The sequence below is a fragment of the Lytechinus variegatus genome, chromosome 1 (assembly GCF_018143015.1).
Source record: "Lytechinus variegatus isolate NC3 chromosome 1, Lvar_3.0, whole genome shotgun sequence".
Classification (NCBI taxonomy): domain Eukaryota; kingdom Metazoa; phylum Echinodermata; class Echinoidea; order Temnopleuroida; family Toxopneustidae; genus Lytechinus; species Lytechinus variegatus.
In genome coordinates, this window is record NC_054740.1 from 38262002 (window position 1) to 38322598 (window position 60597).

The following is a 60597-nucleotide window of genomic DNA, read 5'->3' on the forward strand; positions in this document are numbered from 1 at the left end:
ACTTGACCTTTAAGAGTTTCCGCGAAGAAAAAGCGAAAACACCCTATTATCGCCCCTGGCACACTATTCAAAGTTCGATCTTTGGAGAAAAAGTATTGAGACATATATGACAAAAATTAATCACATTGTACTAGCTCTTATTTTGATTGAGAAAAATTGTTGATATTTGATTTATACGGACGACATTAGATTTATCTGTTTCTCTTGATAATTCTTGAGCGGATATAATCTGATTTTGAAAATCGTAATAATAATGAGGAAAATAATAATTACTACTACTACTACTACTACTAGGCCTACTACTACTACTACTACTACTACTACTACTACTACTACTACTACTACTACTACTGCTACTACTACTACTACTACTACTTTAACTACTTTAACTACTAAAGCTACTACTACTGACGATGACAAATTTGTATTTAACCAAGAAAGCAACTTCGACTACTACACATAGCCGCGGTATTCAATCAGGCATTTATTTCATTTTTTATTTATTTATTTTTATTTACTTATTTATTTACTTGTTTTTTTTAGATGTCTATTTCATTTAATTATTCATTTATTTATTCATTTATCTATTTTTGTTTTATTCTATTTCTTTTTTTGGGGGGGGGGGGTGATTCAGCCTTTAAATTGGACATTGTAAGCGTAATCATGGATATGATACGTATCTAACTAAATAATTAATGTGAAAGCAAACTGCTAATTGAAAATTATTTGATACTGGCCTGGAAAAAAATATATATATTAAGGATTGTTATGGGGGAAGCAGCGTTGTGCGATCTAAAACTTTTGATATTCAGCACTTATATTGTAAACATGAACAGGGTGCGCATCTCAACAAAATAATGAGAACTCGAAACACGAGCTATTTTTTTTTTGGGGGGGAGGTATCAAGTTGACTTGACTAGGGGATGTAGTGAGCCCAATCATCTTGAGCTGATACTATCTCGCTCAAAATGCAAATGCGAGCGCGTAGCGCGAGCCAAATTTTTGGTTTTATAAGGGACCCTAAATGTTTTTACCCGCCCTTAATAATGCCATTCACTTTTCTTCCTCCTCTATTATCTTTCTTCTTTCCTTCGTCTCACCGGCGGATCCGGCGGGGGGGGGGCAGGCTGGCGCATGTATTTCACCGGGAAAATAAAAATAGAAAGAAATAAATAAAGAAAGAAAGAAATAAAGGGAGAAAAGGCAAAGGGAAAGCGAGAAAGTGAAAAGTAAACTAAGAGAAAATGATAAAAAGGGAAAACGGAAGGAAAGTGTGAAAGGGAAGGAAAGAATAACATGTGAGTAAGAACAAACCATTTCGAAATACTAAGACATTAGCATAATTAATAAGATGGCTAACAAAATCGGGAACTTAAAATGGAATGGGCCAAAGGCTACGTTGGAAAATGAAGGAGAGGGAAAGAAAAAAAAACAAGAGAGGAACACGACCGAGGATTCAACATAATGAACGAGAAGAAAGATGGGTGGCAAAAAAAAACACGTGTATTGAATGCTAAGTTTTAATGTCTGTATATACGATTAGGTGCATGCATTGTCAAAATGCAAAAAAAAAAATTGAAGTGGGCCATATATGGGCCTGCCGCACCGGAAGGGTTGATGTCTACGCTCTCTCGCTTTTTATCTGCAAAATGCCAGCCTTTAATTCAGTGATCATGTTCTGATTTATAAATTGATATCGAATTTAGTGTGCCTCATCTCAATTTTTTCTTTGGGTGGTCATGCTAGAACACTCTTCATGAGTATTTTTTCCTTATCGAGAAAGAGTGAGAAAGGGGGAGAGAGAGAGAGGGGGGAGGGGGAGGGAGCGAGAGAGGAAGGGAGAGAGGGAGAGGGAGAGGGGAGGGGGGGGGAGAAGGAGAGGGGGCACTGATTTTTTTTACATAAAATCATTAAATCGTTTCTTTGTTTTTTTATGATGACCCTTTAATGTCAGGATTTTATATCAGTAAACTTTTGAATGTAAAAAAAAAATTAAAGGGGTACTCCAGGCTGAAAATAACACGATTTGAACACATAGAGAAAAATCAGACAAACAAAACACTGAAAGTTTAATCAAAATAGGACAAGGAATAACAGAGTGAGAGATATGGAATTTTAAAGAGTTGCATTATTCCGATGCAACAGTTCTAGGCATGTCTTCATAAATATTTAATGAGCGAATTGATGATGTCATATTCCCACTTGTTCTTTTGCATTTTATTACAAAACAATACGTTTATTCAAAATTTACCACCAAGTATTAAAACATTGGATTGACAACTGATTTAGTGCATTAGATATTTATTGCTGCAACTTATTTCATTATAAGCGAGACATATCATTCACACATACGTAAAAAATGAAACAATTATGATTTCATGTAATAACATAAGATAAAGGAAAGTGGGTGTGTGACATCATCAGCACACCTAATGAATATTCATGACAACGTGCATATAACTCTTTGAAATATTGCTAAACTTTGAACTTCAATAACTTCGTTATTTGTTAATGTTAGGCCTATTCGATTTTGATGAAATTTGCTCGGTGAATATTGTTCTATATATTCATCTAGTAATATTTCTAGCCCAGAGCATCCCTTTAAGTAATGACATAAAACCCATTCCATAGTCCCTAACATAAATTCGGCAAGTTCTGGCGTACTTTTTTTTAAACAACCTGTATGCATTATTCAAAATTTCTTGCTTGTGGATTGCTAAAGTTATTACTGGGCAAAAAACTTAACCAAGGGGCTATGTACGTGTAGGCTATTTCGGCTATGTCCAAGGATCCATTTAATAAAACTTGTTGTATAATAACTTAAGCACGATTTATGTAATAAATTTACGATCAACCAACCAATCAGATTGAATGATTTTAGTAACTTTTTAACTGATTTTGCAAATTTATTCCACGTACGCTTCATGAAATTTGCCTTGTTTTATGCGACATGGCATGTTTAATCGACAGTTACCATGGTAATTATACTTTTCAGCCAATTAAAATAAAGCAAAGTTTTCAGATAAGACGAAAAGTGTTGAGCAAACACTCCATTCGATTTACAAAAGTATACGCCCACTTCAAATACACCCAGGGATTTTCCCCAAATTTCTCTAGCCGCATCCAAGTATTTCTTAATTTGTTTGTGCAAATAAATATAATTTCCATCAACATAAACAAAATATAAATTTTCTAAATATAAATGATATGAATAATAAAGAAAAATATCTTCAATTTATATTAGTTTTTTTATTTTGATGGTTTTGTTCAGTAATCAGCTTAGACTAGTTCTAAAATTGGCAATGAGTTGTCGCGTACATCTCAATTCAAAATTTTACAATAAAAACATCTGCCAGAAAACTGATGCAGATAGATGCTCAATTGTGTGAACTATATACTGATGTACTGGTGCAAATTTACCGCGATAGTTCCTTTCAAATTTCTATTTCGGTAAGAATTGCATGCCTAATAATTTACATTGATTACATTTTAAGTACTAAAACTATAGTTGCAAAATGCAGAATTTTAATAGTGTTCTCGAATTTCCGAACACTGACTGAGAGTGAGACCTGAGTTGCTGAGCCTGAGCATGTAAACCAGGGAGCGCCGGCCTGGTAGCGGGCCGGCGCCCAGGAGCTCCCCGTGTATTTACCCATACTCACGGGACAAGGCCAAGGGTATATGGTCAAAATATCTAGCAAGATAAATTATGAAAACAGAAATTACGCACTTACCACGATTAGGCAAGACTTCCATATGTCCCCTCCACTAAAATTGAAAAAAAAATATGGAGAAGGTTTATCAAGAATTATCTAACATATATCTAAGACTAAGAGATTTAAGAAGGAAAAGTCAGATACATACCAAAATATGGCTTTATTCCGTTAAAAATTCGAGTGTGTGTAATTCCCAATGGCATCGGTTTATTTAGACAGAAAAATAAATACCCAATACTCGTGGAGAGTAGACTAGTCGTAATATCGGTTGATAATTGTTATGAAACCCATGGCTTTCAACAATTCCTGCTAGCTCAGTGAGTAAGGCGACAGACTGGAGATGCTTCGTTCTGCAGCGAGAGGTTCGAATCCAAGTTCCCACCGGAAGTAAGAAGAAAAAAAAGAAGAAAAAAGAGGAGACCGAAGGGGGTTTTGGGAAAGTATTTTTTAAAATTAGTGGAGGGGACATATGGAAGTCTTTCCCACGATTATAATATGGATGATGGTCTAACGAGTGGTAGTATTCTGACATCAAGGCACAGACTGGAACCTCAAAAAATGAAAAGTTCTCTCCTACCCCAGTCTCGATCGGCCATTTTGTTAGTTATGATTCATAACAAAAATGGCCGATCGAGACTGGGGTAGAAAGAGAGAACTTTTTCATTTTTTTGAGGTTCCAGTATGTGCCTTGATGTCAGAATACTACCACGCGTTAGACCATCATCCATATAATCATGGTAAGTGCATAATTTCTGTTTTCATAATTTATCTTGCTAGATATTTTGACCATAATCTACCCTTGTCCTGTGAGTATGGGTAAATACACGGTGAGCTCCTGGGTTACGGAGCATGCTGAGTGCTGAATCTAGACGTGTAGTGCGATGCCGATGGTGCCTCTCCTAATTCTTTCAAAATTCATAACAAAATGGGCGATCGAGACTGGGGTAGGAGGAGAGAACTTTTTTGTTTTGCCCACTCTGCATTAGACGGGAATAACCATCGTTTCTGGGGATTTATTCAACAATTTCAGACATTTTACTATCATCCCCATTCACTGACGGTAGGGTCACTACTACTTCGTGTTAGACCAAAAGCTTCGGTCTCTATTTGTTGTTCAGCTGAACTCCGTTGGCTTCACTCACCAAATACAGAGACCGAAGTTCTAGCGCGATCTGTACAGGGGACTCAATGGCCATATGTTTATGTACTTAAGATCGGATAAAATGGGGAAGTGAATTTGCGCAAAAGCCGAGGTTAGTCACTGTTTTTGTTCCTTTTAACTTGATTTTTCTCCGTTTTTTGGCAAATAATGCAAAGAGGGAATATCAATTTGCATTTTGGTCACGTTAATTTTCAAAATTTTAATTCATTAAAGACAATTAAATTGAAGAGCCCCGACGGGGGGATTTTGCATTGCTAGTCCCCTAACGGTGGCTGCATGATAGCGAGCCGTCTGTGTACGAGGAGAAATAAAAACAAAAAAAGTTCAAAAATCCTCGAAACAGACGGCTGCCAGCTGTCTAACTTCGTGTGAGCTCGCATGTGTCATCACTTCCTCCCTTTTGTCAATCAACTGTCTACACTTTGATGTAAATTTACACATCGAATTTACACTCTTACTAGGATTTATATACTACAAACTTTCAATATATAATATTCAATGATTTAAATACTTTTAACAATATAAGTTAGATGAAAAGGTATGAAAATTATACTTTACCAATGTTTACTTGTCTTGGACACAGGAAAAACGATAAAAATGGCAGCCAAACTATGAAATATTTACAAACGAATGGAGAGGGGTTCAACAATTTACGAATGTGATATCGATATTGCTTTCGATATTATACGATCTGCTCCATATGCGAGCTAAACCGCTACGATCACAGGTCATGCAGGTAGCAGACAACATGCAACATTCGATATATCGAGACATTTAAAAGTTAACGATAATGACGTCATTCAAGATGGCAACTTGCAAGAAAAACCGTCAGCTCAAGTGAAAATGTCTTAGATGAAAGATTTCTTGATCATCCAGAGGATTTTTATCAATAACTCCGGTCCAAGGTACGCAATTACTTGTATTTCCCTGATACTGGAAACCATGAAACTGTAAATTTCGCTTAAAAAACAGTCTTGATTGGCCATTTTGTTATGAATTTTGAAAGAATTAGGAGAGGTATTGCGACAGAACTTTTTGTACACTACAGTTACTAAACTAACTTTATACCATTGGACACAGACCCACTAATTGTCCTTTCTTGAAAACGTCTCAAAATTGGTGATCTGAAGCTGGTTCTTGATTTATTACCCGTATTAAATTCTCTGCCGAATCAAAGATGGCGAAGGCGAATTGCGCATGCATGGAGGTCTGCAGCAATTTTTGGTACAAATTACTGCAGACCTCCGCGCATGCGCAATTCGACTTCGCTTTATTTTTTGTACCATAACTTTAGACTCTACATTAATTAATGTAGGAAAGTGGGCTTACCAGGCATCTACTCAAATGATAAGCAACTAGATCTAGGCCCTAGGATCTACATTTAGTTCACTCCTTTTGCTTTTCCATGGTTCAATCAGTCTCATAATCGTAGACTTCTACCTTTTTCTCCATGTGTTATTAATTCACTGCCAATTCAAAAACATCACATTCACCATCGCAAGTATGCCTGCTACCGCGTTATTACATGACTCCAACGCATGTTTATTTAGCATTCAAACATCAAAATGAAAATAATTTAATCTTCTGGACATCAAAATTCAAAACATACATGACAAGTATAAAAATTGGAGGTAAACTTTATTGGGATATTCATTAGCGCTTAAAACACCAAAGAATCTACATTTGTGGATACATGATTACTCCTCGATTTCCAAATAAGTTTTACAAATACATCTTATCAGGCTTCTGTTTTTTTTCTGTGCATAAATGTAATGACTGGTCTAATCTCCCCGTTTTGCATTGCCATTTCACCATCTATACATGTACAGAATCTAGTGATGTATGCAATGTCAGTGAGATGGCATCTTTTGTTCCATCACCAACCGCGAGCAGCAGTAGCATCACCTTGAACACATCACCAACCCTAAGCAGAAACTTTCAGATGGTTCATGTTCAAAGCAAGAGACAGGTGAGCTGGGGGATAATCTTGAACTGGGAGAAGGGCGGAGGCGGTTTTATCCTTTCAGTTACATGTATATGTTAAGGCCCCATCACACTTATTAGGAATCGGCAGGAATCAAGCAGAATCTTTAAATAATTAAAGATAAAAAATATAGAAAAACTATGGGAGGGGATCCAAATTCACCCAACTGGAGTTCTAATAAGGTAAATTTACCAGGCAACTCATCATACACTAGTCACACTAGAGTCGAAATGAGCATCCATGAAGTGTGGTTTAAAATTTGTGCGGTGTTCTTGGATATTCGAGGGGCATTCTAAAAATTCTGTTTTATATTTGCATAATTCGGGCCAGTTCTTGTGGGTGCTCAAAACGGTTAGACCATGTTCAAAATTTCAGAGGTGTGTTCAAAGTGGAAAGAATTGGCGGCTTAGATTTGATTTTTCTAGCTGTTTGTGCCTGCATGTATCATTTATTGCATGCAAACTGGACATTTTTCTTTAAAGATATCTCTTCAATTTCGAAAACTTTATCTTTATTTGAATTCTGACCTACTTTATGCAACATACTGTTCATGTACTTGTACGATCTTGTCTTTTGAAACTTTTTTCATTTCTATCTTTCATCTCAACGTTAAGGCAATTATATTTAGAAATTGATAAAATATGTTTTCTAATACACAACTTTTTCATCTTCAGTACATGTATCTTTTAATCTATTTCTGACCACCTTAATATAACAAAGTATATAATTATGATCCTTTGAAACCATTTTGGATCTTAATCATCCTATTCTTATCTGTCCTTTGGTAAACTTTTACCCTTGCATTCTGTTTTTACCCCATGCAATGTTTGTTGTTGTTTTTGTAATGTTACTGTCGCAAGGCACAAATTCTTGATACATCATGTTAACAGGATTTGCTGAACGAGAAGGCTACTCAGCTTGAAGATATCAAATTCGACATGAACTTTGCAGATTTCCCAGAGGTAAAGGGTTTTGGTATTGACAAATTAGTCAAAAAATACACGTAGTTTATGACTCATAAAATGAATAATTTGTTGAAAATTGAATGAAAATAAAAGGAAAAGTCTACCCCAACAAAAAATTGATTTAAATAAAAGAGAAAAGTCCAACAAGCATAACACTGAAAATTTCATCAAAATCGGATGTACATGTAAAATTACAAAGTGATGACATTTTTAAAGTTTCACTTAATTTCACAAAGCAGTTAGTTATATTCACACCCTGGTTGGTATGCAAATGAGGAGACTGATGACATCATTCATTCACTAGTTCTTTTGTATTGTATTATATGAAATATTCTAATTTTCTCATTTTCAAGTGAAACAATTAATTCCTACCTAGACATGTGGAATTAGCATTGTTTAATACACTGTACTATATGATTCAGTCAAGTTGGCCCTTATTGTCAGATCTTTAAAAAAATGAAATATTGTAATACCGGTAATTCAAACAATATAAAACCAAAGAAATAGTGAGGGACATTATCGATTGTCTCATTTGCATGTCACTGAGTTGTGCCTATCACTGTTTTGTGGAAAATAAGGGTTGGTAATAATTAATAAGTAATAATTGCACCCTCTGTATTCTGTAGGTTGTTATCTGTGATCTATCTCTGTATCAATGTATAAACATTTGTTGTGCAATGGAAGTTATGGAATATTTAAAGGGGAAGTTCACTCTGAAGAAAACTTTGTTGTAAAAATAGCAGAAAAAATAGTAAAAAATATTGGTGAAGGTTTGAGGGAAATCCGTAAAGAGTAAGAAAGTTATTAGAGTTCAAAATTTTGGATTTGTGACGTCATAAATGAGCAGCTGCCCCATGTGTTATGTAATATGAAATGTATGAATTTCAAATTTTGTATGGTTCCTGATGACTTAATTTTTTTTCTTTTCATGATCAGGTGTGAAATGATTTGTCTATTGATATACAAAAGTTACATTGAAAACCATTTTCAATTTTCTGAGAAAATGAAATTTCATTGATGTTTTACCATTCGCTATGTAGGAATGCTGCTCGCATATGACGTCACAAATCAAATAATTTAAATTCTAATAACTTTTTAATTATTTGATGAATTTTTCTCAAAACTTCGGCAATATTTTTTATTATTTTTTCTGCTATTTTTACAATAAACTTTTTGTCAGAGTACTTCCCCTTTAAAAGATGAACATTGGTAGATCACTTCTTGATATTTCCCTTGGCAAAAGCTTCAATCCATTGATTGTTTAGTATAGTGTCTTTTCATTGCAGTTTCAAAGTGTTTCTCATTTTATTTTTATATGCTGCAGCTGGACCTTCCTAAATCAGTTGAAATTTGACTTATGTTACAGGAATACATGTATGTGCATTGCTTTCTCCGATTTGTAGTGATTGAAACATTCCCAAATTTTTGGGGAAAATTTTACTTATTTTTTTTATTTACATGTATTTTATTTATTTTTTTTGCATTTACAATGATAGTTTGATATACATATTTACAAAATATAACATTTAAATAACTTTTTATAATACAATAATACCATGAAATCAAGAGGGAATGAGACCAACTAAAAAGCAGAGCTTGTAGGGTGAAGGCCCCCTTTTATAAGTACATTATATGAATAAAAAATAAGATAGAATAAAGAAATAAACAATATATATGTATGTATATAAATGTAAACAGGCATCCACTCTTTAACATGACTACTGTGTCTTGTACCAAATACTTAGGCGAAAAAATGACAAGACGATTTGACGTTGCTGATAGACCACAATTTAATCTGAGCTTTCGGCCTTAGGCCTTCTTCATGGGTTCTATGTTAACAGAAACGAATGAAACATAATCAATAGTACATGGTATGTATATGTCCATCTGTTCCTCCCTGTTCCTTGCCTATTATATATATATATATATATATATATATATATATATATATAATAAAAAATAAAATAAAAATAAATAATAATAGAAATAAATGATTCAGTATACACTGTATACAGAAATCATAAAACGATTAAACATATACAAAGTCACAAAGATGACTACAGATGATAGAAAATGACACTATTTCAGACTTGAACATTGCAATTTATCTACTTTTCTTTTTGTAGACAACATCATATGGCCGACCAGGATCGAGGGGGCACTCCTTGTCCCCCTCTCGAACCAGCCTCTCACCGATCAGTGGCATCTCCGTTGAACATAGAATGATCTCCGATCTGAGGTAAATTACCCTTGTACCGGTATAAAAGAAGCAAGATCTTTTGCAAAAATCCATTATATTATGATGTGTCTATATACAGGTGGGTGTTTCATGAAAGTTGTCAGCACTGACTTAATTGTCAGTGCTGACTAATTCAGTGAAATCCTTGGATTTCATTGGCTGAGAGACACTGGTCTCTGACTGTTACAATAGGTGGTTTCAGACCGCCTCGAAGTTCGTCAGTTCCAGGTATTTTCTGATCGGGAAATTTACTCGATCAGAAAATACCAGGTAATATTTGGCAATGTGAAAGCAAATTTATGCGTAATATCCCCGAAAGAAAATACCCACTAAATAGTAGGTACTTGGCAAAATTACGAGAACTTTCGCCGGGATTTTTCCAAGATCGCAGGTATTTTAGCGATGTGAAAGCAATTTACGGGAACTTTTAGCCCAGCGTGTAGTTTGGCCCGGGCGCCGTGGTTGGCTGCTGAGCTGGTGGATTTAAAGGGGAATCCAGCCTTGGCCATAAAATGTTATGTTGGGAAGGAGAAAAATAAATCAAACAGAATGGTGAAAGTTTGAAAGAAATCGGACAAGCAATGAGAAAGTTATAGCTGCTTTAAAGTTGAGATCACTAATACTATGTAGATTTCAAATTGGCAACTGTGTCAGTAAATTATGACAAGGGGCAAGGACAACTTTCCCATAGGCCATGTACTTTATTATCAGGGATTTGTGGTTTTCTCCTAAGTACCCATTCCCCTGGGGCAGTAATCTAAATATAGCCCAGGTAGTATATTGTAGTATGTCCTCATGAAAGAAAAATATAATTTGAAATAAAACTTTTGGGAAAAATGACTGTTTAGCCATAATATGTATTGGAGTACATGGAAGAGTAGTCCTTGCCTTACATCACTATGACATCCCATATGTGGCCAATTTGAAGTCTCCATGGGTATAGTGATTACCAATATTTACAACTTTTAAAAATTCATAACTTTCTTGTTGTTTGTCCAATATTGTTCAAACTTTCACCTATCAACTTGTCTGATTTTTCTTTTCCTTATAAAAACAAGTTTTTATTTGGGTTGGATTCCCCTTTAAATCTCGCGTCTTGCCTGCTTATCAGACCATACTGCGCATACCCCTAACTTCAGGAATTTATCCCAAAGGATATGTTACGGGGGGTATTTTTAGCATTAATAAGTTCTTGTAATTTAACGGGGATTGTTATGATTGAGGTGGTTTGAAACCACCTTATGGTAACTGTCAGAGAAAGACAACTTTTCTGTGCTGACAACTTTAAGTTTTCCCCAATCTCATACTGACTTTAGATTTGATATCTTTACTATAAATCCTTGTGCAAGTAAGGCATTAAAAATGGTAGAGCACATGAGCATCATGAAGAACAAATTTCTTGTCAAGAATATGTGCAGATTTTCTCAATAAAACACAAATGTGCAATTCACATACAGTACTTAGTTCTTAATGATATCTAATGTGTGTGAGTAATTTATTTTCTCGTCGGCTTCAATTCTCAAACTTTATTTGTATATAATTTCTCTTCATGACAGTTATTATAACTTTCACTCGTGTCTCTTAAAGATAAATGAAAGTAGTTGAAGTAAACACTGATTTCGCAAGAAAGTGTGTGAAACCAAGCTTAATTGTCTCTATATCATCGAGGATCTAGATCTGGTAGTTATATAAACTGAACTTTGTGAAATCTTGAAATCTACGCTGAAAAATGTTCACACTGAAGATCACCAACACAGATAAGCGCACGTGGGACAGTGTATTATTATTGCTTTGAATGTCGGCCCGACGCTTGACCCGAATCCCGTGCTAATTTGTTAATTTCTCAGCAATTACACAATTTCTTCCAGAATCCTTTGGCACATACTTTTTATTTATACAAACAAACACTTTGGTGGTCATTTTATTGGATTCTGTACGAACTCAATTTGAAATTGGTACCACAACCGGAATATATCTTTAAGCATTTCCTAAATAAAATTAATACAGGAACTAATTCAGTCGTTCAGATACATTTAGATACTGCACATGGACATTTAATACAATTAAAGCAAAAGGAAGATTAGAATCTGTATGTACCAAAGGTTAGGACAAGCTTGGGAAAGGAGTGTTTATCTTATGTAGGCACAACCTCTTGGAATGAGCTACCAACCAAAATCAGAAAGAAACCATCAAGGTCAAGTTTTTGTTAAACTGTTGTTGAGCATTTGTTGGAAAAATTAATTTTGTTATCATCTCTTCAGTATTTTTGTTATCATCTAGATATCTTTCATATGTAAATACTGTTAACTTTTGTTAAATTGTTATGTAGTCATTGTTTATATATATTACATAGTATATTTAGTAGACTCATGATTGGTCATTCTTAACTAACAAGTTAAGAAACATGTTTGTATTTATCTAGACTAGAAGGGGCCAGACTTTACTAGCATTCATGCTATTTTCTGGTTCCTATTATCCTTATTTTTCTATGTATTCATAACTGTCTGTAAACTTGTAAATTGGATAAGAAATAAATTCATTCATTCATTCATTTATAAACATTCATTCTTATATTTTCAAAATCTCTGGTTCCCTCTCATTCCATTATTCTAGAAACCAATTGGAAACGCAATCGTCGGAGAACTCCAGGCTGAGAAGGCAAATCGAATCAGCAACATCCAGACAAACCTACATCCCTTCAGGTCTAAGTACTTCTATCACCCCTGCTCTCAATCATGGAGCAGTCCCGAGGAGTCTCTCAGACACACAAGTCCCAATGACACCCACAGTGAGGGAGACGGTAGAGTCCATTCTCGCAAGGGGGAGCAGGAGATCTCCCATTGAGAATGTGCCACTGCATACAGAATCTGCTACAGAGTAAGGAATGCACTATTAAAGGAATTCATGCATTTAATGTCAGTTGTGTAACGGTATATTTACCCAGGGTAGCCACATCAGTTCTAAAAACTGTTCTCCCAGCGGGCCCTGCTCTGATTATTACCTGACTAAAGCTAGACTACTGACTCAGCTGCACACAGCTTTTTGAGCTTTTGCCTCACCTGGGTTGAGTGCAGCACATTGTGGATATATTTCTTGCTGAAGGAAAACATGCCATGGGTAGGATTCGAACCCACGACCCTCTGTTTGAAAGGCGAGAGTCAGAACCACTAGACCACGACACGAAAACAAGTTTTAATAGACTCCAAGGAAATGATCATCCAAGCGCATGCGTAAATGAAAGAACATGTGTGATGGTAGAGGATGTGTCATTTGCTGAGAAATTGACAAAATAAGCATGGTATTCCAGCAAGATGTACATCTTTTCCCAAGCATAGGTGCATAATATATTAGTGAGGTAAACAAGAAGAGTATGTGTTTCCTTTGATATGATAGGCATTGTACTACTCTCTATCCTGGTGAATTGGGTTAAAACTTGGGTTAAAACCAGGGTGATAAACATGTCTGTATTAATTCCCAGTGAATATGCAACTAAATGTGTTTGATAAATGCTGCATTTATATATTAGTATGGCATATTAATTTATTATCATTATTATCTAATCGATTTTGTTTTCAAAAGGGTCCTTCTGAGAAAGCAACTTTCCGATGCCAAAGCTGAGATAACAGTCCTCACAGAGCAACTTAGAAATGTAAGTCTTGCATGCAGACATACACGAGCCTGTCTCACAGAGTTTAGTGACTGATTATACAGTTGATTTGTGTGGCTCATTTAGTTTATTTCCAATTCGTCTAATGCCAATCGTCCAATTGCCAACTCGTCTACTATCATTTGGTCTAACATCGGTTCGTCCACTCACCACATGGTCTACTTTCATATAGTCTAATGCCATTCCGTCTAATAACCAGTTGGTCCAATAGCCATTTAGTCCATATACATGTACCATATGTCTATAAATTAAACTGAAGTGTTCATTGTGCAAAATGAATGAAAAGAAAATGGGTATTTGACCAAATGGTTATTGGACCAAATATTTGTTAGACAAAACGTTGATGGACAGAATGGCATTAGACTAAATGAAGGTAGACCATGTGATGAGTGGACGAATTGGCAATTTACCACTCGTCCTCTATACATGTACATTAAATCAATATAATGAATGTCGGCTCATTCACCATTGATTGCAAAACTTTCTGTTATGGGCCCAGGATCTTGCTATGCACCTCCATCCCTGCCAAAGTTTATTCATTCGTTCATTCATTCATACATACATACATACATACATACAAACATACATACATACATACATACATACATACATACATACATACATACATACATACATACATACATACATACATACATACATACATACATACATACATACATACATACATACATACATACATACATACATACATACATACATACATACATACATACATACATACATACATACATACATACATACATACATACATACATACATACATACATACATACATACATACACACATACATTCATTCATTCATTCATTTATGTATTTATTTGTTTATTTTTTTTTAAAATATCTTTATACAGAATACCATGATCGGACTGAATTTTTTTCAGCATGGTCCTTTTAACATCAAAATAACTGCAATAAATACATAAAAGATAGAGTAACGTGGGTTCAACAAATATGATGAATTCAATACATTATAATCAGAAAATCACTGATACAAAAATTGTTCAACATAACGTGATAAATTTATGAGGAATCGGTGAAATGAGAAACGTGATCACAGACAACAAAATTACAGTAAAATATAAATCAAAGTGTATGATACAATCGACACATGTTGGTGAAGATTTGGCGAAAATCTATCAAAGAGTATTAAAGAGAGTTAAGTATGCAATTTTAAGTGTGGGTTTTGTGACGTCGTATGCGAACAGCTACCCCATTGATCATGTGACATAAATTCTATAGAATGCCTTTTTCTCAGAAAATTGAGGATGATGCAACTTGCACATTCATTATGTCATCAGACACATCATTTCATATCCACTTTTTATCAAAACCTGCTTGATACATGTACCATTTTATGAAACAATAGTCGTTGATTTTCAGTAAGCTACTGAAATCCTTGTACGTGATTGACTCAGAACTAAATGGTCAGTGAAAATTAACTGAATATTTTGTGAAACACTCCCCTGGTTACATTTCCAATGCAGGCAGAAAACAGTAGTGATCAACAGAAAGCGCAGTTCAGGTCAGCGATTGAGGAACTTCAGGCAAGGCTCAATGAAACCATTGTAGGCAGAGACTCTGTGCTTGATCTCAGGCAAGTGGTTATAACAGTGCAGCAATAACTTTTTTTTTTTGGGGGGGGCTATTTTATGTTTCTTTTCCACATTGGGACGATTGCAGAATTTTGGGGGCTTTTTCTTTTATTTGAAGGGCTCCTTTTTATGGTTAAAAGTAATTGTGCAGTAAAAGCAAATATTATTCTTGTGCCAGAGTTTTGATTTTCTGAATAATCTTGAATACTGTTTGGAACAGATCTTGGGGCGACTCTACATGTAGAAAGAATGGTTGCCTCGAAGCATGCTTTTGGGGGGAATTTTAGGGGCCATATAGGCTGATATGAGGGCGAAATCGGTTTCGCCCTCATGTATATTTTACAGTGAGCACTATGCAGAATGGCTGAAGCATCTAATAATCTGTTATCTTTGTGGGTGTTGTGGTCTAGTGGTTCTGACTCGCGCCTTTCAAACAGAGGGTCGTGGGTTTGAGTCCTAGCCGTGGCATTTTCCTTCAGCAAGAAATTTATCCACTCTGTGCTGCACTCAACCCAGGTGAGGTAAATGGGTACCGGCAGAAAATGAAAACTCAAAAAGCTATGTGCACCTGAATCGGTAGTCAAGCATAGCCGGGCCTGCTGGGAGAACAGTTTTCGGAACCGAAGTGCCTACCCTGGGTAAACATGCCGTTATTATTATTTGTCATCATTTCATTTATTTTTCTACCCCCTTTTCACTTTTTACAAGGGAGGGGGAGGGGGGCTGTTGATTAAAAAAAATAACAATGAATATTATTCATTTGAACATTTATCATCTCCTAATCATGTTTCACTGAAAAGGTTCATCTGATTGGCACTGATGACATGAGGTTGTATTCTGTTTTCACAATTATGAAGTTCTACCTGTTTTTGTCTCACCTGCATAGCAGAGTGAGACTATACATGTATGCGCCACTTTTCCGACGGCGGCGGCGTCAACACCAAATCTTAACCGAATGATAAGTTTTTGAAATGACGGCATAACTTAGAAAGTATATGGACCTAGTTCACGAAACTTGGCCATAGGGTTAATCAAATATTACTAAACGTCCTGCCTGAGTTTCATGTCACATGACCAAGGTCAAAGGTTGGGGAATCAACATAAAAATCTATAAACCTAAGGTTAAGTTTTTGAAATGTCATGGACTTAGGTCATGAAACTCGGACATAAGGTTAAGCAAGTATAACTTAACATCCTGCATGACTTTCACGTCACATGACCAAGGTCAAAGGTCATTTAAGGTCAATGAACTTTGGCCAAATTGGGGGTATCTGTTGAATTACCATCATAACTTTGAAAGTTAATGGATCTGATTCATGAAACGTGGACATACATGTAATAGCAATCATGTATCACTGAACATCCTGTGCGAGTTTCAGGTCAAATGATTAAGGTCAAATAGGGTCAATGAATGGCTGAATTGGGGGTATTTGTTGAATTACCATCATAACTTTGAAAGTATATTGGTCTAGTTCATAGAACTTGGACATAAGAGTAATCAAGTATTACTTAACATCCTGTGCACATTTCAGGTGACATGACCAAGGTGAAAGGTCAATGAACTTTGGCCATAATGGGGGTATCTGTGGAATTACCATCAGAACTTAAAAAGTTTATGGATCTGACTCATGAAACTTGGACATAAGAGTAATCAAGTATCACTGAACATCCTGTGCAAATTTCAGTTCACATGAGCAAGGTAAAGGTCATGTAAGGTCAATGAACTTTGGCTATGTTTGGGGGTATTTGTTGAATCATATCTCTGTAATGGTCTAGTTCATAAAACATGGACATAAGAGTAACCAAGTATCACTGAACATCTTGTGTAAGTTTCAGGTCACATGACCAAGGTCAAAAGTCAATGGACATTGGCCATGTTGGGGTATTTGTAAAATTACCGTCATAACTCTGTAACTATATTGTTTTAGTTCATAAAACTTGGACTTAAGAGTAGTCAAGTATCACTGAACAACTCATACAAGTTTCAGGTCACATGACCAAAGTCAAAGGTCATTTAAGGTCTTTGAACTTTGGCCATGTTAGAAGTGATTATGAGATTGCCATCATAACTTTCAGAGTTTATAGATATAGTGTATAAAATGTGGATATAGGGGTAATTAAGTATCACTGACAAGTTTTAGGTCACATTATCAAGGTCGAATATCAATGAACGTAATATTATATCATTATATGAATGGTGTTTTTGTCAATAATTATTTTATAGTAGTTTCCAAAGTCAGCACTGCTGTTATATTAAATCGCGTGATGCAGGTGAGACCGTTAGAGGCATTCCACTTGTTGGGGGTAAGCTTTCACGTGCGAGGCTGCAAACTTCATCAAATCTGTCTTCGTTGTTGCGTAAACAACGTGACGGGGTGTTAGAATGGGATCGTATGTCAGGGTGATACGCATTAGGGAGGCTATCCACATCTCTTTGGAATTGGACCTCCTTATGAATAGAGACTTGGGACAATATGCTCTCCACCTCAACCTGCGATCCAATTCTTATGTTTCGTCATGTATCAGGAACTACTCCATGATGCACAGCATTTGTATATTACCATATATCTGTCAAAGACATTCAAAGACGCATTGGAGGAGCCAGCCAACCTGGATAGCCTAGAAGGGCGTGCACACAGAACTGTGACCCGCAGGTCTCTCCTCCCGATATAACTGGTTGGGGGAATGCAGGTGGACCATTACGCCGGGGTTTGCCCCTACACTTGTTCAAATAGTGCAGTGGGTTCTTAATGCGCAAAGGTGGTGATTGTCCTTTGCACAGGGCCTCCATTTAATGTCCTATCTGAGGGACGGGTGTTTTCCACTGTAATATAGCCTACATCTATGAAACAGGGGAGAGACGTTTACACACAACGTGCTGGCTACAGTCATCCGCCCGGGGTGGACTCGTACCCACGATCTTTGGTTTGACAGGCAGACGCTTTACTGACTGAGCCAACTTCGCTCTCCATCTGAGCCATCTATGACAAAGGTCTGTTGGAGCTTGCAGCCTCACAAGTAAAAGCCGATACCAAACAAATATTTCATAATTGGGGAAAAGATCTTGTTTTATCATGCAAATCATGCAGGAACTTTTATTTTTACTCTCAGAGGCTTCTTTTCACACGTTCACTTCCAAAATCTGCAAAATTAGATAAGCTTTCACATTACGATGAATGCGGAATTCCATTGTGCCCGTTTTTAGTTTACAGGGCTCAATTGAGCATTTCGGGGGATAAAATGCCCCCAGCCCCTTGTCCTTTTTTAACTGATATCATGTTTATCACAAAACTAGTGTTACATTTTTTTTTATTTCAGGAAAAAGGAGTCGCAAGGTCAAGAGAAGATGATTGCACAGCTTCAGAAATCAGTAAAAGATTTGGATGCAGTAAACAGGCAACAAGAGAAGGTCAGCAGTCTTTCTGCCAGAATGATAATAATAATGTGAATTTCTATTGCACTGCCACTATATACATGTAGATATACTCTACTAATAAAATGATAATATTCTGCTTTCATAAAGCGCTGAATATATCAGGACATATCTAAGCGCTTTTAAATACAGATATGTCATTACCCCGGTCATCAGATTCATTCAGCCATTCCAACACACGATGTATGCACATCCTCCACTCCCTTGGGAGTATTCCAGTCAGTTGATGGTGAGGCGCACACAGTACTGGACAAGCTACAATGACTTTCACATCCTACTGGGTACCCATTTCGCACCTGTGTTGAGAGTGGCAAAGTGTGGATTAATGCCTTGCTAAAGGATACCAGACTGCGGTGGGATTCAAACACACGACCCTCTGTTTACAAGGCGAGAATCAGAACGACTACACCATGGCTCCTCCGCTTTGGTATTCCTTTTGCTTATACTACACACTTAAATGATGATCTACTTTATGCTTATACACTCATTTGTACTATCTAAATGAGATGTTGGAAATGCTCTTCTTTTTTATATAACCTCACGCAATGTAAATAAACTTCAGTATGCTCAGAATACAGCTGCCAGGGTTTTAACTGGTACACTGTATGTCAAAATATCAACACATTTCACCAATCCTCCAAAAATTACATTGGTAGCCAATCTGGAATCGAATAGAATTTAAAATTCTTCTCACTTGGAAAGTGTTAAATGGTATGGCACCAAAATATTTACAACACCCTGTCATGCCTTGTACACCAGCTTGTATCCTAAAGGCCACCGCACACCTTTCGACTGCTCGTGATCCGATTTTGTAACAAATTGCATTTTGCTCATTTTCTGAAAATTTGAATGGAACATATCATTTCATTTGAGGTTAAAATTAATCGAAACAATACTAATATAACCATTTTGAAAGATTACAAACCTTTATTTTGGAGTAAAGGCCAAATTGGTTTCAAATCGTAGCCAATCGTATGACTGCTATGACGTCATTACGACTAGATGTTACATTCACTTTTATTCTAAGAAAGAAGATAGCATAGTCACAGATTTGAACATACTTTAGGTATTCGTACAATGATTTAGAACATTACATAGTAAGATAATTCAAGTCTCATTAGCATCAATTTCTACAACATTTCATTCTGAAATTGGGTCGCAGACCAATCGTAAGGTGTGCTTTTGCCTTAAAGGGGAATCCAGCCTTGGCCATAGAATGTTGTGTTGGGAAGGAGAAAATGAATTAAACAGAATGGTGAAAGTTTGAAAGAAATCGGACAAGCAATAAGAAAAATATATCTGCTTTAAAATTGAGATCACTAATACCATGTAGATTTCAAATTGGCAACTGGGTAAGTAAATTATGACAAGGGGCAAGGACAACTTTCCCATAGGCCATGTACTTTATTATCAGGGATTTGTGGTTTTCTCCTAAGTACCCATTCCCCTGGGGCAGTAATCTAAATATAACCCAGGTAGTATATTGTTTTATGTCCTCATGAAAGAAAAATATAATTTGAAATAAAACTTTTGGGAAAAATGACATTTTAGCCATAATATGTATTGGAGTACATGGAAGAGTAGTCCTTGCCTTACATCACTATGACATCACATAAGCGGCCTATTTGAAGTCTCCATGGGTATAGTGATTACCAATATTTACAACTTTAAAAAATTCATAACTTTCTTGTTATTTGTCCAATGTTGTTCAAACTTTCACCTATCAACTTGTCTGATTTTTCTTTTTCTTATAAAAACAAGGTTTCATTTGGGTTGGATTCCCCTTTAACCCTTGACAAATGGTTTTCCTCATCAACATCCATATTAATCAGGTGGCAACTGTTATGATGTTCATCTATTACTAGGGCTGGATGATGACATGATTGAAAAAGGTACGATAATACGCCAGTGGCGGACTGTACCAGACTGGAAGAAGAAGAAGAATGACATTGAAACTCCAAGAAATAGAGAATATTGAGTCTACAGTATGATATATTGGTTTTCACAACAGTTTAAGCGATTGAGGTTTTAATTTGTTTCATTTATGATTTTTTGCTAAAAACACTATTTGCACTGGATTTGTACACGAACTAACTTTTTTAAGCAATTTTGTTTCTGTAGGAACTTACGAAATGTTGCATAATTTCAGAACTGTGTACCCTCAGGTCGCAATGTTGGTCTCAAAAAGAGACTTAAAGGGGAATGAAACCTTTGGAACAAATAGGTTTGTGTAGTTACAGAAAAATCAAAGAATAAGAATAAAGAAAGTTTGAGAAAAATCGGACAAATAATGAGAAAGTTATGAGCACTTGAATATTGCAATCACTAATGCTATGGAGATCCTCCCATTGGCAATGTGACAAGGATGTGTGATGTCACTGATGAACAACTTTCCCTTTGGTGGACTATGAAATACCCTCAAAATGTCTCTTTTTGCTTTTTCTTATGATGATACAAACTCTTTATCCATGATGTATTCTTAAAAAATATGTATTACATGCCCTCATGTAGAAATAACACATGATCTATGGATAGATGTGATAAAAGAGGCAATTCAAGTGAAATATATACTAAAGTAATGGGGAGAGTTGTTCACAAGCGACATCACACATCTTTGTCGCATTGCCAATTTGCTATCTCCATAGCATTAGTGATCGCAATATTCAAATGCTCATAACTTTCTCATTATTTGTCCGATTTTTCTCAAACTTTTGTTGATCTGTTTCTTTGATTTTTCTGTTTTCACACAAGCTATCTTGTTCCAATGGTTTCATTCTCCTTTAAATGTAAAAAGTCAGTGAGCAACACGGTAAAAAAAATTCGCGCTGCAGATTTATAGCGAAAAATGTAGAGGGGGGGGGGGCTGTATAAGCCCCCCAGTCTTTTTAGGGTTTATACTCCATTCCCTTTCTCCATTCTGTAAATGCCTTAGCTAGAAAAAAGGCTTGTGAACATCACTTGAAAATGTTTCAAATTTGTCTTTTTAGCCAACCTGTCAGAAGTTTGAAGCACATGGAGTGACATAACAGTCAGTCAAGTGTATCACAATGAACATCACCACAATAGAACCTTTCTGAGTTACTTCCATAACAGTTTTTGTTCTCTTTAAGACCGGGACTGGAGGATTATCTGGTGTTCCTTTCACCAGATGATTGCCCATCATGACCTGGTTATGATGTAACTGCTTTACCATTGTTCTCTGTGGTCATTAAGCCCTTGAAAGGTGGGATTAACCCATTTCCTACTGGAACCTGCTGGTTCCTGTGCAAAGTGTGAATTCAATAGTTCAATAGTCAACGAGGTCATGCAGGAACCCCTAAAGACAAACGAGTTAATGAGGGAGAAAGTGTTCTTGCAATAAACATTTTGAAAGGGTGAAAATCATAGAATAATACTCGTCATACATGTAGGCGTTCTTATTTTCCATGTTGGGTGATTGATACATTCATGAAGGTTTCAGTGGGTCTCATGCATCAGAGAATCTTTGTTCATTTCTTGAAGGTGGTCTAGTTAGTTAAGTGTGTTACCATTTGAAGGACTTGCTTTGCTCAGGTACCAATCTTTGTTCATTTCTTGAAGGTGGTCTAGTTAAGTGTGTTACCATTTGAAGAAGGACTTGCTTTGCTCAGGTACCAGCTGCTGATTTTGAACTACAACTGAATTTTTTGACATTTTTTCCCTTCTGTGTGATGAAAATTGTTGTCAAGTGGTGTTACTTGGTTAGGTTGAAGAAAGAATTATTCTGGTTCACTAGGTGACTTCTTGGAGATAGTTACCATTTGAAGGACTCACGTACCATTTTTTTGACTTTTTTTTGTCTGTGTGATGAAAATTGTTGTTAAGTGGTGTGACTTGGTTAGGTTGAAAAAAGAAATATTCTTTTGTTCACTAGGTGACTTCTTGAAGATAGTTACCATTTAAAGGACTTGCTTTGTTCAGGTATCATTTTTTGACATTTTTTTTGTGTGATGAAAATTGTTAAGTGGTGTTACTTGGTTATGTTGAAAAAAAGAAATTCTTTGTTCACTTGGTGACTTCTTGAAGTCTTGAAGGACTCGCTTTGATCAGGAACCATTTTTTGACATTTTTTTCTGTGTAATGAAAATTGTTGTCAAATGGTGTTACTTGGTTAGGTTGAAAAAAAAGAAATATTCTTTGTTCACTTGGTGACTTCTTGGAGGTGGTCTAGTTACTCTGTGGCTGGCCATTTTTTGCTTTGCCCATGTACCAGCTACTTATTTTGGACTACTACTACTGAAATCTCTTAGCATTTCTCTTTAAATGCAAATTTGTGTTATCTGGTTAAATGTCATTGAAGAAAGATGTTTTTTTGACTATTGCTACTTTTGATTGTTAAATAGAAGGATTTGGATTTTTCGTAATTTTTTATATAATTATTTTACAATATCTATGGAACAGAGTGGAAGACTGACATATTTTGAGATCATAGGCTGTTTAATCGCTGATGTGGTTTATGGTACACCATGTGAAGAAGTATAGAAACAGTGGATAGAAGAAGAAAAAAGAAAAAGAAATAGATAAGCGAAAAAGTGGAAATTTGAGAGCAGAGTAATTTATCTTGAATGTAGTCCTGAAAAGGACTGTAAACCAGAAGAGATTGATGAGTTGAAACAGCTTGAGTAGTAGGATGGATGAGGAGATGCTGGCTTGAGTCGACGAGTAGAGATGATGAGCAGAAGCAGTAGAGACTCCACGTTTCGGGCAGGTTGACTGTCCGTCTTCTATCCATTGTTTCTAAAATACTCCACATGGTGTACCGTAAACCACATCAGCGATATCATTGTACATGCCACCATGCAAACCTTTAAACAACATAGGCTGTTTTAGTTCAAATATATATATTGCTGGTTCCCCAACAATCACACCTTTTTCTGTTTTTTATAACTTCTCACTTTTATGCTCATCAGTTTATTGTTGTCATGGCAACTGCTTATATCTTCCTCACAGAATCTTTTAGAGGTCAATCAAAGAGCCGACTCCGCCCAACAGACAGCCTCAACCTGCTCCGCGGCTCTGCAGCAAATCCGCTCCTTACTCTCCAGTCAGCCACCGTACCCGAAGGGTTCACTTCCGTATGCCTCCCCCAGCAGGCTTGGGGAGGATGTCACCAGAGCCCTGCCACCTTCCCACGTGGTGAGATTAGTGGAGGAGTGTCTGAGAGCTAGGTCGGAGGTGATCAAGGAGCTGGAGAGATCCAGGGAAGACTTGAGGAGAGAGCTTGCAGCGGCGAGGAAAGACGCCGAGGACAAGATTGGGACACTGACCGCTGACAACAGAGAGAAGTGAGTAATGTTTCTGTTTTGCACCCAGTAAATTATATCCCGTTTGATCAGAAAATTCGTCATAAAAAATCTTGGAACCAGCGAAATTTGAACCCGACATGTGCTGTTTGCCGGGCAGTGACTTTACTACCAGGTAATCGCTAGTCTGCTGTGCTACCCTCCACTTGAGTTAAGGGTCTGAATGTGCAGCCTGCAATGTCTTGTGTACTGAAGGCCCTTTCGGAACAGCAAGTTTTATATGTGCTAGTCTTTATATGAAGACCCAATTGTTGATCAAAGTTTCAATCAGGGTCTGTGCCTGCAGAATACATGTAGGTCACCACTGGTCCATGGCACAGTCATGAATTATGAACAGATACCTCAGACTTGCATTCGTAGTTCACCATGGACAATGGAATGGAATTGGGAAGCTTGACAATCTTAATGAATTTATGGCTTTATTAAGTCGCATTTGATCTAAAAATAAGTCATGAAAAATCGTGGAACCAGCATGATCGAACTTTTCATCTACTGGTTGGAACCAGGCAGCGGCTCTACCAACAAGCTATCACTATTCCATGGCAGTTATGAAGTGAAAACACAAAATAGAATCAACATGCTTTTACACATAATGTGTCTTGAATTTTATTACTTTCTTTAATTTCTCAGCATCAAGAGGAAAAGTCTTATCATCCCTTACATGTATTTTGTTTTGTGTCTTTCCCTGTGATATTTTGGCTTTGATCTAATGTTTGCAGTAGAGGCCGCAGCGTATTATTGACCTTAACTTTTTCAGTTGTTTTTTGCCAGTAGCAGCCAACAGTTCTACAATCCAATTCTCTTTACGTCTTCCCCCTTTCGTTAAAGGATTCTTCATGTGACCGAGGACCATAACAGGCAGTTAGAATCCCTGACTGAACGAGCAACTAATGCAAGACAACAAGCAGCTGGCTTGCAGACACAACTAGCAGAATTACAGTAAGGGCTTCTTCACTTCTTATATTATAGAATTATAGTTTAACCTCACATTTCAATGAGATTTATTCATTCATTCGTTAATTTCCATTTTCAACAATTACAGTTTCTTCTGTACATGTTGACATATATAAATAACAAAACATATTTCAAATATTCCTGTACAAAAAATTATATTCAAGATTATTACAAATCAGGTTGGAAATGGAGGAGGCTGCTAAAAAGCGGAGCTTGTAGAGTGCAGCCTCCTAATATTCTTGCAGTTGTTTAGCATATAAAAAAATGAAATAATAGATAATGTAGATTCATGTGGGAGGTATGGAATCGGGAATTTGGGATTTTCTGTTTTGCTTCTTAGTGCTCTATTGATATGTTGTTTCATAATACCAATGGGCCATTTTATCTAATGTATGATTATCACATTACAGGTAATTAGGTCGGTTGTATATACACTTTACATGTATGTATTTAATCTTCTTTGAATTGTCTTTGTTTATATTTCAGAGAGCAATCAACCAAGCAATTATCACTCAAGACCATGGAGCTTGCTGCCCTAACCGGTCAATATGAAGCGCTGAAGAAGGAGGCGGAGACAGAGAAACATAGATCTCTTCAAAAGGTACAGCGAGTCGGGACGATCGGTCCACTGCAAATCATGCAGATTGAACAACTTCCTCAGTTTTTGACCAGACCTGCCAACCTCTATAAATGAAAAATTGTAATATTGTGAAAAAAAATTGTATTTCCCCCCCCCCTAAACTGCATTTCATAATAAAATGCATGGCGCACTTGCTCATCGCGGTGCTCAAGCTGCATGCAAGCTTAAATGCGCACTGTTCTTGCAGATGAAAAAAAAAACATTGAAACATGTACAAAATGTTAAAAAAAAAAAGTTACTTGAAATTACATTGATCCAATAACCATATTTGTGTAAGTTTTATGAAATAGAAACAAATTGAGATAATTTTTCTCAATAGATTATGATTTTGTAAAAAAAAAAGGTTTAAATTATTTTAATTTTTACATAATAATATTTTAAAAAGAAAAAACGTACTGTCGTATTTTGATTGCAAAATTGTACCAAATATGCCAAAAATGTACTGGTTGGCAGCTCTGTTTGACAAATGATACTCGAGTGGAGAAAAGAAGTGCAAAATATAGTTTCCAAATGTGTTTGGATTTTGGAACTGTGTTGCCATGGGAATGGCACATTATGACAAAAAATCAGAGGAAAATCTTGCACAACAAACTATGTATTTAGATTTTGTGTAATACACAAGAAAATTGGCAGTCCACTTCCCTCCGATAAATCCATTTTATTGTGAAACAAAAGATTAAAAGGATTAATTTCATTTTCATCAGTTGTATTTTGTAATGTCGTACAATGTATACACTTTCAGATTGATGATCTTACTGCTGAATTGGATTCAAACAGAAACAACATGGAAGCTGCACGAGAAGAGATATCAAGACTCCAACTCCAAATCGCTGACGCTAACCTCACGCTACAATCGAACAAGGTAACGATTCATTTGCTTCATGATGGTGATGATGATGGTGATGGTGGTAATGGTGATGATGCTGCTGATGAAGATGGTGATGATGATGATGGTAATGATGATGATGATGATGATGGTGATGATGCTTCTGATGAAGATTGTTGATAACGTTGGTGCTGATTGTGATGCTGCTGATGATGGTGATGGTAATGATGATGATGATGGTGATGATGCTGCTGATGAAGATTGGTGATAATGATGGTGATGATGAAGATGATGATGCTTCTGATGAAGAGATGCTGGCTTGAGTCAGCAAGTAGAGATGATGAGTAGTAGTAGTAGAGAGACTCGACGTTTCGAACAGGTTGACTGTCCGTCTTCCTCATCCGCCCTACTACTCAAGCTGTTTTCAACTCTTCAGTCTCTTCTGGTTTACAGTCCTTTTCAGGACTACTTTCAAGAAAGAATACTCTACTCTCAAATCTCCACTTTCTTGCCTATCCATTCTTTTTCTTCTATCCACTGTTTCTATAACACTCCACATGGTGTACCGTGAACCACATCAACGATTGCACAATGTACATGTACATGTACTCAACACCATGCATTGACCACAATGATTACATGTACAAGCCTCCCTTAATCAAGGGCTCCACACTAACCCTTTTTTCTACTGGTCTAACCTGCTCATGTCAGACCAGTAGATACCCAGTTTTTTAATTGTTTACTGGTCCGAACCTTGAATTTACTGGTTTCCCAAAATAAAGAAAAACATGAAAAGAGACTGACTTTATTTCGCTATCTTTTATGGCCTTTTGTGCCCCCTCCCCCAAAAAAACAAGAGCCCATACAAACAAACACAGTACACACACATACTCACAACATTATTCATAAAAGCCATTTCTCAATTTGAGAAAGCTATTTTTATAATTTACAAAAGAGGAGAAAATCAGTTTGATATATTTTCTACTGGTCATGTCGGACCAGTAAATCTGGCTATTTCCTGACTGTTTCTGAAAAGTTATTTTTAGTATTTTTTACAGTAATTTTTACCGACCTGGGACTGTCGGACCAGTGCCAGTGAAGCATGCTGGTTAATCAGATTTCCTGGGATCCCACTTGTAGTTTTACTGATCAATCTTTGTAATTCAAGGCACTAGTTATTTCTATACAGTGTACAGCATTTGTTCGACTTTTTCGCCCACTTGATTGCAGTCATAGACTATGGAAACCGAAATAATCCAGGGAAATCATATTATTCTGGATAGTCAACGGGGAGAATGAATTTAAGAGAAATTTTCAAAAAGTAACCAAGTTCGTCTGTATTTGGCAATGTTACTAATAGCAAACTTACAAGTAATACCAGCGTTACATGAGGTCAATGTAGAAGAGATGTGACTGAGTGGATAGGTCACTGGACTGTGAACCATAAGGTCCTGGGTTGGAATCCCACCATGACACTTGTCTCGTTTGGCAAGGCATGTTTATCTACATTGTACATTTGCCACTCCACCTGGGAGTAGGAAATGGGTACCTGGTAGGAAGGAATTCCTTGAATGCTTGAGCACCTGATCAGGAAGGCTATGCTAAAGTCAGTGTAATAATATGCAGCACTAAAAGATATTGTATTAACCCTATATAGCCCGGGCTATTTTGAAATTGCATACTCAGATCTCGGCCGTTTATCGACCGATTGCAACCAAATTTGGTGTGTGGGTGTCTCATTATGTATTTTACAAGAATGTGTTGTCAAATTTGTGATATTTATTATCATTTTTTATTTATCTAATTAATTATGCAAATATTCAAATTTTTCAAGGAATTTTCATTTTTTGTAGTTTTCCATCAATTTTTTAAGAAAATGCAATGGAATCAAGCATGTTAGTAGCCAGTCATGTAATCTAAAAGACAGCTCACTCAACTGTATTGAAATTGTATAATTATTAGATTATAATAGTAATTAATTATGCGCATATGCTAATTTTTCTCGATAATATTCTTGTTTCCTTCTGTGTTTCCGAATTCTTATGTATTTCTTTGTTTTTAATTTATTATGTATTTCTTTGTTTTGAAATCTCTATTTTTTTATTGTTTTTTAAATCTAAATCTAGAATAGTTGGTGATAGCCCAAAAGAAAGTTATGTGAGGAAAAACAGAAAAAACATTCATCTGACAACACTTCTTGTAAAACCCATACATTGTACACACAAAAGTCAATGGAAATTGCCATTTTCGGTGACATTGGTCACGAATATGTGCTATATCTCCGCAAGTGTACCCCCGATTTTCGCAAACAGGGTCTCAAAATGTGCGGGAGATGTGAAAGAAAAAACTCATGAAATTTCAGCGTATTATTTTTTTGCATTTAGAAATTATCGCGAAAAATGTCGAGGGGGGGGCCTTTTAGGCCCCCCCGGGCTATATAGGGTTAAGGGCTACATGTATATACATGTTGCATATTATTATTGATATTATAATTAGTATTATCATAATTATGATTACGATCAATGGATTACGCACTGAGACTTGCAAAATGTTGAACTTGTATGATCTACATACTCTCTTTGTTCTGCAGCTGCTCCTTCCTTTGTCATTCCAAGAAAACAGGCCGGTTTCAACTCCTTTCAATCTCTTGCCCCTCCCCCCGTCTTTGGAACAAACTCCCTCCATTTCTTCGAAACCTCTCTTCTCTTGACCTCTTCAAAAAAATATCTCAAAACACACTTATATAACCATAAACCTTAACTTGTCTTATGCAATCAGCAGCGCTATGTATCCTCTGAAAAAGCGCTATATAAATCCATTTATTTCTTTCCTCTCCCTCTTGTCTTGCAATAGGAAACACTCTCTTCCCTCAACGCCCAGCTGAAAGACGAGAAGGAGAAGACTGGAGCGTTGAGGTCACATGAAGGTCAAAGGTTGACCAACATCCAGAGAGAGCTGGAGGCAAGGTCACTCGAGGTCAGGCACATGCAGGATATGTTGGAGACGCAGAAAGAACAGGCTCAGGCAGTGCTGAGACAAAAGGTTTGTATTTTTTTTACTGCTCCCCATCCAGGGCTCTGTATGAGAAAGTTTTGCAATCAATTGCTAAATGCTAATGACCAATCAAGGCCGCTTAGTTCAAAACAATGGTAAGCACCTATAAGAGGGGTTCTTTCACATTTACATTTGATTGCAAACCTTGATGTGATGGGGCCCTGGTGAAAGTATATTGTAAATGTGTACCTGGTAGGAAGGAATTCCTTAAAGGTAAAGTCCACCCCAGAAAAAATGTTGATTTGAATCAGCAACATGCTGGAAATTTCATAAAAATTTGATGTAAAAAAAAGAAAGTTATGACCTTTTTTAAAAATTTTTGCTTATTTTTTACAAAACAGTTATGTGCACAACTCGGTGACATGCCAATGAGAAAGTTAATGATGTCCCTCACTATTTGTTATTATTTTTTTATTGCTTGAATTATACAATATTTCACTTTTTACAGATTTGACATTAAGGACCAACTTGATTGAACCATATAGTATTACGGTAACAATGCTAATTCCACATGTTCAGGGAGGAATAAAACTTTGTTTCACTTGACAATGAGGAGAAAATTAGAAAATTTCATATCATAAAATACAAAAGAAATAGTGAGTGGATGACGTTATAGTCTCCTAATTTGCATACCAGCTAGGATGTGTATATAACTGTTTTGTGAAATTAAGTGAAACTTTATAATGTCATAACTTTTTAACTTTACATCCCATTTTGATGAAACTTTCAGTGTTATGCTTGTTGGATTTTTCGCTTTTTATTCAAATCAACATTTTGTTGGGGTGGACATGTCCTTTAAGTGCTCTGTTGCCTGATCAGGGTACTAGGAGTTGTGCTCCGGGGGGGGGGGGGCATTACATTGACGAGTGGATATCATGCGCAACCAAAAAAAACACGTAAAAAGGATGTCTTTTTCACGATGGGGCACGTTACGTACGTAACGTGATAAGGGTGTCAAAAACACAAAAATAATGAAAAAAGGGTATCTATTTCGCTAGGAAAATTACGTGTTTAGGGTCGAATTTGCGGGGATGATAAAACAAAATTAAAATGTTTTATAAAGGATGTCCTTTTTGCCCTAACACTTCGTGTTTAGAGTCAGATTTGCACGAGGTGTAGAAGGTGGGGTCGGCGTACTTAACCAAATAAGGTAAAGCCGACGACCGAAGGACCCGTAACAATAAAACATTCCTGTACTTGTTTAGGGGTTCATTTCAGGGAACATTTGCCAAGAGTATCGTTTTGTTACCAATACTTGTTAAGGGTAGGGTTTCACATGCCAATACTTGTTAAGGGATGCATTTTCAGAATATGGAAATTACATGTTTAGGGTGATTTTCGAGACCCCATGATCACGCATGGTATCCACATGTGAACGGAAGTGTCCCCCCCGGGGTTGTGCTAAAACCTAGGATTATGATATGCAGCCATGAAAAACATTTGTAAATATTTGGGCTACATATATATAGTGATAGTATCATTATCATATGTATTTGCAAGTAATGGTCAAACAAGAGAGACTTATTTTCAAATTTGCAAAATTGATAGATTAATCCTAGCTTCAGAACATCAATTCATGCTTTTCATTGCAAGAAACAGACCAGCAATCTTACTGCAATTTTGCAATTGATTGTAACTGATTTATAGTTGATTTTGGGACGTAAAGTTGACTTTCAATCGATTGGGAGTTTCTTTCCACAGCCCTGTGAATCGATACTGCAGCATGTACTGAATGTAGTCATCACCCAAACATCCTTTACTTAATTTCTTCCACTGAATTTTAGAAATCATGGGAGCATTTCACAAGAAAAATAGTTGATGATTTTCACCCACTATTGTTATAAGCTTCCAAAATCCTTGCATCTGATTGGCTTTAATAGAGCAAATTTATCAGTGAAAATCACCGACTACCTGTTTCAAGAAACAATCCCTAGGCAGCATAAGGGAACTGATCACTTGGATTGAGAAAACACATCCAAGCTTGCTCACAAATTTCTTGATTTTAGAAGTTTGAATACCAGTCCCAACAGACTATTTTTTGGGGATGATTGTGCAATTTACTGATATCTTCAACTTGTTATGGTTTTCTCCAGGTTGTTGAAGTGCAATGCGAGGAGCAGAAGAAAGCTGTGGACAAGACAAGCCAACTCCTGGCCGACCTTGAAGCCCAGCGATCGGAGAGCAACAGACTCTCCCTGGAGCTGGCGAAGAAGACTGCCGACTTGGAGCAATCCAACCAGAGCAGGGATAGACTCACCGCCGTGCTGGAGGAGACGTCTGCCAAGCTGGAAGAGCTGCAGACCACCCATGAAGACCTGGCAAAACAACTGGCGGAGAAGACTAAGATGATCGATATCCTCACACAGGAGAGGGACCACTATCATCAGACGTCTCTGGAGAGAATCAAGGAACTAGACTCAGCCACCAGTCTCCAGAATAGGTTGCAAAGCCAGGTCACGGAGAGAGAGCACGAATACCAGATGATGCACCAAGAAAAGATCAACCTGAATCGGGTCATCGAGTCCAACGAGAGGATAAGTTCCGATGCGAGGAAGGAAAAGGACAGCCTCATCAAACTCCTGGAAGAGAAGACTAAGCAGTATGAAGAGGTCAAGGGTGTGAAGGATGACCTGAACAGGAAGTTGAAGGTCAGGGAGAAGAAGATTGGGTCTCTGGAGCTGGAGGTGAAGACACTGTCCGAGGCTGTCAAAGAAAAACATGGTGAGGTGGAAAAGGTGATAGAAGGAAAGGAAGGATTGTTGGAGGAATTGAAGACATGTCAACACAAGGTGAGTCCTGTCGTGCTTCATGTTATTATCTGATATTTCAAGCATATCGCAGTGTAAAATGATTTTGATATAAACTTTTCGTCATTACTTCCTTGAAATCTACATTTTTTTAAGAACAGCAAATGTAGGGTATGCGTGTTCAATCTTTCACATATTTAGTTTATTTGTGCTGAAATTGGTCATTAGATTTTAGTCTTATTTTATTCTACTTTTCTGGGTATGCTCCTGCCTCTGTTTATTGTGCTTTTTCATGTGAGACATCTCCGTAGATGACCTTTCAAGAACTCTAGCATTCTTCCAATATCAAACCTTGAGAATCTAAAAGTGATAAACACAAGCTACTCCTATGCAACTTCTCTCTCTTTACCGATACCATCTTGGATTATCTTCTAGATCACTTATTGGATAAGTGAAAGAGTGCCATGTTATGTTAGACATCACTTAACATGACCTTTTTGAGTTTTCAATTCTTAAATAAAGACTCGAGAGAGTCTAAAAAAGATAAAAACAAAATCTATTCCTATCTAACTTCTCTCTTTACCGATGCCATCTTGACTGATCTTTCAGGTCACTCAATTGACGAGTGAGAGAGAGATCCTGGAGACAAGGTATCACGATCTTGAGGCATCCCAGGAGAAGACCAGGTGCAGTCTTCAGCTCCGGATCCAGGGCCTGGAGCACGATCTCCAGATGACCCTCCAAGCTCTCAGGGCTACCAAGTCAGCTGATGCAAGGGGTAATGTTCATTCTAGATTTTAAATGTCTCTAGAGTTTTAATATTTATCAGATATGATGTTTGGATGCCGTCAGCATGTCCATCTTAGGACCATTTCATTATAGTTTTCAGCACTGACAAGTTGTCTTCCTTTGACAGTTGCAACCAGTGCTCCTGAGCCAATGAAAATGAAGGATTTCACTGAAATGGACAGCGCTGAAAATTTAGTAAGTGCCGACCACTTTCATGAAACTCCCCCCAGATGAAAATCCAAGGGCTCAGGGCCACCGAGTCTGCTGATGCATGGGGCATTGTTCTAAGTAGATCTCTAATAATTCATAACGATATCATACATGAAAACAATTTAGATGAATTAAGAGTTACTTAATATTTGGATTTTTTTTTGGATGCCTTGAGCATAATATACAGACGACTGTGCAAGCTTTCAGAGCCACCTAGTAACTTAATGCAAGGGGTAATGTTTGTCATAGATCTTCAGATGTCTTTAGAGTGATTCAATATATTTGTCAAAAGTGATGTTAGGATGCATGGAGTACATGTACGATCTTCAGAGGCCACTTGCATCTCTCAGGGCTACTAGGCCCATTTCCCCATTAATATTTTTGCAGTTCTATTTTGATATGGTTTTTATAAATCTTTGCACGTTTAGAAGACACTGCACTATTCACTGTGTTATTCACTGGTCCATCTGCACATCCCCCAAAACAGATATGTACATATCGGGAGGAGAGACCTGTTGGTCAGAGTGATTCAGTTCACTTTTCGTCTCCCAGGCATAGGTGACTCGAAACAAATAATAATGGTAATCATAATGAAAACAGTAATCAAAAATCATATCTTTTTAGTACATGTAACTTATACCTGCTATACATGTACATCTCTTTTTGTTTTCCAGCTGTGGATATAGCAAACAACGTACAGCAGGATCTCCTGAGCAAAAGAAACCAGGTGGATTCGTTACAGATCAGGATACATGCTTTGGAGGAAAGCCTTGGTACAGCTATCAAGGTAGGTTTCGATTGAACCCCCTTCTCCCCCCCTACGAGCTTGAACAAACTGAAGGTAATACCATGAAGCTATTAGAGAAGGAGGTCTGACTCTCTTGAATGCTTTGCCCCATGCGGAGCACCGCTAATCCCCTCATGGCAGGGTGGTCCATCACGTCACTTTCGCACTTACAGGCACAGACCGCTCGTAAATCAGCCCTAAATCAGATAGGGAAAGTTGATCGAATGCAATTTAAAACGCTGATATTCGGACCCCTGATATTCGGACCCAATGGATAATATTAATTATTAATATGAATAAATTTTACAGATCATGATTAACGAAATATAGTAAAAGTTAGGTCTAGATCTATCTCTTCAAATGCATCAATTCTAATATTTTTCCGAAACGGTCCGGAGCTGAGGCATGAACTGTGTGAATGAGTTGAGCGAATTGGAACAGAGGAATTGAAGGAAGGGTCTCCTTCTGTGTTTTATAGCCCCATGGTAATACTTAGGCATGTAGCCGATTGAGTTAGTGGAAATGCAGAGCACGCGAGGTTTCTTTAGATACCGATCTTTCTCTGCATTTACTTTTACGCACGACAGAGCAAGTGCATTATTTGTTTTATAAAATAGCAACACAGAAACAAATTCTTAAAAAGTTACAGTACAGTTTTGTTGGACTTCTCCCGGGACTTCTACCACACTGGTTTGCTTGAGCGTGCAATGTCAATTTTCGTTGCGCACCTTTTGCACTGCCGTGCAGTGCACCAAAAAAAGTTGGATGTCATGTGACGCGTATTGGCCAATGGCGATGCTTGAAATACATGTAATACACCTATTTTATAATTGCAATTAATATTCATGTATTTATGAACATTTTGCATCAGAAATTTGCACTGATTGCAAATATTTCTTGCAGGACCCCCTGAGATACTTTTAAAGTCTTGCTTTTCCGTTTCCAATGTCTTGTAGGAGAAGTCATTCCTGGAGTCGGAGAAGGCCCGGTTGGAGGATCTGGTGTCCAAGCTGAAGGGGCAAATGGAGCGATTCCAGCGCAAACTAAAGAGTCTTGCTGACAAAAGGACATCGCAGAAAGACATCGTCACCAAATTAGAAACTGCTCTAGAGAAGGTACATGAAGGACACTCTTGGAATGCCATGTCAAATGTCCATTGGGCATTTGTGTGTACCCTTGTGGGTGTTTCATAAAGCTTTTCATATAGTTGTGCCTTAGTCAACAAACAATTGGAATAACTTGATCATATTCCTAGGGGATGAGTTCCATAAGGATACAATAGACTGCACAATTTGACCTATCATAAGTGAAGAAGATGTCTAACATGAAACATTATTTCAGACCAGGGGTTGTTTCATAAAGATTATTTAGAGTCGCCTTTAAATGCCTAGTTCCGTGTGGTATAAAAGGCTTGACGGCATTGGACAGATCTTGCCATGAAGAAGCGCACAACTGCGTATCAAACAATAAGATTGCGCATTACAAATCATGTACGCGTTGACATTTATGTACGACTCTATGTCACACTTACCTCAGAATATGCAAAATATTTGTCATTTACATCTTCTAAGTCAAAATTTCTGCTGTCTCAATAGATTTGACTTCAACTCTAAAAGGAAGGGAGGGGGAGGGGGGCGGAATCTGCCCCCTCTGCATTTTTCACAAACACTTTATTAATTTCAAATCTCACGCAACTTTTAAGATTAAATTTGCTATGCCAGGATACGCAGTTACGAAATAACGCAGCATTTTGTAAGTGATGCCAGAGCAAAAATGCTCAAAAATGTGAACTCATGTACAAAATTCATAAATGTATCATTATTTCTACATTTTCTGATTAAATTTGATTAATTTTGTCTTGTTTATGATCAGAATTAAGTCTGCAACGATTTCCTTTAAAAAAAACAAAGAAATACATAAGAAATTAAAAAAAAAAAAAATAAATATGAAAAAAAGTTGCGATACCAAATTTTTTTTATTGGAATCCTACAAAGAGTCTGTGATTTAAAAATTAGCAGTTTTGAGGCAGTATGATAATTGATTATAGCAAATGTTTTATTTCATGGATAAATTAGCATAATTAATTCATTAAATAAAAAATCTTATCATTAAAAAAAGATTAATCATACAGCCTTTTAGATTATATTGCACACTACCACTGTGCAAATTTTTGTGGCGCTCACTTGATCGACGGCCGAGATCTCCCCCCAGCTGTGAGATGGGTCCAAATAACCCGGCTCTTTTAGGGTCAAGCAGAATCACTTGTACAGTATATCATTTAGCACAAGAATTGGTCACTAATCATGCTAAAAGTCATTTATAACTTCTGAACAGCTTTTTAATAGGCTCTGTCACATCGTTCCATGGAAGCAGGAGATGAAATTCAGGCAATCACCCGCAAAAATGTGTTGAGCACGTTCAAAACTTTTCTGCGTGCAAATTGGACATGCATGTGCTTCTGCAGGCAATTGCGTGTGAGATACATGCAGGATACTGTCAATGCAGGCGACCTGCGGGTAAGTCACCTGCAAGGCTTGCACGGAACGATGTGACAGAGCCTTTAAGGAAACATCTCCCAGGAGAATGTTTCATGAAGCAGTTAATTTGCTAAGTTACAAGTGACTTTACGTATGGCTGGTGATCCTTTCTTGTGCTCAATGTTCAAATTTTCATGGTAATTTGGCGCTTAAAAAGGGATAGCCAGTCATGCATCTAAAGTCATTAGTAACTTACGAGCGGCTTGAGACGACATCCATCAAGTTGTGTATAACTATACTATTTTGTTTTTGTCATTCTAGGCTGCTCTGAAACACACTGATGCTCAGCGTCTGATTGAGGAACAAGAACAAGCGATAGCTAAGATGACTCTCAGACATCAACTAGAACTTAAGGTAATGGGTGTGTTGCTATGTCAGTGTAAACACAATCTTTCTTTGGGAATACTTGAAGCACCAAAGAAAGAAATTATAAAGTTCGGTATTTTGAAAAGCAGAAGTGAATTAAAGCCAGACTTGCAGGGATTACTCTCTTTTTGCCTCATGAAGATCCTTTCCTGGAAATGACATTTAGACCTAGAAGACAGCCATAAAGTTCTGCAACAACATCAAACATGTCAGTAGGCCACATCCGCCATGACCACTTTTGAAATTTCCTGTAATGTTTTTTTAATTGTGATGATAGACATGTTAAAGAACCCTTGTCACTAGGCCACCACCCACCAAGACAACATAGCATGTCTATCTTTCTTGTAATGTCCTTGATAGTGATGATAGGCATTTGAAAGAACCCTTGCCATGAGGCCAAACCCCCTAAACTACCTAATGTATCATGATAATCTTTCCTATAATGTTCTGAAGATGATAGACACTTCAAAGAACTCTAGCCACTTGGACACCAGCCACATAGACCACCTATCATGTCAATCTTTCATGCCACTTTCCTAATTATTTTGAGTATGACCCCAGACATTTCCAAGAACCATTGCCACTGGGACACTATTCACCAAGACTACCTAACAGTCAATCTTTCCTGTTAATGTTCTTTACAATGATGATAGGCACTTCAAAGAACCCTTGCCTCAAAGGCCACCTCTAAGACCACACCCAACCAATCATCCATGTCCACCCAGCAGAGGACCACAACGGTGGAGAAGGTCCAAACGTCCGAGTCCGCAACCACCCTCACAAAGATTCAGCAGTCCTCGGACAAAACCTCTAATGGAGTGGTAGCCAGTCATTTCTTGCAGTCGGCCAGTGTTCAGGCAATGAGTGGACTAGTCGGGAGAAACTACATCAGTCCTATCCCGGTGGTCGTCTTGAATACATCTGGGGTTCAGGGTGATCTCCAGGGAGACAGACAGGTGAGCATTAAAGACGCCTTTCAGAGCTGCCAAGTAGTACGATTTTTCCGTATTTCATACGGAAATCAATTTAAAATACGGCAGTACGCTTTTTCATGATAAAATACGGGAAAAAACAAATTAGAGAAGAAAAGGTATTCCGTGTGTTGCTGCCCTCTACGTTCAATGAGTTATGCTTTCATCAAGGCTTTCCGATTAGAATTTTCGATATCCTGGCGAATCATTGCGGGTGACAAGTTCCGAGCGCACGCACGTAGTTTACAAGCGCAAAGCAGCGGCTCAAATTGCGATATTTTGCGACTGGTAAATACGTCTGTAAGGATGATGACGTCATCCAAGATGGCAACTTACGTTGACCGACGGAAGGATCGAAGATGACGATGTTTCGATCATAATTTGAAACGAATTAGCCGTAACTGCGGTCTAAGGTACGATATTTCTGAATTTCATACATTTTTCCGTAAATATGGATGCAATTTCTTTTTCATAATGTGATATTTTATGATTTTATGTGCAAAAAACGATCGGAAAAAAAACAGGTTTCCGTCGAATGTTAGATCTAACGTTACTGCTAATACGTTGTCTGTACGTACGGGCCTCCAAATTCTTCAGTCTATGTATTGGTGAGTCAGCCAATGCAGTTCAGCGGAACAACCAAAATCTAGACTGAAGCTTTCGGTCTCGTGTGCGACGGTGTGGGGCGCAAAATAATGTAAGAAGTGATCGAACTTTGCCATTATACATGCATGTTTATCTCATGGTAAAAATACAGATTTTTTGGTCAAAATACTGATTTTGGGGGATGAGAATACTGAAAATGCAAAATACAACTTGGCAGCTCTGGCCTTAACCCTATCCAGCCCTCAACATGTTTTTTTTATAAGATCACGCCGCAGCGTCGGAATTACATGGGGGGGACGGGCGATTTCACCCCCATGACAGCCCAAATCGCCCCTAAAAATTCTCAAAACCCAATGGTTTGGGGCGACTATTTCTTTTAGAATCGCCCCAATAAAATACCATCGACAATGCAAAAAATACTTCACACAATTTAGTTCCCCGGCGGCGGAGCAAGCGCATCTTTTATATCGCCCTTGCCAGCTTCAAGTTGCAATATCCGAGCCTTCCGCAACACCGGAAGCTTCGCGATCGTAAATAAACGAGCAATGTAATATGGGATGCGGAGTACGCATAGTCTTTAGCACAGGCTTTTTAGAATTGTTGACGCACTTGCCGCATGGCTTATGTATATGTATGCGTGCACGATTAGACTGCACAGCTGGTAACGAGACCACATGCATCGTGCGGTATATGTACTAGGCGGTGTAAGCAATCAGTTGGACTGTGACAGCTTTGCTTATCGACATCGTCGAGTCGGAGTGCGAGATGGATAAGCAGCGAAGCCATATCGTACATGTATAAATGTAAATATCTGGAAAGCTAAAATCAAGTAACTTTCAATTTACGATAAGCACAGTTTCAAATTGCCAAGTGCGTCTCTTTTTCAATAGCATGGTTTCTCCATACTTCACCATGTGCAATATCTAATGCACACATTTCCCATTTGGGATATCACAATTCTGTGATATCGTAATTGTAATTGCTCAGGAAATAAATCCCTGTTCACAGCACATACGATGTGCAAGTCTTTTATCCTCACAGTCGCTGTCTTTGCTTGTCAAAACGGAGCCTTAATAATCCAAAATCACTTTGCTTATAGTTGTAAATTATAACTTTTTAATTTCTTTCTTGAAGAGGGGTAAATATCAGACAATAAATCATCAAACAAGGCTCAATCTAAAAAAAAATAGGAGGACGCCGTGCGCTTGAGTGTGGTACTTGCATGCTGTTAGCTAGCCAGTTAGAGCTCAAGTTCTCTGCCAGAGCTCTGGGTGAGAATTATATCAGTAATGGCCTAAGTGATGGTGATTTTCTGTTTCAGATAGAGTTTAGATTTCATGTTAATTTTTGAAAACTGTCAAAACACTTTATGATTTCTTCATTGTGATTAATATTTAAGTTATTAATGAATACATTTTCACCGATTTTAGACTCTCCCAGAATGAAAGGAATTTTCTGTGGAGATCTGCGTTTTCAAAATAACTTGCGAAAACCTAAGGTACATGAACCTACAATATTATGTACATAGCCTGTGGCTATGTGTCGGAATTTGAATAGACTGAGTAAGATATTGATTTCATTTCTTTAACATAATTTATATGCAATCCAAGTGCACTTCATAGTCACAATCACACACAAACACTCACCCACACCCGTGATTCTAACCATGAAAAATTTTTTTTTTTTAAATTTATTATTTGATCTGAATTCTCTCTCCATCTCTCCCTCTCTCCTTTATGTTTGTTTTATTCATTAATTTCATTTAGATTTTTTTTTTTTGGGGGGGGCGGGGGGTTCATTGTTCATGGTTCATTAAAAGATGAAAAATAAATAAGCCCATGTGTGTGTGGTTGTAAAGGGGATGTGGAGTGAGGGTGTCAAAACACACTTAAACATTTAAATCTGATTTCTTAAATGTTTGAATAAGCCATTTGGGGCCTCGATTGGCTCAAATCTGAAGTGTGTGAAGCTGATTATTGTAAGGCCTGTAGGGCATTCCCCCACCACCGGGAGATAAAAAAAAAATGTTCTGAGCTGTTAGGCGTCACAGTGAGTCTCGTAATGTCAAAAGGTAATTGCTGATATGCGATAAAAAAAAGTAGCCCCATGAATTTGAAAATAGCCCCAAGATATTCAGTGGTAGCCCCAATGTAAAAAAAAAAGTAGCCCCTAAAAAAAAAAATTAATTCCTACCCTGTCTCGCCGCGATGTTTCATGATTTATTTTCTGCAAGTCACGAAGGCTAGACTTTGCGCAACTGTTATGACCAAATTCGTGACTCGGGGGTTCATGGTTCCAAAGTTACGTAACATTTTGTAAGTGCATGTTGGACCCAAAATTGTTCAAAAACAGGATTTCATGTACATGTACAAATCCAATGCAAGTTCTGTACCTAGCCAAAATTCATAAATGTATCATTCTTTTTATTTTACTGATTAAATGCAATAGATTTCATGTTATTTATGACTGAAGAGGTGTTTCAGGACGATTTCCATAGAAAAAACAATGAAAAACATAAAGTAAAAAAATAAAGAAATACATAAGAAAAATAACCCACATTATTTCATCAAACAATGATGTTACTACAGGAGACATCAGGAACAGTTGAGGAAGCCCAAAACATCTCTTCGGAGCTCAAAGACCTTCTTGAGGAAGTCAAGAGTGTATTCTCAGCTAACATGGCTGCCCTGAAGGACACTCACTCTGGTCACAAAGAACCCGATAGTCATACTGGGATGGACAGGTAGGTTGGAACTTAACCCTATCCAGGCAGGGGGGGGCGGATGCCTCTCCCCCCTCAACGATCTGTGCAATATTTTTGCCATGTGATATTTTTTATCCTGCCGCTTGCTGCATTTTACTTTCAAGTCTTGCGCAGCTTTTGACACCAGTTTTGCATCACCCGGGTATGCACTTCTGAAATTGAAACAGCCTAGATAGCCCCCCCTCCCCATGCTACATGATTTGCTGTAATCCTATTTTTGGTATGAACATTCCAACCTTCTTCCAAATAGTGGGAAAAATTAGTGTAGAAAGGGCCTCATTGCAAATAATTTTCAGGCTTCTAATCACTTTGAAATTGTATCATGACATATAATAGTAGGCGGCAAGTAGTAAGAATTCCAAAAATTTTCTGTAGAATCTGATTTTTTGTGCTATTTCTCCTATTTTTAGGGTGCTGAATACGAATCTGCTTGTTGCCAAATTTATAAATGCCGTCTTTGACCGTTGCCATGGCAACCGATTAATTTCTCAAAAATAACATGTATTCCCATGTAAATGGTAGATAAACATGATATAAATTAGCCAAGAGATTGAATTCAAGGTTCTGATTAAATACAAATTAAATTTAGAAATATTTAAGATCATCAAAATAGTTCCAACTAGCCTGTTGCCATGGTAACGGCTCATTTTTCCTCCAGAAAAGTAAAAAAAAATATTTAAAGTTGTATAATCTGTATTTTGTTTCATTTTCCCTGCGATTAGGGTGTTAAACATAGAGAGTGATTTTGCTACATGTATAAATACACTCTCATTCCGTTGCTATGGCAACCAAATAATACCTAATTTGGTAAAAAAAGATGATAACATGGAAAAACAAAAGATAATGGCAGGAAAGACAATAAAAGCTACATGTGTTGGGTTTTTCCCACTCATTAGAACAAAAACTACATAAGTGTTATGCATGAGATTATTGGAATGATAGGAATTGATGTTGCCTTGACAATGCTTGAATTCAAAAAAAAATATATATCAATGTTGCAAATGGCCCGTTGCCATGGTAACATCTTATTTTTCTCAGAAAAGTACAAATTTTGATAAAATCATGTAGAGTCACGTTTTTATCCTTTCATTTCCACTAAGTTTAGGTTTCTAAAAATTAATATGGTTGTTGGTAATTGTGTAAGCACCATCTCAGACCATTGCCATGGCAACCAAATACCAACTTATTTGGTAAAAAATAACCTGTTGAAAAAGGTAATGGTGGGATGTACAGTAAAAACGAACTAATCTACATGCGAAAGGCTTGACCCATTAATTTAATTTTTAAAGCAAAATTCCGGTAAGTATTCTGCATTAATTAATTAGAATGATAAAATGGATATTTCCTTGGCAACGCTTGATTTTATAAATAAATATCAATGATGCAAATTGCCTATTGTCATGGTAACGGCTCCATTTACACCAGAAAATAACAAATTTTAATAAAAATATGTCCGATTATTCTTTCATTTCCGCCAAAGTATACATGTAGGTTGCTAGACATTGATATGCTTGTTGCTGTTGCTTTGATAGTGGTTAATCAATTTAATTTTATATGATAAATATCAATGTTGCAAATTGCCTGATGTCATGGAAAAACATCACTCGCAAAGTTCCCTCCTGCATACTTTTCAACCTGAAGAAAGTAAACTGTGAGCAGTTTTCCATAGATCTGGATACATATCTTCAGAACCTCCCTGCACTCCCTACTCATTACGACACATTTTTAGAGCTGCTGAAGAAATCATCAAGGAAGAATATTCCACAAGGATGCCATACAAGCTATACTCAGGGCCAGCAGAAACACCAGATTCAGATCCTTGGGAATGATTCTACAAAGTCCCAATCTACATGTAGGTCCCAAGTTACCGCCGGCCAAGTGGCCAGCCAGCTTCTAGTGAACAGCCAAGGTAACCCGCGAAGTTCCAACCTCAAAGGTTGGGAATAGCCTGCCAAGAGTCATCTGGATTCACAAGAACTTTCAGCATGAACGACTTGTGCAATGCTATAAAAGCAATGAAGATCAGCAAGGCAGCTGGATTGGACGATGTCCTCGATCTGTGAACAGATGAAACATCTTGGACCCGTTGCACTCCAACGGCGGCTTGACATACTAAACTACTGTCTTGAGTGAAAGCACAATGCCAAACTATGGAGGAAATCAAGGGTAGTTGCCTTACTCAAGCCAGGCAAAACACCAGCCAGCCCAAAGAGCTACAGGCCAATATCTCTGCTTTGTCATACAAGATCTTTGAAAGGCTCCTACTCCACCACATTGCTCCCTTGGTGGATGAGCTCCTCATTCCAGAACAAGCAGAATTTAGGCCTGGAAAGTCTTGTACTAGTTAACTGCTGAATCTGAAACAGTACATTGAAGATTGCTTCGAGGAAGGGTTGATAAAAAGAGCAGCCTTTGTTGACCTCATTGAAGCTTATGACACAATCATTGAATACTCACAAGGAAAGTCTTTGAGATGACAAAGGACCTTAGCCTGACACAGACGATTCAGAACATGCTCTCAAATCAACGGTTTTGTGAATCTCAGTGGTTCCAGTAGCAGATGGCTGACACACAAAAGGTCTCCCACAAGGAAGCATCATCGTCCTACTCTTTATCATCTACACAAATGACCAACCAATCCACCAAATAATGAGAGCTACCTGTCCGCTGATGACATTTGCATTGCTTCACACAAACAGTCCTTTGAAGAGATGAAAAAGCACTCAGCGATGCACTGGTTGGCCTGTCTCCTTACTACACTGCAAATCATCTCTGGGCAAATCCAGAGAAAAACCCAACTCGGAGCTTTCCACCTAAAAAACAGAGATGCAGATCAGTAACTAAGGGTCAGATGGTATAGAAAATGGTTGGAACACACCAGTAAGCCAATCTACCTTGACGTCACCCTAGACAGTTCCCTTACCTACAAAGAACATGTTGCCAAGACAAAGGCTAAAGTTGGAGCAAGGAACAGCATCCTGAAGAAGCTTTCCAACACAAAATGGGAACAGGTGCAAAACCATCCGTGCGACAGCTCCTGCTCTTTGCTACTTGACTGCTGAGTAAGCAGTCCTCATCTGTTTTAGGTCATCACATGCTGCCACGATTGATACAGCCCTGAATGCTGCTTGCAGAGCAATTACTGGCTGCGACAAAAACAAGAGCAGATGATCTCTAGCTACAGTGTGGTATTGCCCATCCACACATCAGAAGAGAGGTATCAGCACAGGTGGAAAAAACAAGCAAGAAGATAACCATCTTCATCCACTCTTTTAAGTATGAACCTGCCCAAAACAGACTCAAATGAAGATGTAGCTTCCTTCACTTGACTGAATCCCTTGATGGCTCTGCTCATAATCAAAGGGTCACCCTATTGTCCAACCACCTACAGTCTGTGGTCAACGCTCAATTTCTCCAATGGACCGAGCGAATCGCTTTCCAGGTTCAAGTGAGGAATGTATAGTGTATAGATTTTTTTTACCATTTGTGCTCTAATAAATTTTATAACGAAAAAATAGCCAGTATGCCAATTTTTCTAAGGGTTTGTGAAATTTGGGAGAATTCAGCTAGAGACAATTTTGAGAATATTTTGGGCAATTTGACCTAGAAATCTGACAGAAATAATGATTTAGGGGTAAAGTTTTTAAGAACTTGACATGCAACATCTATTTTATTTGCTGAATTGATTACCCCCAACTTCTAACTCCAAGGTGGCTGCCAATTTAAGGGTCACAAATGATTCCATTTTGATAGAGTTGTTCAAAATATTTATTTGGGGGTTTTAGAGTCAAGAAATCAAAATTTGGGCCCTGTTGTACAAAGAGTTGCGATTGATCAGACAATCGCAACTCTTTGTACAACAGGGCCCAAATTTTGATTTCTTGACTCTAAAACCCCCAAATAAATATTTTGAACAACTCTCTATCAAAATGGAATCATTTGTGACCCTTAAATTGGCAGCCACCTTGGAGTTAGAAGTTGGGGGTAATCAATTCAGCAAATAAAGGAGTTGCGATTGTCTGATCAATCGCAACTATGGAAAGCCAGCAAAATCAGCATATGAAATGTATGTTTGTTCAAAAAGATTTCTAGATATGCCAATGTATATCTGTAAAGTCATTAATTTCTTAACAATTTTGTGTGGTTTCCTTTGTTCACAAAGGACATTGTGCAATTTTTTCATAGAAAAAATTATGACCCTGATGAATTTCCTTAGAGTTACTTTTGATCGGATCAATCGTAACTCTTTGTACAACAGGGCCCATTTACATTTGACACACTGACCTTGCCTTTAAAACGAATGGCGGTCGGTAGTAATTAAAAATGGGTGATGGGTTTGAATATGGCGTTCCTCAGGGTTTTGTACTGGGACCTATACTTTTTTCTCTGTATTTATTACCACTTGGGGACACTTTGAGGCAGAATAATGTTGAATTTGATTTCTTTAGTTCCCAAATCTCCAACTAGTTTTCACAATGCTATTGTATTCAGGAAATTAATGTATCAATGATAAGAAATAAAGTTAAGCCTACTCTTGAATGAACAAAAAGTCCTAGACATAGACACTATTTACCTGCCCATGTTCATTTGTTAATTGGTAATTCTGAACCTGCTGAATCTGTTAGAATTCTAGGTGTTGAACTTAATTCGTCATTAACGAGTAAGCAAGTAAATTCGCTTTGTAAAACCCAAAACTCCCATTTATACAAACATGGAGCTACCATGATACAATATAATGGTCGGAAAGATATTGACGGATGATGCTTGCCATCATGCTGTTCAATCACTGGTGTTCAGGCGCCTAGATATAGTCAAAACATCACATTCAGAATCGAGCAGTCGGTACCATTACAACAGCCAGAAAGTATGATCATGTTTCCTTTGTTCAAAGAGCTTCACTTGCTACTGGTCAAAAACAGAATCATAGAAAAATTGCTTTGTTTACTTGTCGATTAATAACTTGACACCACAATACATTTCATGCTGGGTTTTTTCCATACCCTTTTCTATCCCCAACTTGGGTAAACAGTGCACAAGTTTCACTGGTCCCAGTATTCAAAATCAGTTCATGTCCTTCTGTACAATTATTTTTTGAATTTTATATATAACACCCACTTTATATATTGTAAGCACTTGAAGAGTAGAATTATTCATTTTTATAATAATAAATGAAATAATATAGCCTAGGATTTGTATAGTGCTCCTATATTACCCTGGCTAAGCTAGTCTACCGCATCCGGTGCTCACAACTTCCTTCAAGTATCCATTTACCTCACCTGGGTTGCAGTACAATATGGATAATTTTCTTGCTTTTAAAAGGAAAACACACCCGGCTGGGAATCGAACCCATGTCCCTCAGATTGAAAGAAAGAGGCTTAACCACTAGACCACGACGCCCCCACAATGTTAAGCTATATTGGAAAGTGTTTTGAGCATGTTTACATGAAGAACTTGCTATAAATGTTAAAATGTATGTATTTATGTTAAAGGACAAGTCCACCCCAACACAAAATTAAGTTTAATAAAAAGAGAAAAATCCAACAAACACAACACTGAAAATATCATCAAAATCGGATGTAAAACATGAGTTATATTTTATATTTTCGCTTAATTTCACAAAAAACAGATACTGGCATTTTCTGGTCAGTATGCAAATGAGAAGTCTGATGATGTCATCCACTCACTATGTCTTTTGCATTGTATTATGTGAAATATGATTTTTTTTCCTATTTTCTCCTCATTCTCATGTCTAATACAAAGTTTTATTCCTCCATGAACACATGTAATTAGCATTGTTTAATACTATATGGTTCAGTCAAGTTGGCCCTTATTGTCAAATCTGTATAAAATGAAATATTGTATATTAAAGCAATAAAAAAACAAAAGAAATAGTGAGAGACATCATCGACTGTCTCATTTGTGTATTGTTGTGCATATCACTGTTATGTGAAAATTAAGCAAAATTTAAAATGCCACAACTTTCTTCTTTTACATGAAATTTTCAGCGTTATGCTAGTATGATTTTTCTTTATTTATTCAAATCAACATTTATCGGGGTTGGACTTGACCTTTAATAGAAAGCTGTTAAAGATAATAATTATAACTCTAAAGTTTATTTGGCAAATTGACATAATCCTGGCCTTCTATTAGATACAACTGACCTTTTGAGGATACAAGGTAAAATTCTTCCATGTGTTAATGTAGACTCAATGTGGGACTTTCATGAAAAACCCATTCATTTAATAATAGAATCCTGAGGGTTTTTTTTTTTACCTCAAAAGACCCTTAACCTTCACCTTGTGACATGATATATAATTAACTTGAAAATTAATAAACCTAAGTAAAGTTTTTGATGTTGATACCACAGTACAGTCAAAGTTCATTGACCAGAACTTTAACCTGAAACTCCTGCACAATGATCAGTGATAGTTGAATACCAATATGCACTCTCAAAGTTTTTGCCTTTATCAGAAACTTGATGAGATTCAATGATGATAATACAACATGGCCAAATCTTGGCGATCGTAAAAGACCTACGACCTTGATCATATGACCTGAAACTTGAACTTTATGATTAATGATAGTGATTATGTCGATTGGACTTTATTATAAATTGAAAATGGCCCGAGGGAGTATTTTTTACGTTAACAAGCATATGGATGTTGAGCACCCTAATATTAGGGGAAATGAAAGGAAAATCAGAAGTTTTTATCAACTTTGTGATTTTTTTTGAGAAAAATCAGCTGTTACCATGGCGATGGGGGAGGGGGTTGCAACATTCATATTTATATTTATATTAAATGCAAGTTTTACCAAGGCAACAGTAATTATTTTCTTTCAAATGAACTCATGCAGACCACTCACCGTATGTTTTGTTCAATATTAAACGAATGGTTCAAAATTTACGCAAGTAGATTGTGATTTTTTTGGTATTTTCCATTATTATCTCCCCCATGTTATTCGGTTGCCATGGCAATGGCTTAAGATGGTATTTATACATTTAGCAACAAGCATATATAGATATAGCATCTTGTAATTAGAGGAAATGAAAGAAAATTCAGATTCTGTAATATTTTATATCAAATGTATACTTTTCTGAGAAAAATAAGCTGTTACCATGGCAACGGCCAATTTGCAATATTCCTATTTATCTTTTAATTCAAACATTGTCAAGGCAACATCAATTCCTATCATTCCAATAAACTCCTGCAGAATACTTACTGTAGTTTTTGTTCTAAATGAGTGGGAAAAACCCAACGCATGTAGATTAGGTCGCTTTTATTGTATTTCTCGCCATTATCTTTTTTACCATGTTATAACTTTTTTTTACCAAATAAGGTATTATTTGGTTGCCATGGCAATGTAATGAGAGTGTATTTATACATTTAGCAAAAATCACTCCTATGTTTAACACCGTAAACGCATGGAAAATGAAACAAACAAAAAACAGATTCTACAACTATAAATCAAATTTTTTACTTTTCTGGAGGAAAAATGAGCCGTTACCATGGCAACGGGCCAGTTGGAACTATTTTGATGATCTTAAATATTTCTGAATTTCATTTGTATTTAATTGGAACCTTCATTTCAATCTATTTGCTAATTTTTATCATGTTTATTTACCATTTACAGGGGTATACATGCTATTTTTTAGAAATTAATCCGTTGCCATGGCAACGGTCAAAGACGGCATTTATAAATTTGGCAACAAGCAGATTCATGTTCAGCACTCTCAAAATAGGGAAATAGGACAAAAAATCAGATTCTACAGAAAATTTTTGGTAACCTTTAATATTATGACGAGGAGCTGTGTACTATAATATTGCAGTCTACAATGTATGTTGTACACCTGTACATGTCGTTTTCCATGCAGTAACTGCTGGAAACAAGGGACTTGTAGCGTTGTTTATCGAACAATTTCTCGCACCAGGCACTTTTGTGAACTGAAACCTGACTATAGAATCATTAGTAGTGGCCCTGAATGACCATCATTGACAATACTAGCATACCTGCCAATCCCGAAACCTAAGAATATGGAAGAAATGAAAGACAAAGACTGAAAATACATGTAGGGACATGGAAAAGTTCCCTCTACACTTGTCCAGGCAGATTTCTTACAAACATAGGGATACAGTCGTTGAACATGGCCTCTCTCTTTAACCCCAAATTGGAATTTTGCAGGTAGCCCCGAAGTCAAGGTCACTGGAATTTTGTGAATCAATGATATACTGAATGCAGGGGTGGTGTGGGTAAGTGGATAAGTCTCCAGACTTTGTTTCACAAGGTCCATGGTTCAAATCCCACTGCAGCACCCAAGTCCTTTGGCAGTGTTTGTCTACATTTGGGTCATTCCGTGTCAAATCACCCAAAAATAAATTAAAATTAAATCGCACCATCTCAGAATTCGTTCATTTTTGGTATATAGGGAGTTTGACATGGCCCATGTCCACATATTTTTTTTTAGCGCAATCGGATGCACGGTTTTTCCGGTTATGACACGCCCAATTTCGGTGATTTGACCGAAAATGGGCGCGGCCGCCAAGTTTTAAATGACCGTGGCTCGGTAACCGATGCACCAAAATCAGTAAAAATGGTATCATTGGATAGGAAATTGAATAAACTATATGAAAAATGTGTTATTTTTTATGTAGGGGCAATATAATGAGTGATGACCTTTTGACCTTTGCATTGACCTTGAATTTGACCCCCGGGGTCACACTATTTTGAGTAAATATTTCAATATATGAATACCTTACATTATTTCTATATAATATTAAAAAACTGGAGGTGTATTATTTTTTGTTTTTGTTCCAACTTCTCTCGAAGAAGGCATACTTTTTGCAAATATTTTTACTACAGTCCCACACATACTAATTTCTGTATTGTATAGTGAATACACATAATGTATGTTGATACGAAGTATCTCAAAACTTTGTTAATTACTGGAAATTCCCAAATTTTCCATGTATGTAATGATGTGCAAGCCTGCAAATCAGCATTATGAGGTAGGTCCATGAGAAACATGAATTACACTACCTTAATACATTTTACCAATCTTCCGGGGGGCAGTCAAATATATTGCTATACAGTACACACGTGTGACAAAAAAATGCATTTAAAGGTGTGGTTTTACAGTTTTGGATGCAAGCCACGCATGCACTCGTTAAGGATGTCAAAAACACCAATTTTCAAAAAAGCGGTAGTTTTGAAAGACTGGTCAATGGTCAATTGCAGGGTGAAGCGCATTTAGGGTATTTTTTTTCCAAAGCTTTGTTATTAGACTGGCCAAACGTGTTTAGGGTATGTTTTTTTTCCCCGGGGTCATATTCTGGCGACGACTTGTTTAGGGGCCAAAAGTGTAAATAGTAAATAAAGCCCGTGAAAAACTTGTTTACGGGGTTATTTTGCACACAGAGAAAAACTCGTTTAGGTGGTGTTTGGAAATAATTTGGCCTCGCGTGTGTAACTGTACAGTGCTACATTTGACTGCCCCCCCCCCCTACCCCAGGACCAATCTTGTACTGATCAGAGCTCAAGAGAATGTGTCCAATGTGGGTATATTTTTGCAATATAAGTTTCTGAGATGACATATTTCTGAGATGATGATGAAAAGACGGAGCATTAATCTAGCACAATGTTTTCTTCTCCGACCCAACACATATCTTCCTTTGCTAGCCCATGAGGATGCATAAATTTGACAGGATAGTCTCCGAACTCTTTGGAGATCTCATCTACCGTACTAATCCAGGGTTAATCATTTTAACTATTATAATGTTTTATACCCTCGCAAATTGGACTGTAAACACGTAGCTTTCCTAGCGAAATAAATACATGTACCCTGTTTTCGTTATTTAAGTGTTTTTGACACCCTTATTACTCATGTAAGTAACATGCAATATCTTGAAAAAGAGATGTATATTTTTTACGTTTTTTGGTTGCGCATGTTATCTACTTGTCAATGGAAGTCCCCCCCCCATCTAACTTCTGATCACTAACCAATGTGTTCCCTCGATAAGTTGGACAAATTACGTACAAAACATGTGCTATCTGAATAGTCACTCATGAAATGGTACATCTATAGCATAAGATATCTAGGCAAGTGTCCAAGCAAAAAAAAGCAAAAAACAAATAAACTGCTGTAAGTTGAGGAAAGAGCTGGTTCAGCAGGAACAAGTGTCTTATTATCTTATCAGTGAATCTGGTTACATGTAATTCTACATACATTACAATTTATGAAATGCCTTTTTGGTGGGGGGGGGGGGGGGGGAGGGGCTCAGCTCAATGGATCAATTTGTATACATTGTACACTTTGGGAACAATCCAGTACATGAAACCCACACAGTGAAAATTTGTTTACATTACAAAGAAATTACAGTGGGTCATACATGTATCTGCCTCATGGTAATTATGGGCAGGGAACTATTCCTCCATGATAAAACATGTTATTACTGTTTACTGAGTTTGGCTGGACATAAACTATATGTTTAAGAACAGTGGAAAGACATGAATTGTACAGCTTCAGTAAAAGAGTGCATCCATCCCTTATTGCATCACAAGTATTGAATGCACGTTCACTGACCCAGCACAAATAGATGTGTGGGACTGTAATGAGAATTTTTGCAGTAAGAAAGCATATTTTGAGAGTGGTTTTAAGACAGAGAAAAAATAATACACTTCCAATTTTTTGATATTGTGTAAAAATAATGTTAGGAATTCAGATATAAAAATATTGACTAAAAATAGTGTGACCCCGGGGGTCAAATTCAAGGTCAATGCAAAGGTCAAAAGGTCATCACTCATTATATTACCCCTACATAAAAAATAACACATTTTTCAGATAGTTCATTCAATTTTCTATCCACTGATACCTTTTTTTACTGATTTTGGTCCATCAGTTACCGAGCTATGGTCGCTTAAAACTTGGCGGCCACGCCCATTTTCGGCCAAATCAACGAAATTGGGCGTGTCATAACGGGAAAACCGTGCATCCGATTGCGCTAAAAAAAAATATGTGGACATGGGCCATGTCAAACTCCCTATATACCAAAAATGAACGAATTCTGAGACGGTGCGATTTAACTCGTTGGGTGAATTGACATGGAATGACCCATTTCCCACTTTCTACCCGGGTGTAGTAGGAATTCCTTGAATGCCTGAGCGCCCAATCAGAAAAGCTGTGCTAAAACCCAGTAGTAGTAGTATGCAGCACTTAGAAACATTGTGTTAAGGGCTTTCATATGTTGCATACTAGTATTATTTTTCTTTTCTTTTGTTTTCTCGAAATTAGGATAAGCCTGAAAGAAAAATCTACCTTCAACTTGGCAAACAGGCATGACATTGATGAGATTGTGAAATCAGCCAAAGGCTCCACCCCTCAGTATAACACAGGTGAGTTAACTGCTTGACTACTGAATTATGTAATTTCCATAGGCCTTGTACAATGATCATCGGGTTCCAATAGGCAGTGGGTTAACTAATAGACCAGTAGATTCTGTAAAAAAATTCCCATAGGCTTTATACAGGAACCACCCAGTTCCGTTAGCAAACATTTCCTTTTGCTTGTTGAATTTTAGAGCTAAATTTGTTGCAAATGAACTTTTCCATTACAAAACCTGTTTCTTCTGTTTTAGTTTTGTATTAGATGGTTGTAAAGTTCTGAACCAAACAGCTATTATTGGGTGACAGACAACAACATTGTATCCTAAACATGTACATGTACACACAATGTCTATCTGATATGTATTGGATTAGATTAGATACATGTACTTTATTGGTCTATTTTAAAATAAAGACATACAGAAATTGGTTTCCAGCAGCAGTAAGTGAACACAATAATGTACATGTATAATCTGGTTATTGGTACATAGATGTGATTATGAATATTTTGAATCCTTGAACCAGTTTCATGAACTTAAACTGGACACATACAGAGAAAGTTGGTGAACAACTCGTAAGCACTGAAAAGTGCTGGACCCTTCCTAGTCTTTGATCAACGAGTGGGTATTCACAAAAGACTAGCACATTCAAAACTGTCTCAACTCAATACACAAGGCAACGTAGGCTGCGTGTACAGACCCCTTAACTCGAGTGTAGGGTTTGCAACCGTCACCCTCCAGAATAATTTTTCTCTCATGAAACAGAGCTCTGCAAAAATGTATCTAAAGAGCGGGAATTTGGAAATATGATTTTATTTTAGTAATTGGTGTACATGAAAAATGGGCCATAATTTGTAATGTCATATTTGTGTTGTGTTAGGATAGGCTTTTCACTGACAACACCAATTGAAACATTGTTTTGGATGTAGATGCAATGGAACCTCCGCTTCTGACGTCATCCCCTTACAAACCAGAAAGTGAGAACACGCCTCCTCTCGCTTACAAACCTGCCGTTCTCAAACGAGACATAGAGCTACAGACACCCTCTTCCCCTGTTACAAATCTCCTTGGAGTCCACGGTCAAGTGCACAGCGATACTTTCCTGTTGAAGCGGCAGGGACACCATGCAAAGAAGATTGATAGGGAAACTGGTGTAAAGAGGGCGCATAGACAAGGCACAGCAGGGGCTGCCGTTGTCGCGCACAGTGTAAATGGCACCATTGGACATTCTGCGAGAAGCGCAGCAGCAACGACCAAATCGTACAGTCTGAACAGACCAGACAAGATCAGGGTGAAGGATGGTCATAGAGACAGGGGGACTGGCCAAAACCAAGGGATGCATAGATCTTCTGAGCATGATGCCAGAAGAGCCTTGAGCCATCAAGTTTCAAAAGATGAATGCTCCTACGCAACAGACTATCATCATGTCTCGGTCCCGCTCAGAATAGATGTGCCGGAGCCTGGGCACGCTCGCACAAGAGAATCTGGACTTGACCTTGAGAAGCTCAATGACAGGAATAGAATGGAGAGCGGTGATGTTGAGATGCTCAGTGATTTGATCATCACAGATGATGATAATAGCTCTATCACTTCAGTCACGTCTTGTAGCACTGGTAAGCCGTGTCCTTGATATTATACATGTAGCACTCTAAATGGATACAGTCTACTCTGCCAAAAATTGACCAATCAGACAACAGATTTCATTAATACTAAGGCTCACTAAGTGATAAATGTACATGTACAATGTATATATTGCCATCTCATGGTTTTTACAACTGGCGATAGTAGAATACCCGGATAGGCAAAATCGTGCAGACATACTGTATAGTGTTAACAGCATTTCTATTGATCAACTTAATGTCTTCTGCCAGAATATCTTCAAAAGCTGTTTTGAAAAAAAAAAAAATCATACATGTACTTTATTTAGTCTAAAAATAGAAAAAGACTAACACAGGATTTATTACATGTACATGTACACACTGTATCCATGTATGAATTAACCTAGAGGACTCCATGATGATATTTTTCATATTTTTGTCATCGTGTTTTCTTCACGGAGCCTAGACACGGCCCATAAAGGCTGTGTGTTGAACATGATAAACAAAGATGGATTTTCCTCGAAAATTACTATTTAGCCCTGCGAAATTTACAAAATTAGAACAATAAATAAAATTTACATTTTGGTTGTGAATAATTACTATTATTTCATAGTAATTATTTACAACCAAAAAGTAGATTTTATTTTATACCTTTATATGCACTAGGTGTATAAAGGCTTCAAAAGCCAATAAATTTCATATTTTGTAAAAGCTGGTAGGGCTTAATACTAATTTTCAAGGAAATCCATCTTTGTTTATCATACATGTACATGTATGACACACAGCTTATGTTGGCCGTGCCTAGGCTCTGTGATGGAAAGACAATGGCCCGTATTCTGATAGCAGGTTGAACTTAAACTCAGGTTTAAAGTTGTGGTTTAAGTATGGGAAGCCAAAAGTATCAAAATTTGTATTAAGTTGTATGTTGCTTATGTTTACTGTGCTCTTTCCTGATTCATCGATGGTGAAGACAATCATCTATTTATACTTCCTAGACAATTATGAAGGGTTTGAGAGCCAAATGAGTTGAAGTAAGATATCTCTACTGTTAGTGATTAATTTAACAATTGGCTATCCATACTTAAACCACAACTTTAAACCTGAGTTTAAGTTAAACCTGCTATCAGAATCGGCCAATGACAACAATGTGAAAAATGTCATTATGGAGTCCTCTAGGCTATGAATGACTGGCATCTACATGTAGATTCAACATTTTCATTCCTGAACTGAGAAATTGAGATAATTAATATCCATAGTGTTCTGTTTATCCAGTTGTGTTCTGGGCCTTTTGTTTGCATATTATGTATTCCTTTGTTATGATTCGAATATTAAATAAATAGATGAATTATTACTTGATTTCCCAATTATTGTAGATGTCCTAAACAGTGACCAGCCTGAGAGGTCCGACAGTCTGAGGAGTCTGAAAGAAAGGCTAGCTGCTCTCTCGCAGATGGGTAATCAACTTCAGAAAGGAAATAAAGGTAAACAATAGTAACTAGTGTGAATTATAGAGGCAGCATGGCTCAGTTGGTTAGAGCACATGTTTCGGATAAGATCGTAGATCTCAATGTGAGGGGTTTGAGTCCCGCTCATGCGGGAACGCATTTAACAAAAATATCTGATGCTAGAGCGTTGTGTGTAAGCGTGCCTCACCACTGTATGCAGTGCAGGTGTGAATGCAGTTGGAAAACACTCTGTCCATCGGAAAAGACGCAAATTGTTGGTCCCTTGTATAGGAGAGTCACAACCTATGCACGTTAAAACCAATACACTAATCGTCAAAGAGTTGGGTGTTCACACGGTGTATTGCACCTGCTGGTCCCGGCAAAATTCAGGTCAAGTCAATCTTGATGTTCATATGCCTTAATAATCAATGTAATGATTGTTGGCATTATTTGGAAAGACAAGAAAAGACAAGACAAGATAGTGCATCCAGAAGCAAATAATCACTGTTGGTGAAGGCAATGGGCAAACTATCACTTTCGAGGCACGCTGGATGTAGCTCTTTTTTCCGAAGCAAAGCTGAGGAAAGAAAGCAAGTAAATCTAGCCTTGAGGCTAGAGTATAATCCAGCTTGCCAAGGAAGTGATAGTTTGCTTCGTTACCTGAAATCAAGAGGTGATTACATGTATATGCTTTATATTCTGCACCGAGAACCACTATAAACAAAGCAACTGATTATTTGTATGTCTCTACAAGAAGAAAATTCAATTTTTTAATCAAGGTTTCCTTAAAAAAATATTGAGTTGATATGCCTGTTTTACTGCTAGTGCTTGTTTTACTGCTAGCGAGATGCACAAGCATCTCGATCTAACAATTGTGACCTCACAAAGAATTATACCATCACAACAAAACAATTGGGGGGCAATGCACCATTATTATGTGCAAAGTTTTACTGCTAGCCCGTATGTACACTAAGCGTGCGCATTTACATGTAGATCTTGCGTGGTCGCACGCAAGGGTTCAGTACATGCAGCCGAGCGCAGAAAAATCAAGCCATAGAAGTGGTGTGTTGTGGACACCAGAAGTGAGATCCCAGCACGCGCAACCCACTAGTTAGAAAGCCAAACGCGGTTCATGGTGCGAGGTTAGTGTACTAACTAACCTCGCAATACGTGTGAGTGGTGTGGTCGTACTATACATGTACGTGATGGAGATTGATGGCGAATGAGGGTACGAAAAAATTGAGGAGCAATGACCTCTTCATTTGCACGTACTAGACTTTAATACACGTTTGGACTCCATGGGCTACAGTGATGTAGATTCATGTATGCAAGAAATGGAGAACAGAAAATTATGGCAAATATTATAGCGTCCAACTTACAGATTTTTGCTGGCTTACGGAATGAGAGTAAATGCTGTTTACATGCTTCTGCTATCCCTGTTCTCTATCATGTGGGCAGGCATGCTGTGGTCTAGTGGTTCTGACTCTTGTCTTTCAAACAGAGGGTTGTGGGGTTTGAATCCTAGTCATGGTTTTTCTTTCAGCAAGGAATTTATCGGTATTGTGTTGCACTCTTGAGATGGCTGGGCACACTGGGTTGAATTATTTCCATGAGTACCCTAAGAGCTTATGATGAAGCAGCAGCTCAATATAAAGCTGTGGTACATGTACATGTAGTAATAGTTTGGTTTTTGTATTCTCTCGAAAAGCACTTTATATATCCAGCAGTTATTATCTGTTAAAATCATGCTGAAGGCTAAATTAGCAGCTAGACTTGAGTGGAAATACATGTAAACTCACTTCCATTTCGGGTATCAAAGGTAGAGATCATGATATTGGCTATTAAAGAAGTGGTGTGTACAGCTGTGGTTGACTGCATGCCCCACTCACATGTATTGTGAGGTTAGTATTAGTATACTAACCTCGCACCATGAACCACGTTTGGCAGTGGATTTCTGACTAGTGGGTCGCGCGTGCTGGGATCCCACTTCTGTTGTCCACAACACACGACTTCTATTTACATTAGAAGAAAATGGCAAACGTCATGGGATTTAAACCCTGTCAATAAACTATACCAGCACCAATCAGTAATCAAACCACATAATACAATCCCCTTAACTAAACGACGTGATGATATTGTTTTGACCAGGGTTAGAATCGGTCATTCTCATTTGACGCACTCTTATTTGCTCGCAGCGGAGGAACTGCCCCGTTGTGTATCGTGTGATTGTGTTTTATCAGTTAAGCATATCCTTATTGAATGTGTTGAATTTAGCCACATACGTACTAATTTTTATGACGTACCGGATTTAAAAACGTTATTTTGTGACGTTTCACACTCAAGAATTGTGGATTTCCTTAAAGAAATAAATCTTTTTCTCAGATTTAAAAAAAATAACATTGAAGATTATCAAAGCAACTATGACATTTATTAAGACATTAAAAATTAACTATAGTCTTTCGGAGGAGACTTAAAGCTGTCGGTCCCGTGTGATGGAGAGCAACCCCACTTGCACGTTAAAGAAACTGCTTTCCTATTCGAAAAGAGTAGGGAATTTTTTCCCGGGAAAGTAGCCACCCAACTAACTCAGTATACGCATTAAAGTAATATCTAGCTTGACACTTATATGACACATTGTGTTGGTAGTGTCGTTAAACCCTAATCAATCAATCAATCTATGGCTTGATTTTTCTGTGTGCGTCGGCATGTGATGAACCCCTTGGGTGTGCATGCCCATGCTCTAACACACAATACACCAGCCCGCATCGATGTGTAAATAAAGGTTGTTCTTGACAACCAGAATTTTTTTAGATTTACCAGACATAGCAACAAGTTTTTGTGTGCTTACTGCATTCCAGATATTGTTTTAAAAACAGGTCATTTTAATTCCTTTTTTATTAGACAGGTTTTCATGAAAAGATACATTCATGAATACATTCATGAATAGGAATGAATTGATAGTCGGGCATTTTGATTCTGTGCAACACAGAAATGGCAGAATTCCTGACAAATTTGTAAACAACCGATCAAGTGATGCCCTCTTTGTTTCTTATTCTTGACTTTCTTTCTATTGATAACAAACATCCAACATGGAAGAGGGCCATCATTCCTGTTCATTGCATACTTGTATTAAAAGTACATGTAGGCAAGGATCCATCTGGATTGTACACAAGTATTTTTGAGGTACCGGTTATTGCCATCAAACAATATGACCCTGAAATAGTATTGCATTCAAAATAGCTGGATCCACCACTGCTGGAATTTGTTTTTTTATTTGAATGGGTACAGAAAACTACATTCATCTGTTGTGAATGATTATTTTCAATAATCAGAAGCAGTATTACACAACTGAGTATGCTCAAGTCAGGGGCCGCACAGTATTTATGAAAATGGTGGGGGGGGGGGGGTGGGTAGCTCTTCCATCAGCCTGTAAACCGAGTTTCTGATGTTTCCTTCCAAGGAACTTTGTAAACTGAAAATATGTTGGATGCTTATATCCCTCCTGCCTTTGTCCACACTGCTTTATTTCATTGTTAGCATTTCTTCTTGGTTGATGTGGTCTAACTTATTTTTGCTCCTTATTTCCTGTGTTTCAAGTTGTGTCCTTCATGTATGTGTCCATGAAGAGTAGATCACTTAAAGAAGAAAAATCTTTTAAGGTCAAGTTCACCTCAGAAAAATGTTGATTTGAATCAATAGAGAAAAATCAAACAAGCACAATGCTGAAAATTTCATCTAAATCGGATGTAAAATAAGAAAGTTATGACATTTCAAAGTTTCGCTTATTTTTACCAAAATAGTTATATGAACGAGCCAGTTACATCCAAATGAGAGAGTCGATGATGTCACTCACTATTTCTTTTGTTTTTTATTGTTTGAATTATACAATATTTCAATATTTGCGAATTTGACGATTAGGACCTCCTTGCCTGAAGCACAAAATTAAATAAAATAATGGAATTCCACGTGTTCAGGGAGGAATGAAACTTCATTTCACATGAAAATGACGAGAAAATGAAAATATTTCATATTTCATATAATAAAATACAAAAGAAATAGTGAGTGATGTCATCAGTTCCTCATTTGCATACCGACCGAGATGTGCATATGACTGTTTTGTGAAATGAAGCGAAAATTTAAAATGCTATAACTTTCTTATTTTACATCTGATTTTGATGAAATTTTCAGTGTATCAAGTTTTTGTTGGGGTGGACTTGTCCTTTAAGCTACATGTATCATCCGAAAATTTACCTGACAGCCTTTTTTTAGGATGATCTCTCTTTGAATACAGGATGAAACTGGAAAGCTCGTCATCTGATGTTAACATGCTTTATACTTTGTGTTTTCTTCACAGAAATGGCTGGTCTCATCAAGCGCCAAGATGCCAAACTCAGGCGATGCAGGCAAGAGGAACTCAATGCCAAAAGAATCATCAACTCTAGATAAAATCAAGAACTCAATATTCCAAGTTATTTGTTTTAAGTGTGTTTTGTTTGTGTTATCAATGTCGAATGCTCTGCTTTTACTTCTGCAATTACATGTACATACTTGCTAAAATGTTGACCATTTACCCAAGTCAAACAGATGCATGTGTAATTTTGTGGTTCCAATTTGACTTGATTGGATTTGACCTGGATGCATTCAGTTTGTATTGCTAATGTTGAGTATTCCACATTTTTATTCATTTATGTTTATACATGTCTGTACATGTATGTATCAATGCTGAAATATTGTTTTATCTACACACCATGATATATTTATTTGTCGACTACAATCAGGACTAATTGTAAAATTGGGCCCTGTCTTACAAAGAGTTAACCCTATCTA

At 37.3% G+C, this 60597-nt stretch overlaps 1 protein-coding gene across 3 annotated transcripts; it reads left to right on the forward strand.

Moving 5' to 3' along the window:
- Positions 1 to 3360: 3360 nt before the first annotated feature.
- LOC121413449 (coiled-coil domain-containing protein 158-like) lies at positions 3361 to 60351 on the forward strand. Of its 3 annotated transcripts, none has more exons than XM_041606274.1 (24): positions 3361 to 3450; positions 6708 to 6847; positions 7753 to 7824; positions 9954 to 10066; positions 12680 to 12943; positions 13646 to 13715; positions 15240 to 15349; positions 18666 to 18756; positions 23749 to 24083; positions 24930 to 25040; positions 25542 to 25656; positions 26438 to 26557; positions 29375 to 29563; positions 31669 to 32364; positions 32932 to 33100; positions 33996 to 34108; positions 35065 to 35223; positions 36907 to 36999; positions 37665 to 37967; positions 41177 to 41331; positions 52640 to 52740; positions 53657 to 54340; positions 55699 to 55806; positions 60125 to 60351. In XM_041606274.1, exons 2-24 carry the CDS (start codon positions 6737 to 6739, stop codon positions 60214 to 60216), a joined length of 4374 nt encoding a protein of 1457 aa, XP_041462208.1. In that variant the 5' UTR covers positions 3361 to 3450; positions 6708 to 6736; the 3' UTR covers positions 60217 to 60351. The 3 variants fall into 3 exon arrangements, with proteins under 3 accessions (XP_041462208.1, XP_041462220.1, XP_041462213.1); XM_041606279.1 differs by lacking the exon at positions 3361 to 3450 and adding an exon at positions 5697 to 5783; XM_041606286.1 differs by lacking the exon at positions 7753 to 7824.
- The last annotated feature ends 246 nt before the right edge of the window (positions 60352 to 60597 follow it).

What these genes read in the sequence shown, in the direction of transcription:
- LOC121413449 (XM_041606274.1), top strand. Translation starts at nt 6,737, where the DNA reads ATGGCATCTTTTGTTCCATCACCAACCGCGAGCAGCAGTAGCATCACC. An exon ending in AACATAGATCTCTTCAAAAG is followed by an intron (nt 25,657 to 26,437) that starts GTACAGCGAGTC and finishes ATACACTTTCAG; the next exon opens with ATTGATGATCTTACTGCTGA. An exon ending in TCACGCTACAATCGAACAAG is followed by an intron (nt 26,558 to 29,374) that starts GTAACGATTCAT and finishes GTCTTGCAATAG; the next exon opens with GAAACACTCTCTTCCCTCAA.